Source organism: Pleurodeles waltl, chromosome 10, assembly GCF_031143425.1.
Source record: "Pleurodeles waltl isolate 20211129_DDA chromosome 10, aPleWal1.hap1.20221129, whole genome shotgun sequence".
NCBI lineage: Eukaryota > Metazoa > Chordata > Amphibia > Caudata > Salamandridae > Pleurodeles > Pleurodeles waltl.
This window is the reverse complement of record NC_090449.1, coordinates 612,444,006-612,516,094: the sequence shown is the minus strand read 5'-3', so window position 1 is coordinate 612,516,094 and position 72,089 is coordinate 612,444,006.

Below are 72,089 nucleotides of genomic sequence, written 5' to 3'. Positions count from 1 at the left end.
CATCAGCCTAATTATATTTATGCTCATCATCTCACTTCCGATGACAACTGGGAGTTTGAAGGGTGCACGTGTGTGAGCGACTTCCTCACCACCTTCATGCAGATTAAATTCAAAGGTTATTATATGCTAGCTCATAACTCTAAAGCGTACAACTCCTTCTTTGTGCTACAGACCATGATTGGTGAAAAGATGGCTGTAGAACTCATAACCCAGGGCTCCAAATTGATGCTGTTAACGACGGTGTCTTTTCAAATAAGGTTCATCGATACCTTAAATATTCTACCCATGAAATTAAGTAAATTATGCAAAGCCTTTGGTTTCACAGGTTGTAAAGGTTATTACCCCTCACTTTTTCAACACATGGGCCAACCAGAATTATGAGTGTCCCATGCCTCCACCCTCCAGCTACGGTGTTGAGTACATGATGCCTGCTGAGAAAGAGAGCTTTCTACAATAGTACGGTGAAAACCGTGAAAATAACTTTCATTTTCAAACCGAGTTGAAAGCGTACTGTCAGGTCGATGTAATGATCTTGCGAAAAGCCTGCAACCTTTTCAGAGATGTAGTGGTGGAGATGATCTAAAAGGTGACGGTTTTGAAGCCCAGCACACCCCAGATGACAAAGACTGTAGAATACATAGACCCCTTCCAGAATATCACTCTGGTTTCCAGGTGTATGTCTATCTACAAACACATGTTTTTGAAACCGTACAGCATTGCCCTAATACTGGCAGACCCGCATAAAGGTAAACAGAAGTGCTATTCAACCCCCTCGATCCAATGGCTCATGTATATCTCGGACATAGAAAAACATAGCCATTCAACATGCATTACAGGGTGGTGAATACCACTTGGGGCCTTATTATCTTGAGGGTCATGCCATAATTGATGGCGTGCCAGCTACCTTTGAATACAACGGGCGTTTTTACCATCATTGTTACAAACCCTACGAGTTTAACAGGCTGTTGGGCACCAAGTTTGAGCATCTACACCGTTGCACTCTGATGAAGGTGCAATATGTAAAAAACTGTGGCTTTGTCATGAGAACCCTTTTGGAGCATGAATGTTTAGATATGTTAACAACAAATGTTGAGCTTGTGTCTTTTATTAAGAGTCGCCAGTTACCAGAACCTATAGAACCCCCAATGCCTTATTTGGGGGGCGTATAAATGCTATACAGCTGTACAGGGCTGTGGGAGCTGGTGAGAAAGTATACTATTATGACTTCACAAGTCTGTATCCGTTTGTGAACAAGCAGAAGTTATACCCTGTAGGTCACCCAACCCTCATATAAAGGGACTTTAAGCCCATTGGTGAATACTTTGGGCTCATTAAATGCCAAATCTACCCATCCCGCCGTCTTTACTTCCCAGTACTATCATACAGAGTCGACGGTGTGCTGATGTTCCCACTATGCAGTACTTGCGATGAAAGTAAAGAGACTAGCGTGTGTAGTCACAGTGAAGAGCAAAGGATACTGACCGGGATGTGGTGTACAAAAGACTTTAGAGAAAGGATACAGGCTTATCAAAATAGTGGAAATATGGCACATTGAAAGGACAGCAGTACAGCTCTTTTCTAACTATATCAACCTGTTACTAAGAGACAAAAGGAGGCTTCAGGGTTTCCTGAGTGGTGTGTTGATGAGGCCAACAAAAGTACATAGATGACTACTACACTCACAAGGGTATACGCTGGAGACTTGAATTGATCGAGGTCAACCCTGACCGCCGTCAGTTAGCCAAGCTATGGCTAAACTCATTATGGGGGAAATTTGCACAGTGTACAAACTTGTCAAACACGATCATAATAACAGATCCTAATGAGTTGTTTAAGTACCTTTCTGCCCCCAGTTATGAAGTGTCCAGTTGCGAGTTTATTGATAATGAGACAGCTGCTCTGTGTTGGAAGCACACTAAAGAGTACCCCACAACATGTAACAATATAAACGTCTTCATAGCATGTTTCACAACCCCTCATGCCCGTTTAGAGCTTTACAGAGTGGTAGATAAACTGCAGGACAGGTGTCTGTATCATGATACAGACTCTGTTATATTTGTGCGTAAGGTAGGTGATGAAGACCCACCATTAGGCGATTATCTAGGGTATCTGACCAGCGAACTACAAAAGGGTGAACACATAGTGGAAGTCACCTTCTCAGGTCCTAAAACCTATTCGTATAAAACCTCAAACAATACTGCATGTATGTAAGTCAAAGGTATCACCTTTAGTGTTAAAAATACAGTAAAAATCAATTTTGACAGTGTTACAGACCTGGTGAAAGAATACGCTATATCCGACGCCCGTGAAAATAATAAAACAAATGTTGTACATCAGCAGAGCATAGTGTGGTCCAAAAAACAGTGGGAAATCACAATACAGCCTTTACATAAAACCTTACATGTAGTGTTTGATAAAAGGGTACTGACTAAGGACTACAAGACCCTAACGGATGGTTATAAAAAGGACATTAGACTCTTGAATCCCCACGACTATGGACACCTGTTTGCAACATTTGTTCTCCTGCGTTCTAGCTGGCCCTTCAAATTACGGTAAAAGTTATTTTATAAAGAAGTTGTTACAAAATGCCACCCATGTTCTATCCTAAAACCCAAACAATATTGTATGGCTTTATTCATGCTGGCAAGATCTTTATACAGAACTGTCTCTAAAGTTCTCCCACATCAAATTTATAGAAGGCATACCTGGTAATCTCAACGATGATGCACTGTTACATACACACCTCGTAAACATGATGATTGTAGATGATCTCATGTGTGAGGGTGGGGATCATCCAGAGATAGAAAAGCTTTTACCCAATAGTCACACCTTCGTAACCTAAGCATTTGTTACATTATGCATAACTTGTTTTACAAGGGTTAGAGCAGTCGTTCTATAACTGTGAACGGCTCATACCTTGTTTTATTTAAAAACCCCAGGGACAAACAACAAATATGATCATCACTAAGCAGATGTACCCTGGAAACACTCAGTTTTCCTTAGAAGCCTTTAACAACTCCACCGCTAAACCTCACGGGTACCTGTTGGTAGACTTAAAACCCAAGATTCTAGAAGACTACAGACTACACACTGATATTTACCCACCAGATCTCCCTGTAGCTTACACCCTCTAAAACCAAACCCCGGGCATATAAAAAGAATTGCTAAAAAGACTTTTGTAACACTTACTTTCTAAACCTTATAGTATAAGGTGTTGACCATGTCTGCAAATGTATGCCGTAATTTTGCACTCCTAAAAATGCTGGTCACAGCTAGCCCCCAACAAAGAAAAGCCATCTTTTGCTCGGCTTTGGACGACTTAGTATCAGCCTTTTAAGAAATAGCCGTAAACACCCTAAAAGGCAGTATCCCTATATCCGAGAGTCAGTTCCGCGTGCTGATGAAGAGGCATGTCCTTATCAAAAAGCGTAGTAATAAAAGGGCATCCCTCATTTCTAGGAAGAAACTTGTAAAACAGTTGGGTGACTTTATAGGAGCGCTCCTGGGCATAGCTCTACCTTTAATTACAAACCTAACCGGGAACTGATGGATTATGGGCAAAAGATGTACCTGGTACCTCGTCAACAACTAGAGCAGTTAGGCCCTTCCACGAGCGATGCTTGGGATAAACGCAAAAATGAAGCACTACGCCTAGATACTGAAATTAAAGGCATTTTAAACAGGACTGATTTCAAACCTTACAACAAAGCCAATCTTTACTCCAGAGCTCTTCAAAACTTTTTACAAACCTATAAGCAATGGACATCTGAAAACAAAACATTGATTCTATATTCCCAAGACTCTGATCAGCCACCCCCAGCCCATGCAGCTCTTCAGGATCAACAGCACCACCAGCCGGCGGGCCCAACACCCCCGTCCTCAGACGTCTTTGTTGAAGAACATTTAAAAAATGTAAGTCGGAGATCCAGAGGTGCAGCGCAAATGTTGCAAAGTATAATGGCGGCTTCTAAACATATAGCATCTTGGAATGAATGGGGTGATATCCTCTACAGAGGGCAACCAGTTGCTGGGTCTCATATGCACAACCTCATCAAAGGTTTCACACACCCCAAAGCCCTATCACTCCAGAAAGTGCCTAGAGGATGGGACCGGTTTCTACAGGCCACTGCTGAACTCAACATTCCTTCTATGCTTGTTGGTAAAACCAAACACTGTAGGCTGTTTGAAAGTTTGAAAGATCCTACTTACAGCCCTCCAAGTACACCATTGACGTCTGTTTGAAACCAACGTCTACCCCCAACTATCCCCCTCATGGAACACCGCACCGCACCCCTACCTTCTGCGGCTAAAAAGTCATTGTCAAAAAAGAAAATGTGGTTAAATGTGTGATACTTGTGATCCTCTGTATTTTGTTTTAAAATGTTTGTGTGTATAGTTTTACAAATGTTAATATATTGATTGCTTTTCTTTCAGCATTTATTTTCATTAGACTGTTTGGATACTTGTTGCTTGTACTAGAATTATGTGTAAAAACTCTTTTTAACCGTTTCATCACTCTTATGTCATAGTTTTGCATTTTTTTTTTTTCATGTTTGTCTTGGCAGTTGAATAAAAATGTATAGTCCGGTATTGAGCCTAAATTCTTTTATTCTAGACATTTAATGTTACACATGAATATGCTTTACAAGGTTTACACTTTTGACAAATGGTGTATTCTGTTTGAACAGACCGCGACGGAGCCCGCGCGTTTTCTTTGACATATTTCACAACAATGCTATCATTGTTTACTAGATCGTCATACCCTAAGACATTTTACTAATAAAATATATACAGTGCTCCTAACATGTTATGGGTAGAGCATCGTGCACCTGCAGCATGTTATACTCGACCCAAACAGCAGCTTTCTTTAGATACCTGAATACATGTTTTGTATAGATGCTATGCTCGGGGAAAGCTGCCAAACTGTCAAACCCTGTAATCTTGTTGTTATTAAAAAACATTCCCCCTTGTAATGTGGATCTGTGTTAAAGACTAGCGATGAAGGTTTTTCTACACCCATTTCCGTGGGTAGCCCATCACTTGGGAAAACATCTAAAAAGTATTTATTTGCATATATATGTCTGCTTAAGAACTCACATATCTGTACAGTGCGCATTGTACAATGCTTTAAAGATAGTCAATCATAATCTGCTGGCCGTGATTGACTTGAATAACACTGTCAAACACCGCAAATGCAACCATGTTCACATTGGTAGCCAGGGGTTTACTAAAACATATTTCAGCTTTTAGATTTCTGTTTTTGATCAGATTATAGTGGTCCCCGTCTTCCATGTCGCGCATCAGATCAAAAGTGAAAAGGGTGTAACCTGCCCCATACCCTTCTCTTGATTCGAGGACTCTCGAGTTCCTCAGATGTTTTCCTGTTATCGACACCAGGCCTAGATATTCCCTGATAAAATTAGCTGTTCCAAAACTCGGCGTGTACGGCTTCGAAGGAATCACAGCACCCTCATGTACCAGCTCTGCATAGTTGATATCGCAGTGTTTGAAATTAGAAAAGGTTTGAGGTATACAGCCCACTAAAAGCTGTGTTGTCCACAAACCCTATGATAATAAGATTCAGTAGTTGACCCAGAAATACATTTTGCTGTTGGGTTAAGCAGGTACCTGTGGGTATTCTGGATATCTTCAGAGCAACTCTTTCCACAGGGTACTTGGCGTTTGATAGCTGTAGGGACTCTGCATGAGCCAGTGTGATGCTTGGTGACACTTTCACTCTCTTTACAAACAAACTGGTGGACAGCATTTCAAGTTTTTACTCTTCTGCATCCCCACTGATGAGACAGAATGAGTCCTTGGTGTGGTTTAGTTTGATCTTAAGATTGATACCATTGACTAGTAGCTTATCTTGGTAGAAGAGGTCACAATGTATGCGGCCTAGGAGGTCAAACTGTCTACTGTGGGCAGCAAAGTTTGCTCTTTTTACAAAACCCTGATTGTGCCCATCCAATGCCGTAGCTTCAAAATGACCATACATATTGTTGTAGAAGACTCCTGCTGAAAGCTGAGTGCCAGGGCATCACAACTGTAATTCAGACTACTCTCAATGTATGCCCTATACACATGCATGTTATCACTCTGCTTGATAAGCCGGTCCCCGAGGGTGATGTCCACCGGATTAAACATGGTTGCTACGGGGTAAGAGATCGTCACTACTCTAGCGTCATTCACTATGTTGGAACCATCCGCTTTAACAATTTTACAGATGAGGTGTAGAAGCATTTTATTGAGATCCAGATACACATCAGTGAACCCTGACACATAAAACTCTATTGGTACCAAAGGCGTTAAAGCGGCTAGAAGTGATTTCTGCATGAAAAAACTGTTTTCAATGCTAGTCTGCGTGGGCTTTAGAGAAAACAGGTCTAACTCCGATTTAGCGCATTCACCCGATGAGCAATGTACGAAGGCCAGGTTTGCAGAGTCTTTAGTTTAAAAAAATAATAATACATTAGGACCCCTTCTCTTCCTCTTCTTCGGAGCTCTCTTCAGACGTACGGATCTTCATTTGTGAGTGCTTTTTGAAGATCAGCGTCTTTTTTAATAGGGGGCTGGCGGACCCCTATGCTTTGAAACACCACGGTTCCTCTTAACGCATGTGCGAGACTTGTACACCAACCCCACTCCTTCTTGAGACTGTTTATTCATACGTTTGACAACCACAGACGTCACGGACCCCAACATCATCCTGCCCAATGTTCGTAGCCGCCACTTTGACGTGCGGTTTTGCAATTTCATGGCCTCTTCTCAAAAGCGGCATTGCTCTTCTAAACAGGCTGCAGAAGAAACCCCCCAAACCGGCCCCGTACATAACAGGGGCCCCTTAAAAGTACGACGGTGGTGCTCCATATCCAGCCTAGTTTCTGTAATATTCCCAATACATAGAGGGGTTGCTGTATATTTTCGTATTCACCATGATGACTTGTTAATAGTCGCTGTTGCATCGCGCTCTTAAAGGAAGCTTAACAATAACTTTTCCGTATTTAAAGGACACCGGTTTAGCCTGATCGTCGAACATCATGATCATAATGGTGTAAAAATGGTTTTTAGGAACTGACACGTAGTCTGGTTTGGTATATTGTGTATTAACCATTGTGTTATTTTCGTCCTGCACCTGGACCCATCTTAGCAACGGCGAATAACCATCCCCTATTCGTTGCGACACTACGATGTCACTATAGACGTAGAGTGTATACAAACCGCGGTTAATATTAGGGCATGACTGGTCCGGTTCTATTTGACTTCTGTTATGTTGTACTGTCCCTAAAACCCTTCTTAATTTACCTGAACAGTTAAACACAGTCTTGCGCCTTGGAGCTATAAGAACCACCTTCTGCCTACTGTTATCTACCACTAGATGAACATTCGTGTACCTTTTAATGTTGCCTCCAGACTTGTTGATAGCATCGACCACCACAGCAACTGTTGGGTAATAGCCTTGAGGAAATCCAGTGTGGACACTCAAAGGGTCCTGCTCACGCTTTATTTTGAACTTGGCCTAAAACACTGAAAAAATATTCCATGTTTGGGGTATTGGATCTCAGTTAGGGCAACCTCCCAATCCTCTTTCAGGTCTAAGAGTTTAGCCAATTTCACTGTATAATTAGAAATTTGATTGTCGTGGAACATGTCCTTTGAGGCATTGGACAGGAGCATAATATAAAACAGTGGTGTCTCCATCTCGGAGTCTACTGCAACACCCCGTCGTACTCACACAACCTACACTGAACTGGCCAACACCCAACTGTTATATTTCTTGGGCCACCCACGGCATTTCACAAAAACCTGCTGGTTAGTGCCACTACCTTTCCTTTTCAGAATCTTTTCAACCCTATACACCCTGTGCGGATCATTAGGTACAATTTGTAGCTCCTCCTTGTAAAAGATGCCGACACCTTTTCCCCATCATAGTCCTTAGCCTGTAAAGCTCCACACTTTCCACTATAAATATCTTGTCACTAAAAGTCTGTTGCAACCATTCGTAAAGACACCTTTTAATTTTGAAACCCTAACATGGGTGCCTTCTTTTAAAAGCGGCTTCTTTACACCTGCGCAATCCGATTCCCCTACACAGTTCTCCACACCCTTAACGAGTTATCAGATGTTACATTTACATGTGTTGTTTTGATGGTTCTGTGGTAAGTGGCATTGTAAACATCTATAAAAGCCTGAAGAACATTAACGTATCGGTAAGTTTTATAGGCTGTAAAATATCTCCACATCTTTGAATTTATGGTTCTGTTAAAATGTTCTATTACCTCAGTGTGTGCTACAAAATGTTTAACATTGTGCTGTTTTAGTAATTTCTGAAACATTATGTTTAAAAACTCTTTTCCAGCATCTGTTTGTAGTTTTTGAGGTGTTCGACATTTCCTGAAGATGGATTTAAAGGCGGCGTCACACTGCTCCCACTTTCACTGAATAAAGCTTCTGCGTAGGCTTACTTAGATAAGACATCTATGACCGCTAATATGTATCGAGCACCGTTATTGTGTTTGGTAAATCTTGAAGACAGATTATGTCCGCCTGCCATTGATAATCTACTTGAGCATTAATGATTATAGGTCTTCTTTTAAACCGCTTCCAGGCTGACTTATTGAGTGAATACGTGTCTTCCCCAGAAAACCACATCTTCACCTGGGCCCTATTTACCAGCTTATATTCAACTAGAGTCCTCCTAAACAGTGATTTGGTACCCCCAAAGCTACCGAAACCACTTGTATCGTAATAAAGCTTCCTTAACCCACCGCCAGCAGACATGTTAGCAGCTGTTACAAGCCATGAAGTGAAAGACAAATGTTTTGTGAGAGGCCATTTTATTAAAAATAAAGAATATTAGCTTAGCATAAATACAACATACTTTACAGTTTCTAGCTATTGGTCTTATGGGCAGCATCGCCGTACAACATGTTGACTTTTCACTACGCGTACATAGTATGACACATGCTACATACATTACTAGGAACCCCCACAGCTACTCGGTCTCAGCGTCACCAGTTTTGCTATTTTTATAGATAAACACTTGCTAGTGCTAGACACGACTTCCCTCTTGCCCCTCCTATAATTTTGTACACTCAGGATACTGATAGCATTCATAAGCTCGTACAGTTCTAGACCTGACAATACAAAACCCTTATTTGTGAAATAATCATCGGTCAGAAGCTCCAAAGCTGTGTGTAACACGGTCATCTGCAAAAGTCTTAACTCACACATACACCCTTTGTACAAGCTCCTGTATTTATCTGTAGTAGGGATCCACACATTGATACACCATCTGGTAATACATTCAGGAATGTCGCACAACCCCATAGCTGGTGGTTCAGAAATGTTCAGATACTGTAGAGTTACATGGTGTATTTCAGCTATACTTTCTTTAAGCAACACATATACTATTATGGCAATTCATATGTATCCAGGGTGTAACTCATAGACATCTTGCACTGCGACACTCTGATTCCCATCTTAAAAGTGAGTAAGTAAGTAGCATTAAATAACACAGTTATGGTCTGCTATCCTCGACCTCTGTATTTTTTAAAACAACTTTTGTGAGGCTAAAGACCCCATTCTTCTATTTTTATAATAAATATCACACATTCGTCTTTCTATGACCCTTTCTATCAATCTTTTGTCATAATAGATATCCAACCCCTGCATCCGTTCGAGATTTGAGCAGGGCTCATCAGATCTCATGGACTGCTGCGGCCAAGACCTTATTCATATCAGCGTGGACATATTTCTTCACAGTGGACAACCCGTACACCACCCTTAACAACTTAAATACCTTGTGAGGGTCTAACTGGCTACATATGTGTCGAATTGTTCTTGCTGTGTATGACTCGTATAGACACTCGTGAGCTCGCTGCTGTGACTCGTTAATTTTATGCCCATAACATAGGTTATAATAGTCACGTTTCACACATGTGTTTGCAACGGTCACTGCAAAACCTTTAACAGGCAATATGGCATCATAGGTTTCGCCTGGAGTTTCCTTTTCAAAATCTGTGCTATTGTAGGTGCAAACACATTTCTTACGCGGCTCTTTGTTCTGGCTTGTAATACTTTCAGACTGTCTGAAACAGCATAAGCAGTAAAATTTTACATTGTTAACCTTTGGCGTAGCCCCCTCTATTGCATCTCTTTTTGCAGTTGTTTTCTACAGTTCAAACTGAAAAAAAAGACAAACTATTAGTTAAAAGTATGATATCAGCGTATACACGGTAATTGTCTATGGATTTTTTTTTGTTACTAACCTCAGCTTTTTCGCTACACTCAGCTGCTCTGAAATCTTGCGAGTTGCATAGGTCCATTGGTGTATAAACGGCTTCGGAGTTTACACTTGCCGGTCGTACGATGACTGCCTCAGGATCCGGGTCCTCCTGAAAGCCCACATCTTCATAGACCGGTGAATTTGGTGGTGCTATGCCTTCTTTATCATCCTCAGTGTCGATAAAGTTGATCCCCTCATTTAATTAGTCTTTCGAGGCTTCGCTGTCGCTGCTGTCAACCTTAATAGGGGATATTATTTGCAGCAAATCCTTGAGGCTGAGCTTTTCAAGCCGATGGCAAAGTTCCTCTTGAAATCCAGTAACATCAGAACCCCCTTCTTTAGGGGCAGCCGGCTGTGCATTCTCATCCAGCACCAAAGGTGTTAGGGTCCTGTAATATCTATTGATAGTGTTCTGGGCCCCTGAGGAGGTGGCTTTTCTTGTGAGAGGATTGTATCTCTTCATAATGCCCTGATAACCTATTTCAGCTATGGTTCACGGTTTGGCACGTGGCTCTAGCTGGTTCCTTATATGTATTCAGTGGTTCAAAAAGGACGTGCCCCTCTACAACACATAGCGGTCACATGCTGTCCTTGATGGCTCTGATATGTTGAGGAGTTACAGGTAACACTAACCAGATGTCACGACCTTTGCAACATTTGCCTGGCCCCTTTTTTTGGATTAGCCAACAGTGTGGAGGTTTGGCCTTACGTTCCCAATGCTCCGCCCTCTGAGGAGGCACCCAAACAGCCACTAGGTCCTGAAAGTCTGACATGTCCAGACTTGTACTCTTAGGTGCAGAAAGAGGGTGCACACCAGCAGGGCCCCATTTTACACAGTCCATAGACCTAGACCCCATGATGTTACAACCCACGTGACACCCCGTAAACCTACGTCAGTTCCGGAGCGGGCTCTCAGGGGCACCGGAAGTCCCGGTAACGGATATGACGTCATTTCTGAGGGGGCTGGACAACTGTCACTTTCTAGTTTGATTTGGAAAGGTATCCCGGCTTACTACTAGCATGTATCTAGAGAGAATGACATTCTTGGAATGTACTGTAGTTTCATGGATATCAAAGCAAATTTTTAGTTTGATGCCATGATCTTGTGCTTCCGGTCATCTGTCTTTTGCACTGAGTTCAGTAGTTGACAATGGAGTTGGTTGCAAACCTGGAGGGTGGATTATAGGGGAGAAGGTGTAAGCTTAGGAGGTTGAAGACACTGAGAACTAGGTGGGACATAGATATACACATTAAATGATGGATCACTTGTTTCTAGCTGATCTACTTTGGGGTGCAGGATCAGAACCTTGGATAGCAATCTGCACATTGAAAAAGAAGAAATACTATGACTGTTTTTTCACTTCCTTTTTGCACCTTGTAAAAGCAAAATGAACAGTTGTTGAAATGCATTGAAGTAACGTCATCCCTTGTGAAATGGTGTCATGGTGATGATGAAGACTACTATCTTCATTTCCGCTTCAGTTCTTACTTGTGGAGGACCACTGGGGGAATTAGGTTCCTGTATTGCTTCAGCTTCCTGTGTGTTGTGATGGCCATCAGAGGTGTGTGCAATAGGCATGTAGGCAATTGTGTAATTTAACCAGTAAAATGAATTGAGCAAGTAATTTTATCTCTTTCATATCATCTTCAAACTTCAACATTGTAGATAGTAAAGGTGTATTAACGTATTAATCCAAATGTGAATTTTGTGCTAGGTTCTTAAAGAATATTTTGAGAAGATAAAATTGTCACTTTTCTCCTGCAACCCAAAATACTCATTACCTTGACTGGAGTAGTGACACGCATAAGGTGAACTATATTTTAATAGATTTTCCTGGGTACCTTTCTGAGCTGAACAATAAAGCAGAAGGGTCATCACAATGGTAATATTTCTATGCCAGGACAGAACTCATGGAGTTCTTCTCCATTGAATTCCACAGAGTTGGCTTAAAACTCAGTGGAATTCTGCTGAGTTCTGCATGCTGCGAAGGGCCACCTGCCCAACTGGCACCCTGGCCTAAATGCACCCGATCCCTGAAGTGCTAAGAGGGTCAGGTCTGATTAGCCAGACCCGACCCTGCTCTCCACACCTGCACACTTCCCTTCACCAACCACCCTCCTTCACAAACTTGCTACTGAGGGCCACGCACACCCCCTCTCTTGCCCCAGCCTTGCAATCGCTTCCTGTGCACTTACACACAGTTTCAGACTGCCCTTTCTTTAGGGCCCAGCACTTGCAGCAGCAAACCAGCTCTTTTTCAAGTGGAACTATGATGGTGTTTCCTTTTATCCAAGCACAGACCTCCCCCTCACATATGCAAATGCTGTCCACGCCCAGTGCCGGCCCCCATGTGCACATAGAAGAGAAAGCGTAACAAGTGTCTTATCTGTGTCTGACTTCCAGGGTTCTAGTTGCCAGTGGTCTGGCTCTCTGCCTCCCTCTGCACCCCGGTCCCAGCTGGGCTGCTGAGAACAGTAACAGGAGGGAGGCCTGGATTAAGTGCAGCCCCACAGCAGCAGCCTGCAGCAGCTCCACACCAATGTCGGGCCCAGTGCGCATTGCCTGTAGTCCAGTTAGTGGCCACACAGCGCAATCGCAGACTGTTTGCACTTGCACTGTGTGACCCCTAAATGGGCTGCAGTGTGCACGAGGTCAGCTCCGCTCCCCTGCCGCGGCTAGCAGAGTTTTTGGCCAAACTCCAAGCGGAGAGCTGAGCGCCAAAAACTCTGTTAACTCCGCTAGCAGAGCGTAGCTCACCGCCCACCCCTAAGCATTTCTAGACGGCAAAGGCAACCAGCAACAGACCATTAGCACTAAGTACAGTGTATGGTGACACACTCTTCTTCAGACTGCTACCTAAGCCTGCATATGAGCTAACAGTAAAAGACTACATAGTGATAATAAGCATCCACAAACCAAATATCTTGAGAATTGGAATATCAAACTGAGGAAAAGGGGGGGAGAGTTGGGTGGGAGGGGGCAGGGCAATTTATGGAAGGTTGTGAATTTTTTTCCACAACATAGAGAAAGCACCACTATAGAGTTTTCCTGTGTGAATCTAAAACTTTACACACAAACCCCACATTGGCTTTTTTGAGAATAAGGCAGACTATGTTAGGCGTACCTTTGGTAATTGCAGGAACAATGTAAATCATTCTCTCCTTTATCAGTTAATTTTAGAATCTTGAATCCTTTATTATAGCCTGTAAATATGTGAACCCTTGGGGAAAAGTAGAACTGGATTTACTAAGAATACAAGTGGATAATCTGCCACACAGGTTTCTCTGTTCTCCATCCATATATGGAACAAAAGGTTAAGAACAACCTTCAATATATTGTATGCTTTATATAACATTATGGATGAGTGCGCTTAGCTGTTATATCTTCCTATTCTGGAACATTGTTTATCTGCATCTATGTCGTATCGATTCCCTTTTGGAGTACAAGGAGGATATAGGACAGTAAGGAGTATGTCACTTTTCTTGCTCTTTGTGCAGGGATTAATATCTTCGTTACTGGATTTCTTAAGACTGTCAGATTGCAGTAACCAAGTTTATTAGTGGGACTTGAGTGTTCTCATGATACTAGTTACATGGGTGAGTTCTGTCTAGTGCTTTTGGGCCTTGCATCCTACAGCAATGCACAAAAGCTTCCAGTCTATGGTTAAATACTGTTTCATTGTGTTAGTACTGTGCTCTTAGTGTCCAGTTCCCAATAGTTACCACAAAGTTTTGACCCAGTACATGTCTTAATATTTTTACTTTTGGCTAGGTGATTACCACTGTATCGAATGAGTCTTGTTGTTGTCATATTTACATTTTTCATAATTTTTCAACTATTAGGTCATTTAGCTCTCCAATCCACTGTATGATACTGATTACGAGTTTAGTGGACGGTTTTGCCCATCCGTCGAAATTGCGACTGGGAGGTTGCCACCATAGTGGCTACCTCCCTGCCGGGTAAATTACAAGTTTCCCGTTAGGCTAGTGGGCAGAAAACGGACTTTCCGCCCACCGGCCTAGTGGGTAACACTCTACAGCATTGTTTCCAGCTCGTAAACGAGCCTGCGGCAATGCAATAGGATGCACAGTGCACCAGCACCCTCGCAATGTTCACTGCCTGCAAAGCACAGTGAACATTGCTATGGTGCTGGGCAGGGGAGTTCAGCCTCCTCCCCCCAGGACTCCCTGCACCCGTTCTCCTCCAGCCTTTTCATGGCAGAGTTACTGCCATGAAATCACTGGCAGAGAATGAAGTAGTAATCCCCAGGGCAGCACTTCTTGCAAGGGCTGCCCTGGCAGATTAGGACCCCCACAACTGTCAGACCACCAGGACAACTAATCCTGGCTGTGCTGGTGGGCCAACCAAGGCACGATTGCCGTGGTCATAATGTGGCTCTCGGACCGCCATATTGGCAGCGGTGTGAACGCCACCACGAGTCTGGCGGTCTACTGACCCCCCATGTGTGTATGGACAAATAGGAGCCTTTCAGGACATGAAAAGCACTGACAACCAGGCAGGTCGGTATGGATTAATATGAAAGCCCAAGAAAACCAGGAAAACTCTTGTACAGATCTCAACTGCAAAGCATGACATTGAGATTAAGGCCCTCATTATGACCCTGGCGGTGATGGATAAAGTGGTGGTAATACCGCCAACAGGCTGGCGGTAACTACCGCCAAATTATGACCATGGCTGTGATAACTTCCATAGACAGCCAATGTACCACACCAACCGCCAGGGCAGAAACAACACTCACCACGGCGGTAGCCGGCAACAGCCAGATGAAAGACTAAGTACCACCCACCATAATATGACACTGCAAACCACCACCTCTTCCAGGCCGTACCAACACCATCAAAAGCCTGGCAGAAACACATCACTGAAGAGAACTGACTCACCATCGGAAACACAGGGAAGAAGAAGTCTGCCATGGAACCCGAACTCCAAGTTTTCCCAATGATCTTCTACGTTATGCTCCACCTGGAATCCCAACGCCAACGAAGACGACAATGGTGAGTACAGCCGCCTAGCACACAAGGGAGGGAGGGAGGAAAACGAGAGTGAAACACACACACACACAACACACACCAGACACACACCATACACACAACCAGCTGCACACAAAAAACAGTTTGCACTTGATACATGGTGGAATAATGCAAGGACAACAAGAATGCACGAAAGTGAATGTATTAATATCAACAGCCAATAAATTATCGAATTGTCCATGAAAGAGATATGTACACATGTACACAAAGGGGCACTGCCCAGTCCAATGTTCATAGGGCCCACATGGCCACAGGGCACAGTCTGAGGCCCAACTCTTTGAGGGCATCAGTTTGCAATTGGGCAGGCACCTCAGGGAGAAAGGGCGGTCACCTCAGCCGGATTCGGGAACAAGCCCACTGGTTCTGGAGGGCGCTCCATGCCCATAGCTCTGCCCTGGGGAGTGCAAGGCCACAGTCTCTCAGGTGGGTGACTTTCCCACTGGTTCTGGATGGAGCAACACACCCATTGCTCTGTCCTGAGGAATGCAAGGCCACAGTCTCTTTGGTGGGTGACTTGCCCACTGGTTCTGGACGGGGCAACACGCCCATTGCTCTGTCCTGGGGAGTGCAAGGACACAGTCTCTCAGGTGTATGACTTTCCCAGTGGTCCTGGGGAATGCAAGGCCACAGTCTCTCAGGTGGGTGGCTTGCCAAAGGGTTCTGGAGGGGGCCCCATGTACAGCAGCCCCTGGAGGGTGGCCTACATGGTGTCCGCTGGTGGTGATGGCTGCACGTTGGTGGCAGATGAAGGTGCCTCCTGGGCAGCCTCTGCAGGTGGTGATGGCTGCAGTGTTGTGAAAGATGGCAGCCTCTGCAGGTGGTGATGGCTGCAGTGTGGTGGCAGATGGAGGTCCCTCCTGGGCAGCCTCTGCAGGTGGTGATGGCTGCAGTGTGGTGGCAGATGGAGATGCCTCCTGGGCAGCCTCTGCAGGTGGTGATGGCTATACTTCTGGCGGTGGGGGCCCCGTGACCGCTGGTGGTGTCCCCTCCATGACATGGGGTGTCTATTCCTTACCCGCCTGGTAGGGATTGATGGCTTCTTCCCCTTCTTGGATGGAGGTGCAGGCTCCTTCCCCTTCTTGAATGGAGGTGCAGGATCCTCCCCCTTTTTGCCTGGAGGTGCAGGCTCCTTCCCCTTCTTGCCTGGAGGTGAAGGCGCCTTCCCTTTCTTGCCTGGAGGTGTGGTATCCTTCCCATCATGAATAGGTGGTGCCACCACTGACCCTTGGACTGTTTGGCTGAGGTGCTGGACTGTGTCGATGGGACCCTGCTCTTACGGACAAGACGGGGAGGAGGTCAAGTTGGTCAAGGAAAAGCTTCTTAGGGATGGCGGGCGAACGGAAGGAGGAGTGATGGGAGTGGTAGTTGAGGGAGTGGTTGTAGGAGGTGTAGGTCTGCTGGATTTCTGATGACAATGAGGATGGAGAGGCTGAGGATGAGGACAACAGAACATCAGTCATCCGTCAGTACTTCCAGTGACACACAGGTGAGACAGTGCAACTGCACATTTCTATGACTATTGGTGTATTATGTGTGGCTGTAACATGATGGCATTAACTTCCTTTGCATCTCAACTTACTGTCACCTATGGTTTGTCATTTTACAGATGTTGATGATATAACAACTCTGTACTGATGTGCTGACTACAGCCAGCTACAGGCCATTATGTCTATGCTCTCACAGTGTACAGTTCATTTGCACTGGATGTGACTGTTTCCATGCATACACATTTTCAATACATAAAATACTAGTAGTCAAGTCGTGTTCAATGGTATTTATTGTAGTGCTAATAAATTATGAAGGAAGGAGAGTAACAGCAGTTCAAAGTGGACAAGGTGACTGAGTGGAACACAAGGGGGACAATCAGGAGAGTCTTGTATCCTGGCGGGGGTCTTGGCAAGTGTCTCTGGCTTCTGTCTGAGTTGCAGGGAACATTTGCAAGGTGGTTCACTTTCTGCAGGGGGAGGAATGCTGGTGTCCTGTGGGTCCTGTGGGCCTCTAGCTGCAGCGGAAGTGGAGGGCTGGTCAGTAGACTGGCTAGTGGTAGGGACCCGCTGGTGTGCTGTTGCCTCCCTCATGATGTTGGCCATGTCTGCCAGCACCCCACCTGTGGAGATCTGGGTGGTGTTAATGGCCTGCAAGTCCTCCCTGATCCCCTGATACTGTCCCTCCTGCAGCCGCCTATTCTCCTGCATGTTGTCAAGGATCTGGCCCAGTGTGTCCTGGGAATGTTGGTAGGCTCCCATGATATCGGATCTCGGAGAGTACCTCCTGGAGAGTAGATTCCCTGTTCCTATCCTCCCTCTGGCGCACAGCAGTCGTCCCAGGATCCCTTATGGCCCGTGCCTCTGTCCCCTGAACAGTGTGCTCACTGACCCCAACAGCCTGATTGTCTTGAGTATGAAGTGTGGCCTGGGGTCCCTGTACAGGTGGGCATGCTGCTGATTGATGTGTCCTGGGGACAGAGGTGTGAGTATGCTGGGTGGGTGCTGTGGTGTTGGATACTGAAGGGGGAGGCTCTGTGGTGGACTGTGAGTGGGCTTGGGTGACTGGCTGTCCAGTAGTCCCTGATGGGCCAGGTAGGTCATCCAGATCATGAAGTTGAGAGTTACTGTCATCAGTGGGGGCATCTTCTGTTGGGAGGCTGGATAGTCGTGGCACCTCCTCTCCGCTGACATTGGCTGGGGTACCTGTGGGGATGTAAGTGATGTTTTATGCTTCATGTGTGTGACATATTGTACATCCCTGGCTTCCCCGCTATTGTTGGTGTTGCCCTGCCACCTTTTGCTTGCGTATGGTGATGTATTGTGGGATTGTTAGTTTCCTTATGCTGTTCATGCTTTGGTGATGGGTGTCCATGCAGGGCTAGGAGAGCTGACTATGCATTGGTATAGCATGTGGGGCTTGGCATTGGGGTTAGTCATCTGCATTGGTGCAGTATGTGGGATAGAGTGGAGTGATGGGAGTGAGGGTGTGAGATAGCATGCAGGTATGGTAGGTGATAAGTGGTAAATGTTGACTTACCAGTGTCCAGTCCTCCTGCTACTCCAGCAAGTCCCTCAGAATGAAGTATAACCAAGACTTGCTCCTCACATGTTGTGAGCTGTGGGGGAGCATGTGGTGGTCCATCACCAGTCCTCTGTATGGCGAGCTGGTGCCTTGATGCTATGGAACATACCTTTGCCCGGAGGTCGTTCCACCTCTTCCTGATGTCGCCCCTTTGTTCTTGGGTGCTGTCCCACGGCGTTCACCCTGTCCATGATTCTCTACTATAGCTCCATCTTCCTTGCAATGGATATCTGCTGTACCTGTGCTCCAAACAGCTGTGGCTCTACCCCGACAATTTCCTCCACCATGACCCTTAACTCCTCATCAGTGATACAGGGGTGCTTTTGTGGGGACATGGGTGTTGTGTGGTGTGTGTTGGTGAGAGTGTGTTGCGTAATGTGGTGGGGTGTGTGATGTGGGGTGCGTGAGGGATGTAGTGGTCTTGGTGTCAGTCTGGTGGCAATGACTTGTATTCATAAAGGGTTGTGGGTAATGTGGGTGTGTGTTTTATAGTGCTGTGGATGTGTGGGTGTGGTATGTGTGTGGTTGTCAGGTGTGTGTTTTTCGTATTGGCCAATGTAGTGTTGTTTTGTATGTGGGTGTCCATTCTGAGCGTGGCGGTATGTAACACCAATGGTTTACCGCCGTTGAATCTCCTCCTTGGTGATTCATGGGTCATAATGTGATGGGGGTTGTTTTGTTGGCGTAACGGTATGGGTGTTGGGACAGCCATTTTTCCACTGACCTTCTGTCTGGCGGATTTGTGCATGTGGCTGTATTCTGTTGGATTGGTGTGTGTGTGTCATAATATGGCGAACGGATATTCCCCTCCGCGGAGGTATGTTGGTGGGCGTCACCGTGGCGGTAAGCGGCATTTACCGCCAATGTCATAATGAGGGCCTAAGTGTGGTCTTCAGCGCTTCGATTCTAAGGCCGGAATGCACTTTACAAATACAAAAATACAAATGCAAATACAAATACCCTTTGTCAACGTAATGGCTGATATTACTTCCCCTGCATTCCTGTCAGATCTCAGAAGTCTTGAATGATGTTAGCAAAACCCTGATCTTATGTTGGCATTAGGCTGGAGGTCCAGCAGATATGCAAAGAGAGACTATAAAAAAGTCACAAAATACACAAAAACACACTTAAATCTGATCCACCACATTGCTATAATCTGACCAACCTTGTCATCTCATTATGTATCAATTTTATACAACTTAACCCTGTGTGAAAGGGGGCAATCTAGAGAGCATAACAACAATATGTTCATTTTGAATTAAAGAAGGCACATAATTCAAAATATGATATTGGATTAATGCCCCCATAAAAATATAAGTCTGAATACAGGACTTTATAAATCTGCAAATTCAAAATTAAAATTGGCTATGGGGAACCAGAGATATGAAATTATAAAGAATTAATGTTTTATTGCTCATAGAAGCAGCTAGCGCTCAAAGGGTCAAAAAAGGCCATACTGGACAGGGCCAAATTCCAGAGTTCAGGCCACCCACGAGGTAACACTGTTACACTTACTTTCAGAAGTGTTTCTTGATTCAGGAAAGTGGTCCACAGCACCAGCCAAGGGTTTAGAGGCTCTGCTTTGCCTCTTGCGGTCTGGGACTACAACTCCCACAACGCACCTCTTCAACTTACAGAGTTGCTCCAAACATCTCCAAACTTCTGGATCTTCTTCCAGAGTTCCTTTTTGGGTCCTTGAAGTGTCCACAACGTGATCCAAGGTTCCAGAAGCTCTGAGTTGTTCCTTGGGGGGTTGGGACTACAATTCCCATAATGCACCTGGTCAGAATCCTCAAATAGCCACTCAATGTTTTGTCAGCTTGGCTCTGCTTGCAGGACTTGATGCAGGGGACTCTGGGCAGCTCCTTTGTACCTGTAAGGAGTCCCTTCTTGATCAGTAGAAGACAGGCAAAGTACTCTTATTGGTGAAGCCCAAATGTGCAGCTGGTGCAGTCCTTCAGAGTGCAGTGTCCAGGTGCAGGTCAGGGGTCCAGCAAGGCAGACCTTCTTCTTCTTTGTCGTGTTCCTTGTAGGGATCTATGGTGTGGGTGCAGCTCTGCCATATTTATCCTTGCCCCTGGGGTGGAAAGCAGGAATATCCTGGTTGTCCAATCACAGGCAGGCTCCTCCTCCCTTTGATGACCACTTTTTGGGAAGTGTGGCAAAAATCAATCCCAGGGATCAGCATTCTTCAAAAATCCATCATGGTTGAAAGTGATTTTTGGGGGTTAGATCTGGCTGAGTCCACCCACTGGTGTGGCTAAAAATCCCGACCTCTCTCCTGCCCTCTCATAATCTTATCAAGAGGGTGCCTAATTGTCTGGGGTTGCAGGAAGTGAGGGAGGTCCTGAGCTGCTCAAATGTTCTTCCCTGCCTTGGAAGACCAGTTTGGCTGCTCTCCCCCATCCTGTTTCACCATCTGCTGAGGCAGATCTCCTCCTCAAGGCACATCCTTTGTGTTCAGCCCAGACCACTTCACACCTAATTAAGGCAGCCAGGCCAGGTTTGGCAGAAGCTGGCCAATCAGTGACAGGCACTACAAAGCTGAAGTTGACAAATTTCAGGTAAAATTTTACAACTCTTTACCTGAACTAGTTATATTAAATCCAACAATGGCAAGTTTTGGGATTTATTATAACAATCAACTTAATACCAAACACAAGGTGTCTGTCACTTATGGGGAGTTTGTTAATTAAAATAAAGTCTCCCCATTGTAGCCCATGGAGGCCATTCACTACAGTGGGTGAAAAACGAATTTGGCTATTTTACCCCACCAGAGCTTATAAAACAATGTTTTTTATGTCTCTGCTTATAGTTACATGGCAGCTACCCGTAGGGACAGATTGGGCACACCTTAGGGGTGACTTATATGTAAAAATAAGGTAGACTTTGGCAGTACTTTTAATTCCAAAGTCGAATTTTCATATAACTTTAGTTTAAAAGCAGCCAGAAAAGCAGGCCTGCCTATAAAATGACACGGGTCACCTCAGCAGTGCACCTATGAGCACACTACCTATGCTGGGGTCCCTAAACCTCCATGCCCTACTATATACTAGGGACTTATAGGTAGGTTGACATAGCCAGTCATAATTAGCCTAATTTGCATACTCATTTTATACAGAGCACAGGACCTGGGACTGGTTAGCAGTACCCAGGGCACCAACCGGGTCAAGAAAATACCAGCAAAGAGTGGAAAATGGGGACAAAAAGTTAGGGGGCCTCTGCAATCATCCCTATTTTCTATCAAATTGTGACATCATTCTAAAGTCTGAGATCAAAACCTCATGAATATGCTGGGTGAGTGAACATCATATAAAAATCAAGAGACACCACTACTAAATGAAGCAGTATATGTATGACTGACCTATTCCTAATGCTACATGCTCTTATTGGCTAAAAGGCAACCATCTTTATGTTTTACTGCACTGAACAACTGCATACAATCAAACAACTACCTCTTGTTGTTTAACAAAGCTGCAGAGTTTATCGCCTACATAAAAATGATTCATCTGCAATTTTATAAAAGCTTTCTTATGCACTACAAGGCTCATATATCAAATATATCAAATAAGTCACATCTCCTTTGCTTAAGTGGAAAGAAACATCTATTTCAACAATTTCAAAATTTTCTTTACTTATTTCGGTAAACATTTAACTACTGCAAAAACACACAACATTTGGTGAAATACACAAATTAGTCTACGTAATCTCAACACAGAAGCAACACTACTTTAAAGTAAAAGAACTGTGCTATTTTTTCTGCTTTCATAGCTGGGATATCAAATTTGATGGGCATGGAGGGGCTGTTAGTGGTTTTGACCAGTTCGAAAAGGTTCTTAGCTGAGTCGATGAGACATCTAAAGTGATTCGATTTGGCATAGAAAATATTTCAAATGTATCAGATTACCTAATGTAGCATCATCTTCACGTGTAAATTATGTTCCTTTGTACAATTGTGCATCTTCAAACCTCATGCTATCTTAAAACAACTCCTCTATATTCCTAAAATCTGGTATGAAAAACTGATCTTTACTGAAAACTTCTGATGGTCACTTCTCCTTTTTCCTTTCAAATGACTTTCACCTTCCTTTCCATCTGCTACATGCCTCTTCTCTCTGAGCATATCCATATGTAAATGACATGCATGTGTGCCTTAATCTCCATTAATGTATTCCTGCAAATTGACTACAACTCATTTAAAAATCCACTCCCTTTCTTTTATTGGTAAGTGACAGCCCTGAAACCTAAAACTACCTAATCTTATCTATTAATCCCACAAACCATCAGCATGAACTTCCACATCCCCCTTTACCCTATCATGATCAGACCTAACTCCTATGACTTCAACCTGGCGCAAAGAAACTGGAGTGAAGGCATGGAAAGATTTTCTTGAGTGCACACGGCTATTCTCAACAACAATGAACTAACCGATAACCATGGGTCCTGGAGCTGTGTGCTGCCCAGATAAAGCATTTCAATCCCTTGGCAGGTAGAATGGGCTCTATAAATGCAAATACAATACAACACAATGCTCCACAACTGAAATATGTTGTAAGGTATATCTCTCCAATTGATAACAAAACCTTGTGTAACTCACTTCAGTTCATTGTGTTTTTCTTACACAATAGGGTGTGAAAATGTTCGGTATTACATCTCATTTCTTTTGTATTTATTATTTTACTGTTTGATTCAGAGCACACTGGACACAAACAGGTGACAGAGTCATTTATATAAGAACAGTTTAAATACATGTGTACTAAAAGTTCAATAAATTACATGGTGATATGGACATGCTACAAGACACATGTTAAAATCAAGCAGGAAGGGCCGTTCACATAGCAATTCCTCAGCCCACAAGCATGCTAAAAACTGTAGGGTGAGGTCATTCACATACCTAGTCTGCCCCATTGATAGAGCGTAACCACTTGATGCCTTCGAGTCACTCTCAGTCCTGAAATGTCTCACTTGCTGACCAAAATCTTGGGAACAAAGAAAGGCAATCGCACCAATGGTCCAGTGACGTTTCATTTATCATCACAGCAGTTCTAAGCTGATTCATTCACAAATGCCAATTATAACTTTAGCAGGAGTCTTCCGTTTTTATCTGCTGTAGTCATTGTAATGATAGATAGTTAGACAGCCATGTTTACTTCTACCATCATTCATACCTTTGAAGATGAGCTGCTTGGTAGTAATCCAATTGTCCTAAGCAAGCCAGCACATCTCATTCTTTCTTCAAAGGATCCACAAGGTTCAACGTTTTACCTTGGGTCCCATGGGAACCCAGGTGAGAGACCTCACACTTCCAGCATTCAGTTCCTTACCCACTTGACAGCCTGAATGAAGATTCCACAGAGAAATGATCTCCAGATCCACGGATTAAACAGCCCTTTGTCCTCAGATCTCCTTACAACAATTCAAGAGATACACTCTTATTGAATGTAACTCACTGGGGAATTTCCCTAAAAATAAAGCACATACAAAATCAAGCTTGAAAGAACCTCAACACTACTTCCTCTAGAAACTATTTTATAAACCTTGCAAAATGTAGTGAAGCAACAAAGTAACTAAAGGTATCATTCAAACCCACACACCTACATAAAGTGCAAACAAAAGCCATACAACTATCCATCTTAAAGTAATTGAATTCAAATCAAAATAAATATAAGATTCTAACCCATCAATGGTTGGGTTAAACCGTGTGTCTCAAAACATGGGTAAAAAATTTCCAAAGGTATAATAGGCTATCCCTATTTTGGGCTTTAGAGTAGACAGAGAGCCAAAGCCTTTGTAATCTAATGACAACCTTATGAGATAAAAAAGGAGTCAAAAAGAGGCCCGAGAGCACACTAAATTCACAGCAACCAGACTCATAATGATTTTTCTTGTGCAGATTGATCAGCACTCTTCAAAAGGCAGTCAGCAACTGAAATTCTGCTTGCAAAGAGACTGCTATATATATACTTCTACTATAACAATGGAGGAAGATGTTATTACCCTGTCAGCTACAGTTTTATCTTTGTCTTCCCTGATAGACAATTGCCATTCATTATTTGTGTGGGTTTTCTTTGAGGACTCAAAGAGTAACTGCATCAACAGCAAAGTGTCATGGTCCTTTTGTGAAGCCTAAAGAAATCTGCATGAGTGTCATTGGAGTATTATCTACAGAGGACCTAAATCCAGCTGGTTTCCTTAATAACTAGAAAGTTGTCATCCTAACATGTCCCATTATACTCTCTAAAATGTAATTTCCCCAACTATAGCTGGTATGGCCATCTTTCTGATTTTCTGCCAGATACAGGTGGCCACTTTGTCCTGTATTAATGCCCTTCTGTCCCTGTTGTTTGAATCCATGAGTTCTAAGATACTTGAGTACCATCAGCCATTTAGCCCATAATAGAAGAGGAGTGTAAAGGACCAGAGGCATAGCTCTTTAAAGCTGATTGGTCACATCTTTATTCCTAACTGTCATAAGGGAAGTTAGAGTTATGGGGGTACATCTGCTGGTCCTGGCCAATGTAGTATGCTGTGGACTATGAAACGGTTTTCTGCATGAACTGCTTACTCTGATTTGTGAGATGGACAATTTCTTAAACCCCCAAAAACGAATTCCATCTTTGATTAACTCTATTGGAACATGTCTTTCGAAAGATGTGATAAACTATGCCACTTTCTTATCCTCAGACACCACATTCCACTCGTAGCTAATTCAACCCTACAGGACCTCTTCAGTGCATCCTGCCACAAGCACAGTCTGTAAGCCTAGAGGTCAGTTTAGCCTTGCTCTTCAACCATTGCCAGCTGAAGAGATGTAAATCCAGAAGGAAGTCATCCTTGTCTTCCAATGACCTTCATAATGTTTTGTATACTGGAAATGAATGGCTCCCATGCTTAAACTTCTGACCGTGTAATCACAAATCCCTGTTGCCTCATTCATTTTAGCCAATTCGACTTATTACAGATGTTGCCTGGTATAACAAGTGCAACAGGAGTGGATTGAACTTGAATGCTACTATTTGTAAAGGTACCTTTTACAGGCATGGTGTACTCCAAAATATCATTGAGCTACTCCAAATGCTAGTCAGCCTCACTGTGACAAAGCTCCAAATAAACAGACTTTTAGTAAATACTTTGGTCATTTTGTTGACATTCTCACATTTTCAGTAGACCTTTAATGATTCCCATTGACTGTTGTTTTAACAGTGGCCAGTTTGACTTTGATTGAAAACTGTTCTATATGTTTTTTCTCTTGATCCTTCATTTCCCAAGCTATTGGTATTTAGTTGACACACGTTTACTGCTGTTACAACATTGGTTTAGACTTTGTATTTCTCATTCTATTAACTATATAGTTTTTTGTATTGCCGACTCTTCTTCCAGACGTTAGGATTTGGCTAACCTCCATTGAGACTTCCTGGCAAGACTTCTTTGACAGTCCAGCTAGACCACATCTAAAGGTCTTTAGCCATTGTTCACATTCGTTCACCCTTAGTTTGCTAGATGTGTTTGTTGCAGTTCAAAATCTATTTAGTAAACACTGTATCAATGTGAACCTATCCAAAAAGTCGAAGGCTACACTGATATTTATGGCTTAGAAAAACAAAATCCGATCAAAACTGTACTCGGCACCCACAGTCTTTTAGTACATCGGTGTGGGCTGTGTGCAGCCCACATTCCTATCTATGTAAATTAATATGTCAGACAATGCTACAAGTTCACCCATATCACCTGAATTGATGAATGTCTGTAGAGTTTCGAGCTGTTTCAACATTTGCTTATATAGTTATGTTTGTATAGAGACACCTGTATCATACCAATGTCTCATTCATGTGAATTGTTGGGCATCATCAATTATGCGCACCTAAGATGTCAGTTAATTTTTTGCGATTGTTCCTAATGTCACTTACACTGTTTAAAAAAAATAAACTGCTAAAGTTGAACATGGTATGTATGTGCATGACATATACAGCACAAAAAAGACACAAAACAACGGAGGGCTTAGAAGATTGGGGTTTCACAGTCAATAGTGTAGAGGAATGGAAAGGGGTACAGCAATAAGGACGGAGGATTAGAGCGGGGAAGTAAAGGGTACTGGGTGAGGGGGGAAGGGAGTCCTGTGGCAGTGAGAGGACGGGCTTTGCAGCGAGTGGGGGTTGGGGAGAAGGGATGACAGATGGCACTATTCAGTCGAGCCACGCCATCAGGTGATTAATTATATGCGAATGCTTTGGAAGGCCTAGCTATCACTCCAAATAAAATACCTATGTTTTACTGGTAATTGAAAAGGAACCCATTTAGAAACTTTTCATTTAAAAAAGATTTCTAATCGCACAGAAAAGCCGCAACAAATACCTTTACTGGGTATAAAATGGGACACATTAATGTGCACATCAGCATAGGCATTTGAGTTTCATTCTAGCCTGTTACTTGCGTTTTTCTTCCCTCATATTGACAATATGAGAAGTATTTGCTTGTTTTTCTACTTTGATGTCTTCTGGCCCTGGACCAAGCGAGATAGTGTAATGCAATGCTATCTCACATTGACTTCACAGTCATTAGAACAAGTCTTCTTTCAGTCGATATGTTATTTTTAGTCTTTCATGGCATTGCTTCTAAGGATTACTAAGACCTGTTTTTTATTTAGCTTATTAATAAGAAATGGGCTTCCAAACAGAATGTATAACAGACGGGAGTAAATCTAACATTGGGTCGCTGTGCATTTACTGTTGACAGCAACTACTCTCAGTTGGTACCAGTGCAAAGACGCTTTCTGTTGCCTTCCCCGTCTGATGATGACTGCCATTTTCTCATTATTTAATTTATTTAATTAGAGACAACGCAGGAAATGAGCAGCATAGAGGGAAATCTAACAAGAATAAAACAATTCAAGTGAAGAAATAGTTTTTCTTACTTACCCCTGCCCACCAAAATAAAAATAAAAACATGGGCCCATACGTATGAAATGTTTGCGCCACCTTAGCGTAATTGTTTTACGCTACAGTGGAGCAAACATAACTCCATATTTATATTTTGACGCTAGACTAGTCTAGCGTCAAAATTTAGGAGTTAGCTCCATTTTTAGGGAGCACCAATCCACCTTACATCTCTTTGCGACAATTAGATGCAAGGTAGGCATTCCCTTGCTAAAAATGACACTAGCCCTCTCGCGCCATATTTACCTACCAATGCAAAAACTATTCAAACCAAGGAAGCGGAACTAAAAAATGGCACTAAGGCCAAATAGCATCAAATTTTAACAGCTGGTCAGACCAGGCGTTAAAAAGAGGCCCACACACTGCCACTCAAGGAAAACACACAGAAGGAGCATTTGAAACCTCCAGGAGAACATGGAAGTGGTACTGCTCCAGCTTGGGACACACCGCAGACTTCAGCGAAGACAGCAGGGCCCTCCACCACCACCGAAGCAACCTCAAACACCACCCCAGCAGCCACAAAGGCAGCTCAGAAGGCGGTAGAGGATCTTCAGACAGTGCAAAACCATCCTTGGTCTCAGGGAACAAGATGTGATCAAGATGTACCAACTGAACCAGGAGTCCATTGTACGCCTGCAGCATCACATTGCGCCACACATCACAGCAAGGCTGCAAACTGCTCCCACTACCATTCCACCCATGACCAAACTCCTCGCTGTCCTCCATATGTTGATGTCTGGATCTTTTCAGATAATGGGTGCACAAGTGACTGGTATGTCCCAGCCATCCTTCCCTGTCCTCCTACCTAAGGTCCTAGACGCTACCATACACCTCACACCCGACCACATCTGCTTCCCAATCATCCAGCATCTGTATCAGGTGACCAAGCAAAGTTTCTGTCAAATTGCTGGGTTCCCGCATGTGCTGGGTGCAATGGACTGCACCCATGTGCAACTGGTGCCACCTGCAGCAACGGAACACCGATGTAGGAACCACAAGCACACACATTCATTCAATGTGGAGGCCATTGTGGTCCACCGTGGGCTTTTCACCAACATCTTAGCAAAATAGCTGGCAGTGTCCATGATGCATACATATTCCGCCATTGCACTATCAACGAGTTGTTCCAGGATATCCAATATGGCAATGGTCTACTCATAGGTAAGCCAACATACCAATCATAACATACCAACCATCTAGGACAAACAAGACAGACACCACACCAAAAACACGTGGGCAGGGGTACATGGATGTACAGGCAACAACACATATACAACATGCCACACTAGACCCCATTCATTGCACTTCACAAACACATACACCCACATATACATAACACAGCCACACCTTGACTGGTACACCACGTGTGGACAGGTGGAGCCAAATCCCCTTTGCATACAGAAGCTGCTCACAAACCACTAAATACAGATTACACACACATTGCACCAAAGAATGACCCAGCCAGGTCAATGGCATAGGCCATGGCAATTTCACATATAGGCACAGTCCCACGTAAATCATGGTGTGTAAGCCTTTGGCAGAACCTAAATAAAATGCCACCCAAGTGGTACCATAGCCAACTACATACCATCTACACATAGCTGATATATGTATAGTGTGCACATGCACCTGTCTGCTGCATTGTGTTACACACATACAAATACAAAATTGCCTGCCTTTAAAGACCATGGGTAGAATCCTGAGAAATGGGGCAGCACTTACTACAGTGCCACTTCACATGTGCCCCTAGCGCCCCCTAACATCACCATGTATGTTCCATATACCTGAAACTGTCCACCATGGTGCACAGTTTGTGAAAAAACTGTAAAAATCATGGATGCCATAGTAGGACTCGGTAGGAGTATAGAGGACATACTTGACCTTCCATGCACCGTAGTAAGAGACCCATGAGAACAATAGCAAAATCATGTATTTGAAGCTAGGAGATACTACTGCACCAAGTTACATCATCCTATTAATATGTGATACACTTGATGGCTGGCACAAACATAATCTGCCACAAAGGGTCACAAAGTGTTGCACTGCATGCCTAGTGACACATGTTAACATGGACGGCACACTCTGGCTTTGTAGGGCAACTATGGTGTCTCAACATCTGACACCATTGTGATACAAGGAGGTAGTAGATCCATCTAACAATAGAACACTGCTTCAAATATGGACTTCACAACACAGTTCTCTAAATTATAACCATTATTTTGGGATCAATATGAAAATTCCCAGGTCCTCGAGCCACTACCCAAGATTGTCATGTCCATCAACACAGTCCAATGAAACCATTTCACAAGAACAGGAACATACACTATACCACAAGCAAGTCTGAGTCACTACTCCAACTAAAACTAACAACGCCCTTGCTAAGTTCCAAAGCACCATCAAGCTTTACCAACACATCTTCTCTCTTTTCTCTGCAGCTGATCGAGGGCACAGCATACCGCCATGGGCTATGACTCCATTTGCCAATCCCACAATGATGGAAGAGCGGGCCTACAACTAAGGGCACAGAAGAACACGCAATGTGGTGGAGAGGACATTTGGGCTCCTGAAATCAAGGTTCAGGTACCTTGCACTGACAGGAGGAAGCCTCTTGTATGCCTCACCACTCGTATGCAAAATCATACTGGCACATGCAATACCCCACAACATCTGTGTTAGAACAAATGTACCCTGGGATGACCAGGTGATGTCCCCAACGAGGAGGAGGATGATGATGGAGCAGAAAATTTAGAGGTGAACAACAGAACACTGATGCAGGAGTTTGCAGGAGACTGCACATTGTAGAGTAGTTCTATACATAGGCCCTCAATACAACCCTGGCGGTCGGTGGTAAAGCAGCGGTAAAACCACCAACAGGCCGGCGGAAAAAAAATGGAATTATGACCATGGCGGAAATCTCCAACATAGACAGCCACTTTAACACTCCGACCGCCACGGTGGTACAAACAAACAGCATGGCGGTCACCGCCAACAGACAGGCGGAAGACAATGTACCGCCCACACTATTATGAGAGACCAATCTGCCACCTTTTCCGGGGCGGATTCAACGCAAACAAAAACACGGCGGAAACAGGACTTGGAAGGGAAAACACTGACCTCTACACAGCCCACAAGGAACCAGGACACCATGGAGCCTGAACTCCAAATACTCCCTGCGATAGTCTTCCTGCTCCTCTACCAGGAGCACGACCGACGGCGGTGACGACCACGGTGAGTACTGCACCTACAACACAGGGGATGGGGGAAGGAAAAGAGAGTGACACACACATGCAACACGCAACACCCCCAACCCCACCCTCGCCCACAACAACACACACACCAATACATACTGAAACATTACATTTACACCCCCCAACTCCCCCTGGAAGAACGCAATGACAAAAGGAAATGATTTGAATGATTGTGATCATGTAAAATCCATTAGTCAAAACTATATATACACTATAAACAAATATGTATACCAAGAATTCAAGTCCAGGTACTGCACCTATATAGTCCGTGGACCACTGGGCCCAAAATGCATGGGCGAGGCCCACACTCGATACCCGATCGAAATGGAGAGAACACTGCAGGGGCATCAGATCAAAATAAAACAGGCACCTCAGGGGGAACAGAAAGGGGGGGCACCTCAGCCAGATGAGTGCACGACGCCGGGTCCACGAGGGGGCTCCAGGCCCATTGATGGATCCTGGGGAGTGCAAAGCCACAGTCTCTCAAGTCTCTCCAGTCGGTGGTTTGCCCACTGCTGTACCCCTTTGAGTGCAAAGCCATGGTCTCTCAGGTGGATGCCTTTCTCCACTGGTTCTGAAGGGGGCTTTGTGCCTAGAGTGCTTCATCCTGCCAAGGACTGAGGTAGTGGATGCCTTTCTCCACTGGTTCTGGACGGGCTTTGTGCCCAGAGTGCTTCATCCTGCCAAGAACTGAGGTAGTGGATGTGACACTCCACTGACTGTGGGACAACATCAAAACTGCCCAGACCCCTGGAACTGGCCACCAGCCTTGTACGAATTACCACTGGGGATGGCAGCCATGTCTGCGGTGGTGCCACTGGCTCAGGATGGCACGTTGCCGCTGGCGGTGCTTGCGGCGAGGTCAGTAGCAGCGGTGCTTGCGGCAGTCATTGTGGCGGTGGTGCTTGCGGCGGTCATTGGGCCAGCGGTGCAGGTGGCGGCCTCACTGACTGCAGTGCAGGTGGCTGGCTCACTGACTGCCGTACTGGTGGCTGGCTCACTGACTGCCGTCCTGGCGGCGGTGTCAGGAGCGGAGGTGCTGGTGGCGGGCTCACAGACTGCAGTGCTGGTGGCGGTGTGAGTAGCGGTGGTGCTGGTGGTGGGCTCACTGACCGTGGTGCTGGGGGCGGTGTCAGTAGCGGTGGTGCTGGTGGCGGGCTTACTGACTGCAGTGTTGCTGAAGGGCACAGTGTCCGTGGTGCTGGTGAAGGGCTCAGTATCTGGGGTGCTGGTGGCAGTGTCCGTGACGGCGGTGCATGTGGTGGTGCTGGTGGCGGTCTTGTCCGCCGTGCAGGTTGGCAGCAACGTTGACTTTCCTGTTTTTTTCAGGCCCTTCCCCACCTTGGATGGTGGCGCAGCTGTCTTGCCACTCCCAACTATTGTCTTGGCTGAGCCCTTGGTGGCAGGTGTTTTGGCCTTCTCCCTCCGGGATGTGGGCAACTTCTTCTGTTTTGGAGGTGGGCGAATGTCCTTGGACTCGCTCCTTGGGACACTGGCAGCCCTGTTGCTTGGCGCACTCCAGAATCCGGATATTGCTGGCACCACTGTGCCCGGTGATGCTGTGGCTGAGGTGCTGGGTTGGGACCTGGAAAGGCGGGCCTGAGGGGACGGACGGGGGGGTGTAGGGAAGAGGTCAACATTTGAGAGGAAAAGCTTTTTTGACACACTGGGACGGGTAGATGGAGGGGGTTTGGGAGTGGAGGAAGACGTAGTGGTTGTAGGAGGTGTTCGTATGCTGACATTGGGTGAAGGTGCATGGGCTGGAGGCTGTCATGAGGTGGATGGCTGTTGACTGGGTGTGTGACTGCATTTGTGTACTTTGGGAGGAGGGCTCACAGAGACACTGGGAGAGGACACAGGGGATGTGTGAATGGTAGTGGGTGTGGTGAGTGCACGTGAGCGGTGTGTGGTGATGGGCGTGCTGGTGATGGAGGTAGTGGCTGAAGATGTAGTGCATGCAGGTGTGAGTGGAAACGTGACAGGGAGGGAGGAGGGAGACATGGAGGAGGGGGACACAATGGAGGCAGTGGATGTTGGTATGTGTGCATGGGTATGATGCTTGTGTGAGTGCTTGGGGGATGTGTGGTGCTTATGTTTGCCAGAGCCACCCTTGTGTGTTGAGGTGTGTACATGCTGGTCTGATGGTGTGCTTGGGATAGGCTGAGGTACTGGGGATTGGGTCTGGGTGGAGGAAGTTGGAGGGGGAGGCTGGACACAGGGACAATGGCTGCCATCAGTGCAGAGGCCAGAGCCTGAAATGCTCACTGTTGGGCTGCCTGGCGAGAATGAATGCCCTCCAGATATGCATTTGTCTGTTGCAACTGCCTCTCTACACCCTGGATGGCATTCAGAATGGTAGACTGCACAACAGTGAGGGATCTCAGGAGGTCAATAGCCTCCTCACTGAGGGTAGCAGGTTTGACTGGGGCAGGGCCTGAGGTGCCTGGGGCGAAGGAGATGCTCACTCTCCCGGGTGAGCGGTTACGGGACACACGCTGAGGGGCTGCTGGGAGGGCGGTGCTGGTAGGGAGGGTGGCAGCTGTACCTGTAGATGCGGTGAGCACAGAGGGGCCCGCCACCGCAAGGGAGCTCCCATCAGAGGAAGAGTTGGTGTCACTGGTCTCAGCTCCTGTCCCCGCCGTGGAGCTCCCCTCACCCTCCGTCCCACTAGGGACTTCAGACTCCGTTGTCTCGCCCTCCAGGGCCATGTGGGATGCAGCTCCCTCCTGCTCCGGTGGCACAGCTCCTCCGCCTGATGATGCTAATGCACACAAGGACAGGGAGACCATAAAAAGGGGGAGGGGAAGAAGAAAGACATGTTCAGTGCATACAATACCGCTACCGTCGGCGGACACTACAGACACAGCAACCCTCTGCACTACGCCATGCACTTAGAGTTCCCTAATTAATCACAGGGACATGAGTACATGGCCTATGCCCGACTGCTGCACACATAGAAGTCACAGGAGCCTGACTAGGTGTAGATGGCTCTTACTACTGATGGGAATGGGGTGCCACTTAGCCTGCCACACAAAGGGTCCTTGCCTACAAAGCTCGCCCTAGCCTAGGGGAACCCACTGCCCAGCTCCACCACCCAGACACCTCCAATGCACGCAGAGTCAGATGGATGTGACGGTACTCACCCCCTTATGGCTGCTGTGATGCCCTCAAGCGCCCATCCAACTGCAGATACGCCACAGCCAGGATCCGGAACATCAGGGGGGTCATGGTGCGACGGGCATCCCTCCCACATTGGGAGGCCATCCCCAGCTGGGCCTCCGCCGTCTTCTTGCTCCAGCGGCGAATGTCCTCCCATCTTTTACGGCAGTGGGTGCTCAGTCTGTGGTGGACCCCCAGGGTCCGGACGTCCTTGGTGATGGCACATGCCAAATATCCTTCTTCTGGTGGGCGCTGACCTAGAGGAATAGTATTAACCATCCGGACCGTCACAGTCATTGTCCCACGTTCCCACCCTTGCCCTGACGCACATACACTCACTGTCCGATCATGCAGGCCTCATCTCCCCCCGTATCTTCCATCCACACCACTCCAAACAGGCATTGCCCATGCAGCATGCTCACAGTGTACTCAGCTGTTTGTTTGGAGGACCGTAGAGTAGCGTGTACTGGGGAAGGACCCCATCCACTAGTTTATCCAGCTCCTCCTATTTGAAGGCAGGGGCTCTTTCCCCAGACACATGAGCCATCGTCGCTTCCAGACTGAAGTCACAGCAGCACTTGCAGTGTAGGACCTCTCCTGTTGAATATCAGGTATGAAGTGAGTGAACACACAGAAAATGGTGGTCAAGTCCGCGGCGGTGCGTACCGTCACCGCCGGCGTACATCGTCATTGGCTCCTGGAACCCATAGGGCCCAATGTTAACCAATGCAGGATTGTGCTGCGGTCTTTGAACGACTACTGCGACGGTGTACAACGCCAGCACAGTTACCTCATATCCCATTGTCCCACCTTACAGGTCAGGCAGCCGCCATTTCAGGTGGCCACATGGCATCAATTTTTAATGCGTCACACATATATAGGCCTTGCATATACACAAACACAGGCACATAGCGTATTGACAAATGTGTGCAATAAAATTGTTTTTTTACTACCTCAGTGTTGGCTGACTCTGTGGTCGCTGTTCTCATCCATAGGGCACGTCCGCTGGGGCAGGTGAGGATATGGGGACATCCTCCGGTGTACAGACCGCTGGTGGATCTGTCAACAATGGAAGAGAGACATGTAATAGTCACTTACAGCCTTGATCGTGCCACAATCCAGGAACTGTGTGCCCAGTTGGAGCCAACCCTGATGTAATCTATCCACCATCCCACAGGAGTCCCCCATCTAGTGCAGGTCCTGTCAGTACTCCATTTCCTGGCAAGTGGGTCTTTTCAAACAACAGTGGCCATAGCATCAGGGATGTCCCAGCCTATGTTCTCCAAAGTGTTGTCCAGAGTGTTGTCTGCCCTGCTGAAACACATGCGCAGCTACTTCATGTTCGCTCTGGTGGAGGATTTGCCTACAGTGAAAGGTGACTTCTATGCCCTGGGACATATCCCCAACATCATATGTGCCATTGATGGGACACATGTGGCCTTGGTCCCCCCGCAGGAGTGAACAGGTGTACAGAAACCGGAAGAGCTACCATTCAATGAATGTGCAGATGGTGTGCTTTGGCCGACCAGCATATCTCCCATGTGAACGCCAAGTTTCCTGGCTCAGTGCATGACTCTTACATTCTGAGGAATAGCAGTATCCCTTATGTGATGGGGCAACTCCAGAGGCACCGTGTGTGGCTAGTAGGTGATGACAAGGACCCTATACACTGTGAATAGTTGTCTGGGTCTGGGGTTGTCCCTGAGGGTTAGTGTGTGTCTAACAGATTTCCCTCAACATTTGCAGGTGACTCTGGTTACCCCAACCTGTCATGGCTACTGACCCTAGTGAGAAATCCCAGGACAAGAGCAGAGGAACGCTACAATGAGGCACATGGGCAAACTAGGAGAGTGATAGAAAGGACCTTCGCCTCCTGAAGGCCAGGTTCCGGTGCCTCCAAATGACAGGTGGTTCCCTATACTACTCACCAAAGAAGGTGTGCCAGTTCATTGTGGCCTGCTGTATGCTGCACAACTTGGCTTTGCGATTACAGATGCCTTTTCTGCAGGAGGATGGTCCAGAAGGAGGTCTTGTGGCAGCTGTGGAGCCTGTGGACAATGAAGAAGAGGAGGCAGAAGAAGAGGACATAGACAACAGAAACAACATGATCCAGCAATACTTCCAGTGAGACACAGGTAAGAAGACATTCCTTCCTCATATATCTGATAAAATTGTTAGACCTATCATCTGTCTGTCACTTTCACCCAGTGTATGGACCCTGAATTGTCACTTTGCCTTTCCATTTCACTGATGTGGCTCCCACTGTGTGACCTCTGCTATGTCACCTAAAGGACTAGAGCTGTGTGACATAGGTATGTTGACAATAGAATGGACATTGATATTTTCCTCAGTTATTGCAAATACACATTTGTGAAAGTACAGACTGACTCCAGATTGTTTTGTGATTCAAGGGTGTTTATTTAAGTGCTAAATAGTGAAGGGGGTTGTAAAATGGTCAGGGGTGATGGTGGAGGAATGTCCATGGCAGAGTCCAGTTATTAGTCTCACAGGTGCATTGTCCAATGGGGCATAGGAAGTAGAGCTAGGGCAGTTTAAGAATGGACCGGGTGACAAAGTGGGACAGAAGGATGACATTCAGGGTGGTCTCATTTCTTGGCAGGGGTCTTGGCATTGTTCTCTGTGTCAACACCAGGGCAGTGTGCGCTCTATTGGCAACTATAATGCAAAAACCCAGCACTCTCAAAACAATGTAATTTATGCATTGTACTGATATGTTGTTGTTTAACCTTTTGCATTGCAGAGTTCAATCCTGAAGACTTATTTTTAATGTGCTTAAAAATGCTGTTCATGTGCAATGTATTGCTGCAGGCTTTCAGAGTGTGTTCATTGTGAGCTGTTATTTCTTGGCATTTACATGGTGGCTTAAGAATCGGCAAAAGACGCGCGATTCGTTTCATTGTACTTTGATCTTGTTATTTATTGTGAGCTGTTATTTCTTGGCATTTACATTGTGGTTTACGAATCGGCAAGACACGCGATTCGTTTAATGATGATTTGACTTTGATATTCATTGCGTACTACCATTTCTTGGCTTTTTATATGGTGACATCGAATCGGCAAGACGCACGATTCTCTCCACAAGTTTAATTCATGTTGTTTATTGTATGCCACTATTCTAAGATATTTATCATGTAATATTCGAGTTGACAAGTTATGTGATTTGTTTTTCCTGAATCCATATTCCATATTGTGTTATTCATGGTGCACAATCCTTTTATGGTGTTTACTATATATATATATATATATATATATATATATACACATAAATCTACAATATGCGCAATTTGTGTTGAAACATTTTAAGAGTACACAGAAGATCAGGTGTCTAGATGCAATATTGTATGGTCCTAGTATGCATTCTCAAAAAAGGATTTATATGACTGGTTTAAAATTTAGTCAGAAGGTTTTTCTGATTCTCATGTAAAGGAAAGTACTTGAATAAGAAAGTTTTCATTTAATATATCTTGATTCCCTCACAGGTATCCGGCCATCTTGAAACTTAGTCATTTTAAACTTAATTCTGAGATTGTTCATGTTTTCAGAAGGACTATGCTTAGAATCATAGTCTAGTATTGATTTCAGGAGATATAATTTTCATATTGTGTGTTCTAACCTTTTTCTTACTACAGGTCTCCTTCCCAGCTGTTTCCCTTCCTAATCCCCTCTTGCCCTCTTGAACTCTCTTAGCCTCCGTGATTTATCTATCAGAGTCTTGGAGCTGTTCAGTGGTGGATGTGTTGGGAACGTGCACAGACCCCGAGGATCTGGTGACTCTGACAGAATAGTGAGCCCACAAATTATTATCCTCCTGGTTTGTGTATGTTCTCAGCATGGCCACGCTGGACGAGTTAGTCACGGCTATCACCCAGCTCCAGGCAGAGGTGGTATCATCCAAAGAATTGACAACTAGCTTAGCTGAGAGAGTGAGTCAGTTGCAAGATAAGGTAGAGATGAAGGAACAACGTCCCACAGGTGTGTCCTGGCCAGGTACTTCTTCTCAGGCTTCTGGAAGTAATCCAACAAACATTTCCCTAAATGTTCCTTCCGCAATTCCTTTAGCTCCCCCAGAACGTTTCTCAGGTGACCCTTTGAAAGTGCAATCTTTCCTGGTTCAAGTGGAACTACACTTCACCTGCAGACCACATACTTTCCCCAATGCCCAGTCCAAAGTAGCTTTCTTGTTATCATATTTGGCTGGGGAAGCAGCTATATGGGCAATTCCTCTTGTGCGTAAAAATAGTCCCTTGTTGTACAACTGTAGAAATTTTGTTCATGAGTTTGAGAGAGTTTTTGATCGTAGAACTGTAACACAGTCAGCAGATCGTGAATTATTAGATTTACGCCAAGGGAATCAAGACCTAGAGTCGTATTTAGCCAACTTTAACTGGCTGGTTGCCGAGACATCCTGGCCTGAAGAAAAACAAGCGGTCTTGTTTTACAAGGGACTCAAAGAGGAACTAAAAGACATCTTAGCGCAAATCGACCCACATCCTACAGACTGTCAAGAATTAATAAACCTTGTCTTGAGGCTTGATCATCGTTTAGGAGAACGTAAAGGAACGCGCAACAAGATTGAAAAATATTCATGGCGTGTTCATGATAACAGAGACTCAAGAACTCCGAAAGAGAGAACGCCGGAACCAATGGAAATTGGAACCATCAGAAGACCTTTGACCAAAGATGAAAAGGACCTACACAGAAAAAATGGACAATGTCTTTATTGAGGGCGGAAGGGCCATTTTGCCAAAGATTGTCCAATCAAACCAAAGAACAAGCAAGGTCCAGTTCAGAAGGTAGCAGCCAATGCACCAGTCGAGTTGGAAAACTAAAACACCCAAGATGCAGAGAAGGGTTGCTCTTGGGTTTTACTGTGGACCCTTCACAATCTAGACATCTTAAACTGGAAATAAGAGTTCAGGTCAAGAAAAAGATCTATTTCAAAAAAGCTCTAGTCGATTCTGGGGCTACTGGGAACTTTGTTGATGTCCAATTGGTTTGTGCATGGGGGATCCCATGTATTGAAAAGAAGACCCCATAAATCATCCAGGCAGTCGATGGAAAACTCTTGACTGGAGGTCCAGTAACTCTTCAGAGTATCCCCTTGTCGATGATTTGTGAAGGTAAGAATCAAAGAAAGAAACATAAAGAGAAAATCATTCTTGACGTGATCCATACTCCCCATTATGGGATTATCCTCGGCTTGCCATGGTTAACTCATCACAATCCAGAGATCAATTGGGCAGAACGACAAATCATGTTCTGATCTGCGCTATGTAACAAACAATTTCTCCAAAAGGTTCAAGTACCAAAAGTTTGTAACTCTTACATAGCTACTGCCGCGGAGAAAGAAATTCAGCTGCCCAAACAGTATTCATCTTACAAAGATGTATTTGATGAGAAAGGAGCAGAGACTCTACCTCCTCATAGATCTTATGACTGTCAAATTGATCTAGCCCCAGGTGCGATACTTCCCAACTGTCGTGTACATGCCCTGTCAGAACATGAAAATCAACATTTACGAAAATACCTAGATCAATTTTTGGAGAATGGCTTCATTCGCCCCTCTAAGTCTCCTGCAGCTTCGCCTTTGTTTTTTCTTTCAAAAGCTAATGGAGAACTTCGAACTTGCATCGACTATAGGGGTTTGAACAAAGTCACCATCAAGAATAAATATCCTTAACCTCTAATTCCGGTATTATTGGAACAAGTAAAGAGAGCAAAAATCTACACGAAGCTTGACCTTCAAGGTGCTTATCATTTGGTCAGAATGAGAGAGGGTGACGAATGGAAAACAGCTTTCAAGACAAGATATGGCCTTTTTGAATACACCGTCATGCCTTTTGGTCGGTGTAATGGTCTAGCAGCATTTCAATTTTTCTTGAATGACGTTCTTAGAGAGTACCTCGACATCTTTGCCATAGTCTACATCGATGACATTTTGATCTACTCTGACAATGAAAACGAACATGTCCAACATGTCAAAAAAAATCCTGCGGCCCTTCGAAAGCACCATTTATATTGCAAACTAACCAAGTGTGAGTTTCATGTTACCACAGTTGAGTTTTTAGGGGTTATTCTTACCCCTCAAGGTATGGTGATGGCAGAAAAGAAAGTAAAAGCCATATGTGATTGGCCCACCCCAAAGACTGTTCGTGATGTACAATGTTTCCTGGGGTTTGCAAATTTTTACCGGAGATTCACAAATCATTTCTCCCAGACAGTGGCTCCAATCACTAAGCTACTAAGAAAGAAAGAAAAGTTTGTGTGGTCCCCAGAAGCTGATCAAGCCTTCTCGACTTTGAAGAAAGCTTTCTCCACTGCCCCAGTCTTGACTCATCCTGATGCGAATCAACCTTTCATAGTGGAAGCTGATGCTTCAGATGTATCAATAGGAGCCGTCTTATCACAACGAAATAAAGACACTGGTCAACTTCATCCTCTAGCTTATATGTCTCGGAAGTTGAACGAAGCCGAACAGAACTATGTCATTGCTGAAAAAGAGCGTCTGGCGATTCGTGACGCCTTTAAAGAATGGAGACATCATTTGTTGGGTGCCAAATACACTGTCACAGTATATACTGATCATCGTAATCTTCAGTTAATGAGTTCCGCCAGACTCTTGACCCCTTGGCAATTACGCTGGATGCTGTTTTTTGCCGAATTTGATTTTGTAGTAACCTTCCGGCCTGGTAAAGATAATCGCAAAGCTGACGCCTTGTCCCGTCAAGAGTCTACCACGTTGCCTGCATTTCAAGCCCCCAGAGCTATCATTGCTCCTGACAAGGTTCTATGTATCATAAAAACTGAAGATTTCTTTGAAGAAATTCACAACTCTTTCACTGTTCAAAAATGGCAAACATGGGCCCAAGCAGATCCCAAAAGGTTAATCAAGCAAGGACTACCCTTTCATGATGCTCGTTTGTTCGTACCCACTACCAAACTTCGCAGGATAGTGTTTCATTGGTTGCATGTTATACCGACGGCAGGTCACCCAGGTATTCCTAAAACTCTTGAACTGATCCAATGCTATTTTTGGTGGCCTACCCTAACAAAAGATGTAAAAGCAATGGTAAACAACTGTGAAGTTTGTGCTCGCATTAAAACAAGTCATTAAAAACCAAAAGGGTTGTTACATCCACTTCCAACCCCAAGTCGTCCATGGGAGCACATTTCTTTAGACTTTATTACCGGTCTGCCAGTGGTTCAACAGCATTCAGTAATTCTGGTGGTAGTAGATAGTCTCACGAAAAATATGGACATTTCATTGCCTGTAAAAAATTGCCCACTTCTAGTGAACTGGCATCTATTCTACTGAACAGAGTGGTTCGTTATCATGGACTGCCAAAAGTTATCCTCTCCGATCGGGGGTCGCATTTTGCCTCCAATTTCTGGAAGACATGGTGTAAAACACTCCAAGTGACATCTACGCTATCTACTAGTCACCATCCTCAAACAGAGAGACTAAATCAGACTTTGAAACAATACCTATGTGCCTACGCTGAAAAGGCACTTCATTCTTGGGCATCTATGCTCTGGTTAGCTGAGTTAGCTTACAATAACTCATTCCACACTTCTATTGGCGTTACACCCTTTTTTGGTTTATTTGGCTATCATCCTGACACCCTGCCCATCACAATTCCTCAAGAAAGTTCTCTTACTCCAGCTGTGTCAGAAACCATTCAACATTTGCATCAAACCCAGAAACTGATTCAACAGCATTTAGAAAAAGCCAAACAAAAATACAAAAGGCATTATGACAAGAAACATTGTGAGGGACCGCAAATATCAACCAGGTGACAAAGTGTGGCTTTCCACAAAACATATAGACTTTAAGAAGAAGCACATGTTTAATCCCAAATTTATAGGTCCTTACACAGTCCTTCAGCAAATCAATCTGGTAACCTATAAACTACAATTGCCCAGATCCTTACGAATTCATCCAGTGTTCCACACTTTCCAATTTAAAAGGGCAGTCCAAAAGGTCCACCCTCATCCAGCTCCTGTTCTAGTACAGGGAGAAGAAGAATATGAAGTTAAGAAAGTGTTGGATTCTAAACTACGAGGGCGTAATCTATGGTACTTAATCTCATGGAAAGGTTATGGTCCTGAAAGTAACTCATGGGTTTCCGCATCTGATGTTCATGCTCCAGTACTTGTGAGACACTTTCATCGTCTTAATCCAGGCAAACCAGGCTCTAGAGCGCGTCTGGGAGAGGGGAATACTGTCAACACCAGGGCAGTGCGCGCTCTATTGGCGACTAGAATGCAAAAACCCAGGACTCTCAAAACAACGTAATTTATGCATTGTGCTGATATGTTGTTGTTTAAACTTTTGCATTGCAGAGTTCAATCCTGAAGACTTATTTTTAATGTCCTTACAAATGCTGTTCATTTGCAATGTATTGCTGCAGGCTTCCAGAGTGTGTTAGGGTGTGGTCCCTTTCCAGGGCTTAATAGAGACTTTCCCTGCAGCATGCCTGGGTGTGGTTGTGGGCTGGGCCAAGACTCTATAAAAAGGAGCCAGCCCAGCTCCAAGTGCTCACTATTCAGAGGTCCCGGTGCAGAGCAGAAGCTACTTCCTGATCTCCTGTCCCGGTGGCCTATTTGATCTTCCAGACATCTGACTTTCATTCTTCATTTGGAGATCCTTGTTCTGGGTGGTAAGACGGTGGTTGGGCTGGCCTCCCGACGCCGTTATCAAGAACTCTCATGTTCTTGGGCCTAATTCTTTTATGATTTGACAGAGTACTTTGCGTGAGTGAAATATGCGCTTGAGTGTTTGTGACATTTGCAGGGTGAATTGCGAATTGGCAAGACGTGCAATTTGTTTCATGATAATTTAATCTTGTTATTCATTGCATGCTACCATTTCTTGACAGTTGCATGGTGGCTTAAGAATCAGCAAGACGCACGATTCGTTTTATGGTGTTTTAACTTTGTTGTTCATTGTGCGCTACCATTTCTTGACATTTGCATGGTGGCTTAAGAATCGGCAAAAGACGCGTGATTTGTTTCATTGTACTTTGATCTTGTTATTCATCGTGAGCTGTTATTTCTTGGCATTTACATCGTGGTTAACGAATCGGCAAGACACGCGATTCGTTTAAAGATGATTTGACTTTGATATTCATTGGGTACTACCATTTCTTGGCTTTTTATATGGTGACACTCGAATCGGCAAGACGCACGATTCTCTCCTTGAGTTTTATTCATGTTGTTTATTGTATGCCGCTATTCTAAGATATTTATCATGTAATATTCGAGTTGACGAGTTACGTGATTTGTTTTTCCTGAATCCATATTGTGTTATTCATGGTGCACAATCCTTTTATGGTGTTTACTATATATATATACATAAATCTACAATATGCGCAATTTGTGTTGAAACATTTTAAGAGTACACAGAAGATCAGATTGTCTAGATGCAATATTGTTTGGTCCTAGTATGCATCCTCAAAAAAGGATTTATATGACTGGTTTAAAATGTAGTCAGAATGTTTTTCTGATTCTCATGTAAAGGAAAGTACTTGAATAAGAAAGTTTTCATTTAATCCATCTTGATTCCCTTACAGGTATCCGGCCATCTTGAAACTTGGTCATTTTAAACTCAATTCTTAGATTGTTCATGTTTTCAGAATGTCTATGCTTAGAGTCATAGGGGGTCATTCTGACCCTGGCGGCCGGTGGCCGCCAGGACCACCGACCACGGGAGCACCGCCAACAGGCTGGTGGTGTTCCCACGAGCATTCTGACCGCGGCGGTTCAGCCGCGGTCAGAAGCGGCAAGTCGGCGGGCTCCCGCCGACTTACCGCTGCTCGGGGGAATCCTTCATGGCGGCGGAGCGCGCTCCGCCGCCATGAGGATTCTGACCCCCCCTACCGCCATCCTGTTCATGGCGGGAAAGCCGCCATGAACAGGATGGCGGTAGGGGGGATCGCTGGCCCCTGGGGGCCCCTGCCGTGCCCATGCCAATGGCATGGGCACGGCAGGGGCCCCCGTAAGAGGGCCCCGCAAAGTATTTCAGTGTCTGCCTTGCAGACACTGAAATACGCGACGGGTGCCACTGCACCCGTCGCACCTTCCCACTCCGCCGGCTCGATTACGAGCCGGCATCCTCGTGGGAAGGGAGTTTTTCCCTGGGCTGGCGGGCGGTCTTTTGGAGACCGCCCGCCAGCCCAGGGAAAAACTCATAATACCCTCCGCGGTCTTCTGACCGCGGAGCGGTATAATGGGGGCGGAATTCTGGCGGGCGGCCTCCGCCGCCCGCCAGAATCAGAATCACCCCCATAGTCTAGTATTGATTTCAGGAGATATAATTTTCATATTGTGTGTTCTAACCTTTTTCTTACTACAGGTCTCCTTCCCAGCTGTTTCCCTTCCTAATCCCCTCTTCCTCTCTTGAACTCTCTTAGCCTCTGTGATTTATCTATCAGAGTCTTGGAGCTGTTCAGTATTGGACGTGTTGGGAACGTGCGCAGACCCCGAGGATCTGGTGACTCTGACACTCGGGGGGTTATTCTAACTTTGGAGGAGGTGTTAATCCGTCCCAAAAGTGACGGAAAAGTGACGGATTTACCACCAGCCGTATTACGAGTTCATTATATCCTATGGAACTCGTAATACGGCTGGTGGTATATCCGTCACTTTACCGTCACTTTTGGGACGTATTAACACTCCTCCAAAGTTAGAATAACCCCCTCTGTCTTTGTCCTGGATCTCAGGGACCGCTTGCGGGGTGGGTCTCCATCTGCAGGGGGTGGGGTGCTGGTGTTGTGGTCCTGTGGCGGTGCCTCCTGCCCACTAGCGCCGGCGGAGGTGGTGGGCAGTTCATCGTCAAGGCTAGTGTCAGGTGCCCCTTGTTGTGCCACAGTGTCCCTCCTGGTGTTCACAAGGTCCTTCAGCACCCCTACAATGGTGCCCAGGGTGGTATTGATGGATTTGAGTTCCTCCCTGAACCCCAAATACTGTTGATCCTGCAGCGCTGGGTCTCCTAAAACTTGGCCAGTACGTCTCCTGGGAATGATGGTACGCTCCCATGATGTTGGAGAGGGCCTTGTGGAGTGTGGGTTCCCTGGGCCTGTCCTCCCCCTGTCGCACAGCAGACCTCCCAGTTCCCCGGTTTTCCTGTGCCTCTGTCCCTGAACCGTGTGCCCACTGCCACTGCCCCCAGGTCCCTGCTATTCTTGGGGTGGTGGGTTTGCCTGGGTTCCCTGTAGTGGTGGACACACTGCTGCTTGACTTGTCCTGGGGACAGAGGTATGGGCCCACTGGGTGGGTGCTGGTGTTTCCTGAGGGGGGAGGCTCTGTGGTGGCCTGTGACTGTGTCATGGGAACCGACTGTCCCGAGGTCCCAGATGGGCCGGGCTGGTCATCTAGATCCAGTTGGACAAAGCTGCTGTCATCACTGTGGGCCTCTTCTGTGGGTGGTGGACATGTCTGGAACCTCCTGTCCGGTGACGTTGGGCGGGGGTCCTGCAGGGGTGTAAAAACATGATTATTGCATCTGTGTGTGCCATGGTGTGCAATGGGTGGGTGACCCTGTACCCCAGTGCTTACATTCTTATGTAGGACCTTGTGTGATAATTGTTTTGAGGTCTGTGTGGGTATCTGTAGTGGACATGCTTTGGTGATGGGTGTCCATGCTTTGATGTTGCATGCAGGGCTTGGTGTTGGGATGTGTGGTTTGTGATAATGAAACATATGTGAGGAGTTGGACTGATGGGTGTGAGGGCGAGGGTGGGGGTATGTGATAGCATGCAGGTAGGGTGGGGGATATGGTAGTTAAAGATTTGACTTACCAGAGTCCATTCCTCCAGCTACTCCTGTGAGGCCCTCAGGATGCAGTATAGCCAAGACCTGCTCCTCCCATGTTTTTATTTGTGGGGGAGGAGGTGGGGGTCTGCCGCCAGTCCTCTGAACTGCAATTTGGTGTCTTGAGACCATGGAACGCACCTTCCCCCGTAGGTCGTTCCACCTCTTCCTGATGGCACCCCGTGTTCTTGGATGCTGTCCCACTGCGTTGACCCTGTCCACGATTCTGCGCCATAGCTCCATCTTCCTAGCTATGGAGGTGTGCTGCACCTGTGATCCGAATAGCTGTGGCTCTACCCAGATGATTTCCTCCACCATGACCCTGACCTCCTACTAAGAAAACCTGGGGTGTCTTTGCGGTGCCATGGGGTGGCGTGGGTGATGTGTGAGGTGGTGTGTGTTGTGATGTGTGAGGGAATGTGTTTGTGTGTGTTGTGTGAGGTGCATGGATGTTGTGTGAGTGATGGTGTTGAGTGCCTGTGGATGCTAGTTTGTTGATGGTGGTGTCTCTCTCTGGCCTTCTGTCCCAATTCTGGTCGTAAGAGACTGTGGGTGATGTGGATGTGTGTTTTATAGTGTATTGAGTGTGTGGGTGTGTGTATCAGGTGTGTGTATTTCAAATTGTCCAAAGTGGTTGTGTTTTGTAAATGTGTGTGTATTTTGAGCGCAGCGGTGTGTACCGCCAATGGTTTACCATGGTTGAAAGAGCGTTGCGTGGATTTGTGGGTCGTGATAGTGTGGGCGTATTCTTGTTGGCGTGACGGTGGAGGTTTTGTTATCGCCAGTTTATCACTGACCTTTGGTGTGGCGGACTTGTGTAGGTGTCTGGATTTTGGCAGATTCCGAGCTGTGGGTCATAACAGCTGTAGCGGAATTCTGCAGCCGTGTGTTGGCGGTCTTCTGCAGGGCGGTACCGCCCATGTTGTAATGAGGGCCATACTCATTCTCCACTACATATACCATTGGAATGTGACTCAAGCCTCAGGGAGCAGGTAAGAAACACAAAAATTACAAGTATGGTAGCAATATAATTTGTGATGTAAGAGGGTCTACTGCCTCAATCTCACATATCAGTGACATGCAATTCACGGGCATGTGACTCCTGAAGGCCTAGATCTATGCACCACTACATATATTGTACCGTCAAATGGCTAAGGTGCTAATTCCTAGCCCATTACCCACAACAGCACCATGCCTAACAGGATGTATACAAGGGGGGCTCACATAAGGTAGGGGCTGTCAACAAATGGATTTTAAGTAATGTTGAAACTGAACACTGTCACAACTCATGGTGATTGCTGTTTTGCCTGCACAATACATGTGTAAAAAGGATGGGACATCATAGATAACTATGGACTTTCAGTAATTGTCCAGGGTTTGTAACCAATATCAGATGCTGAGCCTGCACAGTGTGTCCAAGGGATTATGTCCTGGCACTGCCATTAAGCACAACCGTGACACATGGTGGGCTGCATCTCACGTATGGCACACACACGTTGGCTGTGGAGTGTGCTATGGGTTGCCAGACAAATGAAGCAGCTATGGGTGCAGAATCACTATCCAAACACATGACCCATTGTCAGGGTCTAAGAATTTAATGGGACAATGCACCACCAAATAATAGTCTGGGTGGAATGTAGGCAGAGTGTGTTACACTCCATGTGTACATAAGACGCACACTTGTCACACAAACCTGCTGTCTTGACACATGCCTAGAGCAAATCCAGATAAACATGTGAAGACTGATGTATGTCCTAGGTAGCAACAGGTTTGCCAGTTTCAACAATGCTTGACATGTGTCAGCATGTTTACCTAGTATGCTGTGTGTAACAACATCACACAGCACATAGCAATACTTACCACTCATTGTCACTCACATAACATGACAAGTGTATGGGATCAACAGTAACAAATTATTCCATACATGTTTTGAGCTCCAACATCGCAATCAGGTGTGGGATGTGCTGTTATGTCCAGCATTGTTCAATAATGTCAGAGACACAACATCAAACTGAGTGGGAGTAGACCTAGCCATATATGTTGCATTTGACTAATGAAAAGTACACCATTGAGATGATTTCATACCTCAACATCATTAATTTATGGTAAGAATTACCTAGGTTGTGGCATGCTGGAAGAAATGCATACCCATGTTCCACGGAGGAAGTGGATGGACAGGTTGGAAACATACACAGATACTTGCAAATTCAACACAGGAGGTCACTTGAAGACAACACAAGTGCAGTGGCAGCTGTAATGGTGGCAGGTGTAATGTCATATGTCAACTTATTCCATGCATGATTACTTAAAATTGTTGCACAAAATACAATAAACACACATAAAGAAAAATACATCTTGTTGAATGTTATGATAAAATACTATAATCACAGTATAATGAAAGTGTATATGCCAGAGGAGACTGTCCTAAAAATCTGGTATCAAATCAATTATTATAAAATTCTGAATATTAAAAGTCAAAGTGCAAATGCCATAAAATACTATATTCACAGCAATGAAAGTGCAAGTGCCAATGAAGACTATCGTAATAGTCTGGTATCACATCTGTTATTATAAAATTCTAAAACTTAGAAGTAATAGTGCAAATGCCATAAAATACTATAAACACAGCAATAAAAGTAGAAGTGCCTATAAAAACTATCCTGAGGATCTGGTATTGCATCTGTTATTATGAAATTCAAAGAATCTGAGGGGTGAAAGAGCAGATGCCTACACCAATATAGAGATTCATAGATAATTTCCTGTCAGTTAACTCTTTTATCATATACTGTCCTAAGAGTCTAGGACCACATAAAAAAAAAAGCTAATCCTACCTCCCGGAAGGGGGGTCAAATACTGTAGAATGTATTCTGTCTGTCAATTCACTTGGACATCCAGTGATGGAGCTAAGCATTGGCTTGAACAATTACTATATCTTCATATTGCACATCAACTTATGTATCTAGAATCCAATAAATTGCATGTCACATTATAGTGTAAACCACCAGTTTCATTAATGAGCATATGTTATCTTAGACAGATTAAACAGAGTACAAGGAAAGGTGATGGGGTTTCAGAATTGACACCCCGAAAGGGTACTGCAAAATCAACACATTAAAACACAGAGGCATGTGCCATCCTAGGTACGATAAAAAGTTGACATAAGGGTAAAAGCTAGATAAACAGGATATGAAGAGGAAAGATATGAAGCAGAATAAGACAATCCAGAAGTTCAAAGGAGAGCCCCCTGTCACATCTGCAGCGCCTTAGTCTTGAACATAGAGGTCAAAGCCATCATAAGTGAAAGTAAGATTAGCATGAGGAAAGAGCCATTTCAACAATAATGTTTCTTTAGGGGCCACTTTGCCCCTTTTGATTCCCACACATTGCTGGCCCCGAGCAAGCTGTAAAGCCTTTCTCACTATGGTGAAGAATTTCCATAGGCAAGCCAGTACCATAGGGATAACTGCAGTAAATATATATTTTACAGCTTCTTTGCATGGTCTCAGACCATGTTTCAAGTGTAAAGGTTTTAATAGTTGACGTCTCTCTGAGGCCAAGCATGGACAGCAACATACTAAATGTATGATAGATTCATGATGGTAATTACATAGGGAAACTCTTGCAAATATCCCTGCAAAGACTTCCAGTTACGTCTCAAGTCACAAACGGGGAGTGTTAAGAGACACATTTGCAAGATATTCTGGAACTCACGGGCTCCCAGTGCCTCTTTCATATACGGTTGGCCATTAATGGTTGTATGAGACTCGGCTAAACCCTCGGCTCCGCTAATATTCCGGATTATGGCAATGTAAATTCTCTAGAAGCTCTCATACCAGCTCATCCAGGTCATTTTTAGCAGAGGCTTCATTATGAGAGCATCCGATGTGTAGGAGGGAGCCAAGTTAAAGGATTCCTCGGCTTACCTGAGATAGATGGACCAGCTACTAGATTTTTCTTTAACGATTACTTTCAGGGACCCCCTCAAGCTGTTGATACTGGCCCTGCAAACTCAATGGAAGAGCTTGATTATATCCATTTTGCAGTTTACATCCATTCTTATTATGTTGAATTGCAGGCGTATCCCTGCATGTCTGGTTGGTTTATGAATCTGAGATATCCTTTTATAGGCTTTCATCTGGCACTTCTCCAGCCGTGTTATCAGCCTGCTGGGATATGCAAGGTGTCCATAGGAGATTGCAGGTAGTAATTTTGCTTTAATAACTCTCCTGATTGCCTGATTGCCTCTGATGTTGTTGATGGGAGCTGGTGGTGGAGTTTTGCTAAAGCATATGTAGTTCTCTCTGCCTTAGTTATCAGTGCCACTACCTGATATGGTATTTTCCCCGTGTTCTATAGCCAAACTCCAGGGTAGTGATACTTTTCTTCTGTTTATATTTTTAATGGGCAGTTTTCAAACTCTTTGATGTTTTTTAGTCTGATGTCCAAAACCCAAGACCTTGGTTTTTGCTGCATTTGCCCCTCATGCATTTTTTTGGTTGTAGCTATGTGATATATCCAGGCCCCTTTTTAACCCTATCCGGGTCTGAGCAAGCAGGACCAGGGCATCCGCATATTGAATTATGGGGAGCACAGTCTTACCCAATTTCGGGGGGAGTGTATACCCTCTGAGCAATTCTGCGCCATGGTCAGCCGTGTACAGATTAAAGAGACTAGGGGAGATTGCTCAGCCTTACTTTAATCCTTTATTGGTATGAATTTTCTTGGTAACGTGTACTTGTGATCTTGATTCTCACCCAAGTGTCGGAATAAAGTGCAATTAAATATGCTAATAATTTCCTTGGTATCCTCCAGGCCGCCACCTTCTTCCAGAGTATGTGGCGCACCACACCATCAAAAGCCGCACTATAGTCAATAAAACAAGCAAAAAGCGGCTGAGCTGATGATTTCAGTGCTTTCTGACCTAGGTATTAAAGAGCAAGAACATTATCTAGAGTGGAAGAGCAAGGTCTAAATCTGTTATGGTATATAGGTATGATGGTTATTTTCAGTGATCCAGTTTTCATGCTCTTGAAGCAGAACCCTTGCATAGGCCTTGACATCCTCATCCAGTAGGGCTATTAACCTGTAGTTTTCTGGAAGAGGTGAGTCTCCTTTTATGAAAATTGGATGCAATATTCGGCCTTTCCAGGCCTCTGGGACCACAGAGTAGTGTAAACAGTCATTAAAAAGAGTGGCCAAAGGTTCAGCCCAAAAGTCTTTATCCTCTCCGAATATGCTCCCCGGAAGGCCATTTGGACCTGGTGTCCCATCCCGCCTGATGCTGCCGAGCACCGCTTTCACTGATTTGACAGTGACAATTAACGCTGTATTTTCTAAGTCATCTAAATCATGTTGCAACCCTGTAGTACTGGGCATCAGCGTACTCTGGGTCCACATAGAGATTACCCACATGGCTTTCCCAATCACTGGCAGATATCACATTGACCTTACATACAGACGCATGTAGCAAAGAGTTGACATAGTCCCAAAATTCTCTGCTTTTGCTAGATGGCAGCAATGCACGTAAATAGGTCCACCATTCTTTGATCTCCTTTTGCTTCAATTTCCATAATACTCCCTTGTACTCTTTCCTCGCCTGCCTTCTAAGAGCTGCCACTGCAGGGGTTTTATTCCTTCTACATCTCATTTCTGCCTGCATGCATTTCCTTTTGCTCTGTATATATTCCCTAGTTGCTAAAAACTTGTCAGCTTTTTGCCTTCTGCTCCCTACAAACCCATGCTGTGCTGGACTACTTAGAGAAGCGTGTAAGTTCTTAATCACATTTTCCCACTGGTTACTGATCTTGCTTGTCTCGGTTTTAAAGTTTAATGGGCCATTGGCCTGCTTCCATAGGTCATATTTTGCCTTGCAGGCCATACTCCATTTGATCTTTTTTGTAAATGAGCATAAGCTAGTTGATAATTGCTGTCCGCTTGCCTTGTAGGACTGATGTCTCACTGCACCAAGATCGATTTCTATTGCTACAGGGTTGTGGTCACTTTCAGATCTATTGATCACCTTATGACTTTAACATCCTCACAATAATGCTGGATTTAAGAAGATGTAATCTAGTGTGGGAATATTTTTGAATGTCGGGATGCGTGTGCCCAATACAATATTGCTGCAATTGATCGTTCTCAGTTCATATTCCATAAAAAAGGTATCTAGGGCTAATCTTATGGAGTCTCCAGGGAGCCCACCTCCTGACCCAGAATCGGATATTAAAATCTCCTACAATCATATGTTTGTGATCTGGATGTTCCTATAGAAATTCCTTTAATAGGGACAAAATTGATTTAACCTTCGGCTGTTTATTTTTCCGAGTTGGATTTAGGTGCAAGTTTATAACTGATATTGGCTTTGTTTTTTTTGGTGAGGGCTAGGCCATATATGGTTATCACGTGAACATAACCAGTCGATTTTTTCCAAGGCACCAATTTAACTGCTAAGTCTAATTTAATGTATGTTGCAAGACCTCCCGTATGTCTTCCAAAGAAGTTTTTCTTTTGGGCAGGCGACTGAGTTGTTATGAAACCTAGTTTGTTTTGTGGCTCCGTCGTCCAGGTTTCCTGAAAGCACGTAATTTCTACATTGTTTAAGAAGCCCTCAATACTGGGGCTAGCAATGTGGAGGGCCAGTCCAGCCACGTTCCATCTGATTATCTTAATCACATTATTTGGTTTGTTTAATGAGGGCCCTTTATGGTTAAAGACACATTTTCCCTTTGGTGGTCAAAGTTGCGGGAAGCAAGTCTCAGTCCCACCCTCCCAAATTGCTGTGACCATTTCTTGCGTCGTCAAGTTGAATATCTCTTATGTTCCTTGTCAGCTGTATGGTAATTTTCTTATCTACCATCAGCGGTTTTATCACCGGAGTTCCCCTGAAGGCACTGAAAGTTTTTTTTTACTGGGCATGTTGACTGATTTCTCATGGACGGGACTCAAGAGTAATGTTCTTTCTCTGGTTTGCTGATTTTTATGCCTAAGGTTTCCAGCAACCCCTCATATTCAAATATTCTCTCAACCATGCTTTGGTCATTCCATGTCGTTAGTGTAGATTCTCTCTAGCTGATCCATGCATAAGTGTTGAAGATTACAGTTGAGAGGTCCCCTGTTGTGAGATTCACAAGTGATGGTATATGGTGCAGCAGCCGCAGAATATTTGACTTGTTAAGTACATCCCATGGTCCCTGTGATGCATATAGAGGGTTGAATATTATTGCCAGCTGTTCATTGGTTTCCTGAAAGTTTGCAGTGTTTGTGTTTAATGTCCCATTTTGCTCCTGCTCATACTCTAATCTGTCCGTAACAGGGTATTCTCGAGTAGTTATATAAACAGGCAATTGGTGGATTTGTTCTATGCTCCAGGCATGCTCCTGAGCCATCTCTATTACCTCTGTAAATATAATTATTTATTGTGTAGGTTCATGTTCCTGGTAGTCATATTTTTTCTTCACTTGACTTGATACAGGGGACTTGCCTTCCGCATCCCTTTAGATTCTGTCCTGATTGATCGATTATTGGATCCTTGTGTGGATTCTTCCTGGGCTCATTGCCAAGTTGCAGGGATCATCATAATCTCTCCATTGCATTTTTTTTTGTAGATTTGGATCTCTGTTGTTTGTATATTGGGGTTACCCAGCTACCTTGGCCCCTGTGGATCTCCTCCTCCCCTCACGATCTCACTGATATGTTGTGGGTTTCTTCTTGGGATAGCCCCTCCAGTAGACTCATTGCCCCCCTCAGCACACATGTACCACTATAATGGCTCAGGCATGGTAATGTGTGTGGATGCTGAAAAAAAGCTAACCTAGCACAAAAGTAAGGGCATAGTTATCACAAGATCAGCTACTGAAAGAAATGACCTTCACATGTGTTTCGGCATACTGAAACATACGTGGCACTGATGTGGCTACACATGCATTTGTCTAAGGCCAACATGTGCTCATGCAGGAAGATAGTAATGTGAGGTCCCACATCCCATGCACACACCACTACGGTCTTATGTTACAGAAATGACACCACATGTCTTTACACCCACATGGCATATACCAGCCTTCAGTAACACATGTGTACATAACATCTCCTGAAACTAAGATGCATGGGGAACTAAATGCCACATGTGCAGCAGAGCATCATGAAGTAAAGTCCAACAACACAGCACAGAGTGGACACACATGCACACTAAATTGCCAGGTGTAACGTGATGTCAAGGCAGTCCTAGTCCACTGCATACTCTTAGTACAAATTGTCATGGTTGTCACATGCCTTACCATGTGTTGTACATTGGCTATCATATATTTATTGTGTTGTAGGTATATGTACATTTGTATCTCAGACATAACAATGTACTCCACCTACAAATTAGTATTCAAACATGTATGTACACACATAGCACATGTGCTAACATGTATGTGGACACAGTATAGCTACACATGCACAAGGTATGAGTAATCACAAGCAGCAGACATATAGACAAACCTATGGATTCAACATACCAATGTCACTCTTATGACATTCCTGGATAGTTACGCACATGTAGCCATACCACATATACAACATTGTAGCACAGCCCATGTGACATGGTAATTTAATCAGGGTGCACTCAAGGCCTACAATGCAAAAAAACACACAATTCCATCATGCGTCAAAAAAAAGATGCAAAAGCATCAAATCCACACTGCAATGTAAGTGAAGTGACAGCTGGACCCTGAGCGTCAATCACACATTCACATGCCTTTTATCACACCATGGTGAAAAATCGACCCATGACCGTCATGCGTTGAAATTTTTCATGCATACCCATTTACCACACAATTCCCCTAAGCTAAAAGATGCCTAGCCCCTGAACGTCTATCGCATGTCCACAGACAATTTCATGCAAAAAGGGGAAAAATCTACACATGACTGGAAACGTGACGCACAGGCCCAGGAATTGATGAAACAGGACATCATGTCTGCAAGCATGGTACAGTGAGTTCACTTTCACTTTCACTTCACAGTCTTATTATCTAAGATTGGGTGAGGGTGTGTGGAGCTGGTACTTTAGGAGTTTTAGAGTGTTTGGAGTGTTTGGAGTGTTTTGAGTGTTTATTGTGCTGTGTCCTGTAGCTGTTGTGTTTTATTTGTCTTTAAGCCTGTCTTTTGTGTTGTAGGTGTACTGTTTCTGTCTGTGTATTGTGGGGTGTTTGTCTGGGGTAGTATAGTTGTTGGGGGCGTTGGGTTAGTTGTTCAGATTTTCATATTTTCTTTTGGGTGAACTGCATTTGCAGTCCAGTAGATCTGGGAAAGGGAGGATGGCAAGGATGTCGGCCGATGAGCTGGGGAGCTTTATATGGCTGGTACAGCACTACCTCCCCATGATGCTGGAACTGGGTGGCCGTGTCATTCTAGGCTACCCCATAGAGGCAAGGAGGCTGCAGTGGGGCAAGGCACTGCACCACCTAAAAATTTTATTTGGGACAGGAAGGAACGACCACCAACTGAAACACCGCTGGGCAGACCTCATTACAAGGGAGCAAGATCTGCTGGATCATCTGAGGATATAGATTGGTGAAGCAGTTGGTACGTCTCCCATTTCCATACAAAGCCCATTTTTTGCATGTGTATGACAGTTGCAGATACTGTTGAGTGCTGCATGTAATGGCCGTGGATCTGGACATGTCATATGCTACCTGTATGAAGAGTCCCAGCGCCTCCTTAGGCCTGCAATTCATATGTATAATAATGAAGTTGATGCAGTGCAGGTATACCATTTTCCCTGCACAACCATTAGAAAGTGTTGTGATGCTTGCATAGGGCAACTCAGTATTGAGCAGTACCAAATGAGGCCTGCGCCATGCATCATGTATGGAAGAGGGTCCCAAAACCTGTTTTGGCGACAAATGTATAAGCCACTGGGAAACATGAGAAATACCTAAATTCAATATTTCATGCACTCTGAACGTCTGCTAAGAGCATGTGTGATATGGGGGCATATACATGTATGGGACGGGCCCCCGTTTACTCAGCAGAAGTTGTGATGATCTGTTGCAACTCCTGCTGAGTACATCATTTACCTACACATAAACAGATGCTGTTGACCCTACCTGCATCATGCTGTGCCTTAATTCTCATTAGACACACACATGGTGGGGGTAAGGGGTGCACTGAGGGCCACAAGGACTCATTGATGCAATTGGTGCTGCACCACTGTTATTATATCAGCCGCTTTGTGTCATTGGCCAAGGCCATGTAAGGGAGCTTGACCATGCACTGGGTCCAGACTACTAGCACTTCCCCCTTCCTGTACACTTTTTTATCACATACGCCCTATATTATGTCTATTACTACACACACATGTTTAGTCAGTTCCACATGCCTGCCACTTACCACTGACAGTATAGGGCTGCCATGCATTTGCTCCATTACTGGCACTTTACTAAGTAACCTACACCAACAAATGCATCCTAAGACCACAGAGCAAGTGTGTCTGTGTTGAGGCATATACCTATACCCATGTTCTTATCCCCCTGGACACATAATGGTATACCATGCCAACAATGGCTGGCCACACGCTATTGGCAATACATCCATGATTTCAATCAGTCAATGTGCAGGTAGGAAAAACTATTTTCACGTGAGTAAACTCCCATAACATTATTTATTGTGTGCCTTGTGATGGCACACACATAATACTTACTTCACACAAGGATGTATCACGGCATTCCTCAACACTTTGGAATACCCATACAACCCCTGGGCAGTAGTTTGTCAGTTTGCTGTGACAATGAGGTAGATGTCTACAACATCTGGGGCAGGATCAAATGCTATGGGTGTCACAATGAGACAGCCACTGCAACAACAATCGCATGCCCCTCAGATGCAGTATGCAGTGTCAAGCAGTCCCATATGGTCATGGAGGTGTAGAGCTAACAGACACCTGCATAGCAATGTAATGTATAAATGGTGCAGTGAGAAGCACCGCAGGCATGTCAGGGACAGTGATGGTTTGTAGGTGTGTGGGTCTACATTATCTGAGACTATGTGTGATTGACTGATCATCGATGTTTGTCAATTGCTCTGATCTACCACTAGCATGACTTGCTTACTCAGCCTAACACTTTGACAGTGAACAATGTTGTCCATTAACTGATATGTACAAATATCACTAAGCAATGTTTTCCATTCATGTCTTGCAGGTGTGCCTCTTTCCTACACCGTAGGTGAGGTGGCCTGATTTGAATACCCCGCTGCAGCCAGTAAGGGTCATATTGTGCATCATGTGTGCTAATCCAGGGTTTGGTGTGAGTCAGTCTGAAGTGTGGAATGCTATGAAATATGGTTTTGCCTGACCAATACTGTATATAATTGGAGAATGGATGGTGACAACATATCAGTTGGAATGTTGTGCAATGAGAATGGCTTGCTTGTAGCTCAAGGGGCAATGTGTACTGGCATGGAATTGTGTGTAATAGGAATTGTAGTGGCTGGCCACTTATTCATTGATGTCTACCATGATAGGTCTCAGAGCAGCTGTTTATGTACATAGCATGCCTGTTGACAACCACTTTGACACAGCACTATTGTCAGCACTGTGTGCCACACATAGCTTACACTTACTGACAAAATGGTACAGATGTGGCTTATATTTGCAGAGGTCTCTAGTGGGCTTATGTAGGAGACACATGTGCCACAGGTGCCTCAGTACCCTTCAGATATAATGAGGCTGTAGTACTGCAAGGGGCCACATTGTGCTGCACACCAGTCAGTAGTGTACACAATTAGTAGACAACTCAGCTCCAGATGGTTGTAGGAAAAGTCTATGATTCTTCCCATGTCAGATCTCAGCAATTTTTAAAACATGGATCTGCCGCCATGATATTTGTGAATGATGTAGGTTTCATCGTATATGCATATGATGTGAAAGCTGTGTGCGTACCTTGTACTTTGATGATGTCTGACATGCATGTGCAAATGATGTACAATGTATCAGGATACTGTTGCAGCACACAGTGCAGTTCCAAAGTGACTGTGGGTCTAACGACATCCAATCAGCCACCATGTGTGTGCCGTTTAACACACGTAGCACAACATAGCACAGGGTAGGGGCTGTAATGTGTTGACAACTTTGAGGTGCAGGTCAGGCTTTGGCCAAACATTCTGGGGACATTACATTAGTTGTACATGTAGGCACATCATTAGCAATGGTGTGCCCCCTTGTAACGTATGCTCAGGCTAGCTCTTGCACAAGGACACATGAATGATGATTTACCAAACCTTAGAATAGCTGGTGGAAAGTTACCAGACTCCCTATCATATGGCCCCCACCTTCCATCCATGATGACTAGGCAAGCCTTGATGTTTCACCAGGGGTGTCAAGGTGATGGTTTGCATGCACAGCCCCCCTTATATATCTTGTCTCTTAAGTGGGGTGGGGGGCAATGGGTGATGTTTAGAGTGTGGTGTTACACATGTAAGATACGTTTAGAATAGGTTAGATAGGTGTAGTTGTTAGTTACATTTAGTTAGCAAAGGGTAGGATTTAGGTTTGTTTTTGGTATATGGTTTTACAATAAATCCTGTTAATCTTAGCCTAATAATTCTGTAAATTGATTGAGTGTCTGGGGGTTCTCATGAGTGCACAGGCCAAGTTGGGTGTCTGGCCTAGGGTATGCTTACTGTCTTGAGTTCCCAGGTTTACCATGTGCATCACTTAAGACCAAGGAGGTGTCAGAATGACTGCTACATACCGTCTACCAGTGCATACATTTGTCATCCAGTGTTCCAGCCCTTCACAATGGGTATGTATACTTTATCTTGGACAGGTAACTATGGCACTTCACCTGTCATTGTAGGGGTCCTGCAATTCCATTGTTGGCAAGTGTGGCACATCTGACATCAGGCTTATTTGAAACTGTATTCTGTAACACTGACAAGTGGCCATAACTGATAAGGTTAGCTTCTCCTGTACCACACAAATAAGTTGTACTGGTACTCCCATCTCGGTAAATTACCATTAAATTGGTTCAGAGCCATACATGTCGTATGTCTACTTCAAAGGATATCTGTTCAAATTTATGCAGTATACTCAGTAAGTTGATTGTAGCCGACAACACCATCATTCACCTTTCTCATGTAAGGATCCTAGTGTGTGGGTTTGTGTCTGCCAGTCATGCACTCATGTACTGACATTCTGTACACATTGACATGGATTGACACAATGGTATCTTTTAGCTGAGTAGATGGATCACAGTAAACATAGAAATGCTACATGTGTACAAGGTGCTTTATTTACAGGTGCAATTGTAATTATGAATTCTATACAATGTTAATTTCACAGACCTCATGAGTGAACGTTAGCCATATGTAGCACAATCGGAGTCGAGGGTTGAGGGACATGTCATGAGACATGGTTAGGAGTAGTGTGCATTAGTGAGGAGTTAAAAAATTGGCAATTGATATGAAAGAGACAATGACAGCACATAGTAGACAATTCAACAGTGGTTAGGTGAAGAGGGCACATTTCCTACTGTCCCAACACTGGCATGATCTTAAGCCCAGAACTAAGGAGAAACTGTCCATGTGACAGAGACTGGTGCTACCGGGTGCTTTTCCTTGTGAATGTTATTCCTTCCACATCTTCATCCTCTGATTTGTGTGGTGCCTCCTATGCCAATGCTGATGCTGTTGTAGAGGTAGAGGGGGCCACACACACTTCAGGGGATAGAGATGTTGAGTCAAAGGTCCCTGCAGCTGCCATTTGTAGCAACACATAAGGCATCACTGCAGCAAGGAGGAACTGCTGGTTTTCCACACCGCAGCAACAGCACAGTGGCAAGCAGCCATGTTTTCCCTGAGGGAGGCCACTTCCTGCTGGATGGACCCCAGAGTATGCTGCATAGACTCCGGCCTGTTGTCTGTTATGCTGCTGTCAGTTTGAGAGGGCATTTGTTGTAGCCTCTGCTTCATGACAGCAGCTATGTCAGCCAGAGACTGCAGGAGTGCACGTAGTGGTGAGTGGGTGCCTCTAATGGGAGCTGAGTTGTTGTTATTTGGACTGAGGCATGTCAGCACTCCCTCTAGGCTGCCTGCCATGGTCTCCATCCCCACCCCTCACCTGCTTGGCCAGGTCCCACTGGACTCCTACCACTATCCTCTGAAGGCTGATCTCTGGGTCCTCGTAGTCCAGGGCTGTGTGAGTACTGGCTCGAAGCGTGTGTTGGTAGCTGGGTGGTTCATGTGGAGACCCCGCAACACTGTGTGTCCTCCCAGAGACTGGAGGTGGTGTATGGAGTGATCCTAGGACATCCTGTAGAGTCTGTTCACTTATGGTTGGCAGCTGGTCATCCATCGCATCTGCAAAATCCAGGACAGGCAGGTCAGCATGAGGTAGGGTTTCACCCTCTGCAATGAGATAGTGTAAAATCAATATTCGATTGTATTGGCTGTTGACATGGGACATCATGTATTTGCCGCTGGAGGCTCAGTGACATGTGACTGACCCAAGGTTGTGGTTGTACTTATGTGTAGCATTGTGCATCACACATGGGTCAAGCTCACTAGTATGGAAAATGACAAAGCGGACGCTGCTCCAAAAGTGGCAGCTCTGCGCTCCATTATTTTCACAATGTAGGGATGCACTGTATTTAATTGAATACTGCACACCCCTGTGTTGCACTGGCGCAAAATTGAGCTGCCTAGCTCCAACACAGACATCCTTGCATCATCGTGAAAGGATGTCTGTGTTAAGGAGGTTGATTGTTTCTGTGTGGGAAGGTGTCCCTTCCTGCACATAAACAAACACTAATGACGATTTGGCACTTCTGTGTGTGCTGCAAAATGCAGCACACACAGAAGTGCCAAAGTGTCATTTTGAAATTATTTTTTATGTGCAGGAAGAGACACCTTCCAAATATAAGATTAATTGGAAAACCCTGTTTCCCCCATCAATGGAGACACGAAAACAATGTTCAACTTAAAAAGGACATTGCACACTTACATAGGGAGGAGCTGGAAGGCCTATGAAAAGCAATGCATTTCGCAGGCTTGGGATATCCTTTTGGAGGATTTAAAATCCATAAGGAAAAAAACGTTATGAGCACACGCCTCAAATTTTGGCTCTGGCCATTCAAGAAATGTTCTATGTTCCTGTTGTTAATGCACACTTGCACTTTGGACAAGAGCTTATTGGCTCTGCGTTCGATACATAGACTCATTTTCATGACGTTTTTCAGTCTGTGATTCATGCATAACAATATGACGTTATGTTATTATATCAATGAGCATTTGATCTTATTCGCTGTATTGGTTGGCTGTCTGGAGGGGGTGGGGTAGGGGCACGGGATTGTAAGATTTATTGTTATGTTAAAAAGCAAAATGCACAACATTGTCCTTGATTCAGCCTGGTTCTGATATCAAGGTATTTGGTAAATAGTCGCCTCTATTGACTGTGCTTTGTATTTTTTTATAATATTAATTTTGCTAATAAAAAATATGTTTTAAATAAAAAAAAACATGAATAAACTGAATCAACAGCATTATTGTAAAGAAATGTAAACTTGAAAACATGATAGATTAAAATATAACAAATAATTTACAAATGACTGAGGCATATATCCAGCCGCACGTGTCACTGTAGAAAAAATAAGTAATCACTAAAGGTGCACTGTGATAAGAGGTCAGTCTTATTCACCCCTTACCTTGGGCATATCCCTAACACAAAAATAAACAAGTTCCCAAGCACCAATTGCGACATCCAACTGAATAAGTTCAAAAGGTCCAAGACCTATTCACCTGATTCGTTTGGAAATTTGTTTTAATATGAAAATGGACACTTGAGCTTGAGGGATTCTCCCATGGGGGTATATGTCTTGGACCTTTGAACGTACTCAGTTGTATGTTGCAATTGGTGCTTGTTCACGTGTTTATTTTAGAGATAATTACATGTTCCTCTTTAGAGTAGGGTATATTAGTTTTCGTAAAGTGTGCTAGGAATTTGGGAACAGGAATGGTGTGAGCATTTTCAGAGCTTAAGGCACTTTGCCAGCAGTAGAGCTACTCATGTTCTGCAGGCCTCCTTTCAGTATTTTGGTGCTACAACTAGGTGGCGCATTGGGAGCTGCCTGGCCATGTTGAAACCAGTTGCAACAGATTCACTATGAGCTATAATAGATTACTCCAGCTCCGAGCCACTGAGGGCTTGTTTGCCCTTGTCTTTTTGTTCAAATGAAAAGGATGTTGCAAAAAAGGAAAATTCTCAAATATGCTAGCAGCAAATGCCTGAGGAACAGAGTTTCATAATCATATGACTTAAAGTATTATCACAGCAAACCTGAATTTCAGTGAAGCAAAGAAATGGAAAGTGAATCTGACAAAACGTATTTGGAGACCACTGCTACAAACATGAACATTTTATGGTTGCCTGAAAAACACTCCTCTCCAAATATCATTTTACTGGGGAGATTGCAAGTTCACCAGTGTGGCCGGAAGCAGGAGTTTCCACTCACATTGGAATTATGGAGTCTGCGAGAAAACTGCAAATCCATTGTGCTTCACCAAGGATCTCGGGCAGCTTGAATCATAATCTCTGGGCAAAACACGAGGAGAAAACGAGAAAATATCAGGGGACTCAGACCAGGAATTACAGATGCACCTCGTGAGAACCTCAGGTTTCCAAATATAATCCCCAGAGGTACCACCACCACAATATTGGTAATTTTGGAGTGTTAAATTGCCACCACATAATTAAGAACACTCGTAGGCTTTATAAAAAAAATATTTAATCCCAGTTAAGGAAAAAGGCATGAAACATGTACCAGGAATAGATCACGGAGGACTTATAGACAATGTAAGCGGCTATGTTTTCCTATACAAAAAACACTACAGCTGGAAACCAGACATATGAATTAATTTGTCTAGATCTACATACTTAGGTAAAATCCTGGTTTCCTGAGATGTTCTGTTCTTCACACATTTGAGCTAAAGTTCCAGGTGGTTAGTGCTTGAACCTGGATTGGCAAACAATGTAGGAGTAAAAGGGGACTTCTACAGGAATTGGAGCTAAGAATACAGGCAACAGAGTAATAGGGTGATAATCGTTTTTTTTTTAAAGTTCTTTGTGGTATGACCACGAGAGAACCAGGACAAGAACATCTATACTAGTGTCTAAATGTGTATGCCATTGACTTACAATAGTTTGGAAAATCATTACTATACTGTTAATCAGAAATAATTTAGGAATGTGGCCTCTATGAGATCTGTGCTTACCCTGTTTCCACACATATATTCATGCACTGTCTTGCAACATGAAAACCTAGGAAGAACAAGTCCCTTTTTCCTGGTGCAGAGCTTTGTAACCTTCCTCCTGTAACAGCCATGAAGGGATGACAACAGGGTCCATTCCTCAGTTGTTGAGGAGCTGGGTGAGTGAGCCATTGGTGGCATTCAAATATAGGGTGAGGTTGATAGCGAGGTAAGAAGATAGGTACAGACCCGCAGTAGACGTAGTAAGACACGTTTAGCTCCTGCTGAGATTAGCAAACCCATACCTCAACTGCCTGCTTTTGGGATACGTGGCAAAAAGTTTATTTGGATGATTTACCAAGCTCAAACAATCAAGATAGGTGCTGGAAAGAGAAAACACACTGCGCTGAAGGCAGATGAATGCTGATCCCATTAGTGGACTATTAAAGGCAGAAGAGGGCCTTGCCAAGTACACTCCTGAGCAACTATAAGGATGGGCAGATAGAGACAGATCTCAGTGTATTTTTGACTGGCAGTTGTCTATGTGGGCCTAAAATGTCTTTTTTATTCTTTCATCTCATGAGAACATTTCACATCGAAAGAAAAGAATCTATAACATACCTCACAATTTCCTACAACATAAACTGCAATAAGCGGCTCAAACACCCTCATCAGTGTCAGAATTGCCCAGGTTGGCAGCAGTGGTATACTTCTCTGTGATTATAAGGCAGCAAGACATGAGGTCAGGTGATTGTTACCACCAATTTTCTATACTTAAAAGCAATAGTGCTTGGCAAAGTCAACATAAACATAAATTCTCCAACAGACCTTCAATACCCATGTGTGGTGGTGAAGGATATAGGACCATCTGTTTATGTCAGAGAATAACAACAATGATTGTGACCAGTGAGAAAGTTGGGTCTTGTGAAAGGAGATTGCCTGTTTCCTGACCTGAGGGGGAAAAGTAAGGATGTTCATTCCTCCATGTCAGTGAGGCTCTTTTTAGGCAGACATCAAATCATTCTTGGAACTTAATTGCTTCTTCCAATCGGGGGCTCTCTCTTTCACCATGCTTCTCTTAAGTAGCCATTTGTGATATAGAGATAGTATCGGTCATGGCCGCAGGGACTGTATCTCTAATTCTTCATGTGTAGTAGAATCTTCCTCCTTCACTGAGAGTTGTACACATGCGCGATACAGGAATAGGGACCACATTATGAGTGGCTTGTAAATCCGATGGGCCTGGTAGTGGGGATTTAGATAGAAGACAGTAGCTGAAATCTCACTGCAATACTCAAAGGGAAAACATGTGGGACTCAGCACAAAAACAGCGATATCTACAAGTTATTCCCCAAAGACATGTAATTGTCATTATTTCCCTGTCCATGGAATTACCAGGACTCCCTCTAACAGCAATTCTAAAGCAGAAAAATAACAGTGGTTTTAACAGGCCTCTCATAATGAGGTCCAGAGTGCCTCCAACATCTCCCTTGCTTCTTGGCAGAAAAAACTTTGCATCTCATTACCCCTTGAATCTTTTTGATAAGAAAAAGTGGAAGAAAGGTTGAATAACCAACATAATAATAGCCTGCCTGACTCACGTTTGCATGTGGAAAATAAAGAGAATGTCACTGGCAAAGCCCAGGTCAATAAATGCATCTTGGTCACTTGCATGTCTTTCTCCTCCCTAGGAATTTGGACCCCCTAACTATACCATGTCACCTCTTTGACAAAACATATCTTACTTCCTGCCTAGCTGATTTTCAAGAGGTATGGAAGCAGGGTTTTCATCTTTTGTCAACATGATTACAGAACCCAGACCACAGTGGCACATGCCCTTCAATTCACCAAACTAGACTGAATTGAGTAAACGTTCCAACACTCACGTTTGCAAAATGTTAAACCTTATCACAAGGTAAGCCAATATGGGGGAAAGAAAGAAGAGAAGGCGGAAACTTGATGTTGCCTCAATATCAAACAAGTTCTGTAAGATAAGCTCTGCCTCAACATATATCTTGCCTTCCAGCCAAGTCCTGTGTTTCTGGCCATATAGCTCCCTCCCAAAGCCCCAAACTCCTCCAGGACCATTAAATCCCTCAAAACCAAGAGTCAACCATTCAATCTCTAATTTTTTACCATGCTCCAAGAAAATCAGAGCCACTGCCGAGTGTGTGAATGTATGCACTCTCTGCCCACGGACAACCCTAAGTCTGGTAAGATCCATTCCACATCCTCTGGCCCCAAGTTCATTAAATACTTCCTCTAGTAATGTAAGTTGTGGCATGTGACTTGAGTCCCCGTACACAGCTCTGGGAAGATAGGTATCTTGCATTGTCTGTTATGTTCTTCATAGGGATCACCACCCTAGGTAGCATGTTCTTCTCATTGCCGTAGCCTGTTGCCCCAGTAACTGCCCTCCCATCATGGAAATACCACGCAGGACTTGGGCAGGCAGAAGTCCCAGGATACATAGGTTGGAAAAGTGGGCATTATTCTCCAGGAACTCCTCCTTTGCATCTATCTTCAGAAAAGAATACACCACACACTTACAGTACTAAACCACCATCTTGTCTTTCTTAGCGTTACCAGCCATTTCAATCAGTCTCCATGACTTCTTTGACCTGAGCCTCACTCCTCTTCCACCAAGCTAAGTCACAAGCCGTCCTGGCCCCCCTGAGGATCAAAAGGGGATGCCTTGTACCACATGGAGAAATCTCCACTGCCATGTTGAAGGGGCCTCAACTAAGATGTTGGGGAACTGCCATTCCTTCACCAAGACTAGACTCCAGAATGCCCAATCAGCCCCAGTGTGGGAGTTTGTAAAGCAAAAGTTTAAGGAAGAACTGCAAAATATGAAACATGATGAAGCTGTCAATAATACCTGCATTGAAATTTTTCAGTTAGAACCTAGGATCCTGTTCATCAATGGTCACCTTCAAAACATTTTCAACAAAGGCCAACAGTTGGGAAGAATTGTGGTGGCTTAAGCAGAGACCCTAGAGCTGCAGGAAAACAGTAAGCATTAGCAAAGCCAATATGTCTCACTTATGCAACAGCTATTGGCTTTGCCAATGTGTTTTAGCCATGTTGTTCACCAGCGTGGCAGCTATTCAGCATGGCTAAAAGTTAATGGCATGTAGGAGAGTGAATTGGAGTGTCTCAGAGTGGGTGGCGAAGATTGGAGCAGAGTGTTGAAGAGTGGAGTGGCAGAGAGTGTGGTGTATTGGACTGACATAGTGTGGAGTCACATACAGTGGCATACAATGGAGTGGCATACAGTAGAATGGACTAGTGTAGAGTGCATTGGCATAGGGTGTTGCAGACTATAGTGACAGAGTACAGTGGCATTGCATGCAGTAACACAGAATTCAGTGGCATACAATGCAGTGTTGTAGAATGCTGTGGTGTAGATAAAAGTGGTGCCCAGCAGAGTGGAGTGGTGCAGAGTGGAATGGCATAGAGTTAAGTGATGCAGAGGGCAGTGGTACAGAGTAGATTTGAGTAGTATAGCGTGCAGTGGCGTAGAGTGCAGAATAGAGTTGAGTGGCATAGAGTGCATTGGTGTAGAGTGGTGCATAGTAGAGTATAGTGCCATAGAGTGCAGTGGTATAGAGTGCACTGGTGTGAAATGAAGTAGTGCAGAGTAGAGTGGCATAGTGTTCAGTGGCAGAGAGTGTAGTGTTGCAGAGTGGAGTGGTGTAAAGAGCGGTGGTGGAGAGTACAGTGATGCAGAGTAGAGTGCGTTGTCATAGAGTGCAGTGACATAGAGTGCTGTTCTGGAGAGTGCATTGGCATAGAGTGCAGTAGTCAAAAGTAGAGTGGTGAAGAGTGCAGTGGCATAGAGTGGAGTGGTGCAGAGTGGAGTAGGGTGGCATGGAGTGATGTGGCATAGTGTAGATTGTTTCAGAGTAGAGTAAGTGGTGTAGAGTGGGGTGCTGCAGGATAGAGCGCAGTTGCCTAGAGTGGCATAGAAAGTAATGGCATAAAGTGGTGTAGAGTGCAGTGACATAGAGTGCAGTGGTGCAGAGTAGATTAGAGTGGAATACAGTGGATTGGCGACACATTCTGCAACACATTGACGAACTTCTATAGAGAATGGCTTTGCTAAAAATGCAGTAACAACTTTATCTCCCTCTGATATAATGGGAGGCTTTCAAGATGGTTATTTGAGATGCCAGTACACATGCCACAGCTATGCTAACAAATCTATTGAGTGTCACCTTCTCAGGGTCAGATTTCCTTCTTACCACTGGAGCAGGAGGTTGCCAGGAGTGCAAAGGGAAAAGCAGCACTTTTACAGACAAAAGATAAACATGCAGATTTGATCGAGTGCGTGAAGTGCATGGTTTACAACTTCAATCAGGCCAGAACACACTCAGAGTAGGATAAAATAGACATACTTCTGGCTTGGCTGACCCACCCACAACAGCTTGAAACCTGAACAATCACAAAACAAGATGATTTGGGTAGAGTGCTACACTCTCGAGGGAATATTAACAAAGCTTTATATGATTTCTCTTGTCTGTCATACACTGAGCACTGAAATCATTTGGTAGATGAGATTTCAAGCTATTCATCCCAGATAAAATTTGCCCTGTTTACCTTCCCCTCCCCTCCCCCAGCCTACGAATATCGAGAAATCCATCACTGAGAAATAAATTAAAGGGTTCTATGGTAACTTCCGATGAATAAAACCCCTGACAGGCTTTCTGTTGGGTTTTATAGGACCTATGCCCAATGACTGGAGCCAAACTAGCAACATTACATGAAGGTTAATTACCTTCTACCACAGATAAGGCAATTATTACATCCCTTCCTTGACTGGGAAGAGAACCAGCTCTTATAGCTTCTTACTGGCATATTTCAGTTTTAACTACTGAATACAAAATACTCAGTAAAATACTTGCAAGTATTATTCCTGGATGTAGCACTTCCTCTAACATTAGGCATCTGTTTGGCATCCTCGATAAGGCCCTCAGGTGATAACATAATTCAATGCGCCTTTCATTAGATCTGTAAAAGGCAATTTTATTTCAAGACTGGAGGATATTTTATGCTTTCTCCATTCTTGCACATTTAATAGCAGCAGTCAAGATAGCATACATAAAAAAAACACAAATCCCACCCAGTGAAGTGTAACAGCCAATGGGATCGAAACAGTAGTATCAGAAACAAATCAACCAATCTCAACTATACACCCTCAATAACTTCTTATCTTGCCTGAGAACAGCTCTCTTTTGGTTCTGTGAGCACTCAAGTAAAGTCATTTCATTAGTTATGTATATATTCTCCTATGGTATTATATTGATGTTGCCTTATTGTCTTATTATATATCATTTGCACTTTGTATTGCGGTTAGGTTAATCAGCTGGCACATTGCTGCACTTCTCAACAGTTAGCTCCTCATCCTAACTTTGACTCACGCTATGACGCACTTCTCAGACCGCGTTGGCCAACTTTTTACCAGAACGCAGCACTCAGAACTGACGTTGTTTTGTAGATATTTGCTCTCTCGTCTTGTTGGTATTTCATAACTTGTTCTTCACCTCAGCAGTGAATATCCTGGGTGTCCCACTCATTTTTCCCTATTTTGAAGTGAGTGGTAACCTTTTTCGTCCCCGGGGGAGCGGCCTAAGCTCCTGCCTCCGCCTGCCTCCTCAGAGTTTCATTTGGCAGACCTGCCCGCAGGCGGAGCTAACCAAGCCTTCTCCATCCCACAGGGTTTTAACCCTTTCCTGGCATTTTTATGCTATATTATCATACGTTTAGGGTGTTTAAACCTTTATTTTTCCTTTTTATTATACCTATTTCTGGTATGTTTGCTATATACATGGAGATTACTAGCTCTCCTTTCATAAAACATAATAATGAGGAGGACGACTCACTAAAAGATAATTTGAATGATTTCATTCAAAATTCAGTTGTACAGGCAGCTTCTGCCTCTATGGACAAATTATCTATGAACATTGAGAATTCTGTTATCAACATCATGTCTAAGACATTTTTGGTCCAGTCGGGGGAGGATAGCAGAAAGTGCCCTTCTTCGTCTACAGTCACGTTTAATACCAAAAAAACAAAAAAGATTGAACTATTGACTGGTGAAGTTTAGTCACACAAGGCAGAGGACGTGGTTCCTCACAGGCCTCCTTGAAAGGAGGGGAACAAACAAGAAATTTATGAAACGTCATCATTTACTAAATGTAAAGCTAAAACAAAACATATTTCACCCCCAATTTTAATTTCTCACATCCCTGTCATTAATGACGATATGGGAGATGTTGATTCAAACACTGATAAAGATGGTCAAGGTGATGCAGGCACATACCAACTCTTTCCTGCAAAAAAACTAATTCTGCTCTCCTAGATTCTTCCAAATCTAATTTGGTATCGGACGCCGAAGGGGTTCCTTTGTTCGACCCGAATAGTATACACCACCCTAACTCTACTGAGTGTTTTCTGACAAACCACATGGGTGAATACGTGGCATCCAGAATACACTCTCCTTTGGACAAACAGATAAGAGCCAAGATAAGATCAGAGTTCCCACATCCTTCACTTCCCTCCAAGATGACAGCAACCCCAGCTATTGACCCGTCTCTTCTAACTTTCTTTTCCAAGTTTGGCAAAGACCCGCTGAGGGGGTTGACAAGGCATGGTCTCATGTCAGCAAAAATTATTTGACATAGTAGGTCCCCTCACCCGTATTCTTGATTTGGCAGAAGCAGCAGAACTGAACAATGTTCCAAAAAATCCAGATGACCTTTCTTTATGACTAGAACAAGCTTTTTGCCTCCTCCGAAATGCCAACTCCGCTCTCACTCATGAGCACAGAAAGGGTCTCCTATGTAGACTGGACCCTAAATTGGTTAACCTGGTGGCTGTAGATCCAGGCATTAAGGAGACAGCTTTCCCTTTGGAGAGTCGTTCAATAAAGAATTGAGTAAATACGTCTCCAAGTTTTCTTCTTTGGATAAGGCCCAACAATCCCTAAAGAAAATATTTTCCGAACAAGTTTTCTCCAGGGCTGGCAGAGGCAGGAACTGCTTTGCCAAACACAGCTACAACAACCAAGGTTCCAGAGGTTCCTTCAATTCCTCCTACCAAGAATACAGGCCTCAGTTCTACCCACAGAGAGGCAGAGGCTTCTGAGGCAGAAACAACATACATTCCAGATATGCCGCTCAACCACATAAGTCCAGTTTCTGGCCATCCTCCACTAGAAGGTCGTCTTTGTTTGTTTCTTCCAAAATGGCATACAATAACCTCAGATCCATGGATACTAGACACAGAGCTATAGAGCTTTACTCAGAACCTACCTTTTCTATCAATCTATCCTCATCCTTCTCAATTCTACACAGAAATGTGTTCCCTAATCCCTTTAGAGATTCATACTCTCCCACAAAAAGAAGCTATTGCTCCATGTCACCTCAATGATTCCGGTTTCCTCAGCTCTATCTTTCCAGTACAAAAGAAAAACAAGAAAATGAGACCAGTTATCAATATCAGACACTTCAACCATTTTGTAGTGTATCTTCACTTCAAAATAGAAACCAGTAGGCGAACATACACTCACTTGTCGGCTACTAAAGAGAGTACAGTTTTGTGATCCTCAAGTTCCAAAATATAGCTCATTGTGGGATGTAAATGTCTCCTTTAAACTGGTTTTATCATGGTCTGATAATGTTTTTCTTTCTCTTAAGATGTTATCAGCTAAACTTAATATGTTGTTATGGTTGATATCAATTAAATGACTTTCAGATGTTAGAGCATTGGCTATTTCCTCTAGACAATTTACTCCACCAGGTGTTATGTTCACAGTGCATAGACATACTAAAACTAATTTCTCCACTGTGTTTTATCCTTACTTTCCTGACCAACCCAAACTCTGTGTGGGTCAATGCTTAAAAGTTTATGAATAGAAAACTGCTGATCTGAGAACATCCTCAGCCACTCAAATTTTGATTTACTTCAGGAAACCTTATAAACCAGTTTCCTGCCCTACTCTTGCACGTTGGGAAATGGATCATGTCCTTCGTGGGAATAGGTGCTTCCATTTATGTCGTCCCATTCTTCCAGAGGAGCCAAGGCTTCTAAGGCCTTTTGGGCGGGTTCCTGTCTTGAGGACATTCTCAGATCAGCAGATTGGTCAAACGACAATGTGTTGAAAGTGTTTTATTGCAAACCTGTACATAATGCTTCTTCTTCTGTTATTAATCTGCTTTGAACAAGCATAATAGAAGCCTCCTGTCTTGAAATAAAATGTAGATTTTCCTAGTAAGTTATGAAGGAAAGTCTTAATTTTATTAAAGACATGGAGGCAAGTATTATCCCACTGCAAAATTGATTAATTTCATCTCTTTTTTTCTCCCTCCCTATCAGCAACTTCCATGTCTGCGACAACTTATTTGTAATCTTTCCTCACATACATCCTTTTCCTGCATTACTGCATCACTGCTGCACAGTCTACGGATCTCCATGGAACTCCTGTGTACCCGGCTTCTCTTCATTCCAGTATCAGTCCTGCTTTCATGAACTTTTGCCAAGGACTGTTTTCTCTTGTTATGGTTGTGGATATTATTACTTTCATTCTATCACTATTTGATCCTTTTTGACACATTGCACAAGAAAAGAGAGTTGTTCTCAGTCAAGCTAAGATGTTATTGAGGGTGTATTGTTGTGATTGGTTGATTTGTTTCTGACACAACTGTTTCAATCCCATTGGCTGTTACACTCCACATGATGGGACTTTTTAATGCATGTTATCTTGACTGATGCTATCACATTTGCAAGAACTGAAAAAGTATAATACTCACTTCCGTGCCTTTAATAGAATTAAGACTTTCCTTCAGAACGTATTAGGAAATCTACATTAATATTGTAAATTGGAACTACATGTAACAGGTGCTGAAAAATAACAGATTTGTAAAGCAAATAATTAGGTAGATTGACATACTTTAATCCCTCTTTTAGGGCTTGCACAGGTCACTTTATCTCAGAACTGTTTTCTGTCAGCAGAGGGACACAGTAGGGCTGCCTGTGCTCTCCCCTGCTTTCATCCTAGTTACTGAGTCTTTATCGTCTATGATACACAAAATCGGTGCAAGCTGAGGTTTTCAAATAAGAGACATATCCCACATCATATCCTTATATGCTGATAATATCCTGATATATGTCAGAGAGGCTAATACTGATTCATCCTTTTTGTCAGGTGCTCTGAGGCCCTTTCAGGGTTTCTCACGCTTAGGGGTTAACTGGGATACGTCCTGTGCATTTCGCCATGCACCT